This window comes from Equus asinus, chromosome 6 (assembly GCF_041296235.1).
Source record: "Equus asinus isolate D_3611 breed Donkey chromosome 6, EquAss-T2T_v2, whole genome shotgun sequence".
Classification (NCBI taxonomy): Eukaryota; Metazoa; Chordata; class Mammalia; order Perissodactyla; family Equidae; genus Equus; species Equus asinus.
Window position 1 is genome coordinate 68,249,731 of NC_091795.1, and position 72,089 is coordinate 68,321,819.

The 72,089-nt window shown below is 35.2% G+C and overlaps 1 long non-coding RNA gene across 1 annotated transcript; it reads left to right on the forward strand.

Moving 5' to 3' along the window:
* The first annotated feature begins 9,375 nt into the window (after positions 1-9,375).
* Positions 9,376-56,792, forward strand: LOC139045603 (uncharacterized). Its single transcript, XR_011504301.1, has 3 exons — positions 9,376-9,510; positions 51,872-52,100; positions 56,523-56,792. It is a non-coding gene; the product is annotated as an uncharacterized lncRNA (long non-coding RNA).
* The last annotated feature ends 15,297 nt before the right edge of the window (positions 56,793-72,089 follow it).

The following is a 72,089-nucleotide window of genomic DNA, read 5'->3' on the forward strand; positions in this document are numbered from 1 at the left end:
CATGGGAGTATCTCTGTTATGGTAGATAAATAACTGTTGTCTCAAGTTTCCTGAATGTAAACTAAGATTATAGTATAATGCTGTTATTTTACAGTTTCTACTTCGACAAAAACATATGCATTCCCCCCAATATAATATACTATCATATCATATTAATTATTAAGGCATATATACACATATTCACAGACACAGACTAAAACCTCATACTTAATGTTATCTTGATTCATACTAATAACAGAATATACATTATTTTTCCATCGTATTTTCATTTCTTAGTCTTAGATGTTTAATATAGATGCGTTAAATGAAATGTACTACAAAAATATTACATAATCTATCGGTGTATCTTCTGTGTGACACTTAAGGGATAAATTGATCTACTGCATGCTTGTGGAAGACTAGGCATTTTTACATACAGAACCAGATAATTTTACAATAAAATCACTATATTCCTTGTGGGCATGCTTTGCAACTTCTGCCTTAGGGAAAGCCTAAGGAAGGAGAGTCTCACTGGACAATTCTTTCCATTCTTTTCAGAAGAAGGACTATAGCTGTTAAGGAAAAAAATCTGAGAGGATTTAATCTTTCTTACTCTCTAAAGACCTTTTAAGATATTCTTTCTTCTATTTCAGTTCCTGCTCTTCCCTTCCCTCCCTGTCTCTCTCTCTCTCCTTTCTTACTTCTCCTTTTTTTATCACTACCTGTCATGCATTAAGAACTGTGCTAGATACTAGGAATGAAAACAGTTAAAACAAAATATTGAACCCTTAGGAACTGTCAATCTAGTGAAGTGGACAGAGAAGCAGAATGAATAGTTCAGTGTAGGATATGTTACAAGAGACAGGCACAGACAGAGATCCGGAAACACCAAATAGAACACCTCTAAACAAGGTATCAAGTGATGCTTGGCTAAGAAGATGAAAACAGAGTTATAGTCTAAAGAATAAGTAGGCAACAACAAGGCAGAAGATGAAAGAGAATATTCTCAAGGGAAAAGGAGCATTTTTAATTGGAGAAATTCAAGCTGTTTGATATGGCTGGAGTTCCATACATATATGCATTTTCATTTTATAATTCTCACTCACTTTGGCCACCAAGGAATAGAGGCTTTTCTAGCCAGAACATCACTGCCAAGATAATTTTCTCTGTGTATTGATTTGAATCTACTCATTGTTCCAATCTGGTGCAAATTATTTGAAAAGTTCTTAGTCTACCCAAGTGTGGGTTTGTGATTGTACTTTTTATACTGGAAACATTTAGCTGTCCAAAGGTTTTGTGATAGTTTTCATGAATCAGACTTCCCCTCATTTTTCTCAAGCACTTCTATTCTCCCACAGAGGAGAAACTAAGGTAAAATGATTTTCCCATATCTACATGGTGATTTAAGAGAGAAAATGGGATTAAATACGTGATGGTTTCTTAGTTTGGAGACTATTATATATCCCATTGAGTTTCGTTTTCTGTTATCTCTCTGCTTTTTACGATTCATGCCTTGGTACACCTCATTAGGGATGAATCAACCTGCTCTGAAAACATTTACACCTTCAACAAAATCTCATATAGAAGGATACAGTTTTCCTTTAAAAATGTTTTATTTAATCATCTATTTGTCTTTTAATTCTAATATCTGATTAAATCAACCATAAGGCTATATGGACCTGAATTCAAGACGAGAAGTATTTCACTATTGTTCCATGATATGTCTAGAAACAGAATTAAAAGATTGGAAGAAACTTTATCAGGCCTTCAAAACCTCAGGTGCTTCAACATTAGAAGATGCTCCATGACCTTTCAGAAATAGAGCTAACTCTGTAATAAAATTACTTTCTATTCTGACATGCATTGTTCTGACAACTGCACAAAACTGCACAGATATATCTTCTGTCCAGGATAGACATTGATCTGTTTAGGGATTCTTTAGTGTAGAGACAGTGAATAGAATGCCCAGCTTCCTTTATCTGCCTCCCAGGTTGGAGAAATACTCCATAAAAGAGGTTCAGAATGACAACCAGCAGATTGAACCAGACTGCACTGTGCTCTAAATATGGGAGAAAATATGAATAAATGCACAGAATAAATATAAATGTATTTATATTGACATGGAGAGTTGATAACAAGATTCCATTTGTATTTGGTTGAGAATTGAAAGAATAAGAGCTATTTGAATATGTCTGGAAAGTCCTTGGAAGTTTTTGGGTAAAAAGGTAGTGAATTTTGCCACAATTTCTCCTTTATTTCTATGAAGGTGGGCATATTCTGACACATACAGAGTGTCACATTTAATCTATCTGCTAACAGATTTTAAAACTAGTCCTAGAGACAGCAACTTCTGGTCTTATTATTTCTGTCGACCTTTACACAGTGCTCAATTTATGAATGATCTGAGATAGAAAAGTATAACACAATGGTAAAGACCACAAGTTTCAGAACCATACAGATAAGGGTTTGAAATTCCCTCCCATTTAATGGCTGTATGACACCAGGCAAGTTACTTTGTCCACCAGAGGCTCTCTCTTCTCTTCTGTACAATGAAAATAGTAATAGAATATATGGAATATATATGATAATTAAGTGAGTTAATTATATAAAGTATTTAATGAAGCAGTTGGCAGATCAAATATTAAAAAAATAAACAGGAGCATTTGTGATTAGGCTGAAGTTGAACAGTTACATGGTAGCCTTTCAGCATAGGGGTTTTATTTCTCATACACAAATTATTTGAGGGAGTAACTGGATATATTAACTTTTTCAGTAACAAAGATACTATTCATACAGATGGCATTGTGATATATTACTAAAACATAATGAGTTGAAAGAAGAAGTGGTTCTTTTAATGTGTCTTTTGGATCAGTATAATTGATTATACAGAATGAATCCAATAACGCTTTTTTCACTTGTTATATTTACCTACAAATAAACCCATAGAGAGTCTCCTGTATTCCTCCCCATTAGTAAGATTTTAATTGTTCAGTCTTTTAGAAATGATCATAAGGGAATTCCAGTTCCAATCCATCTACTGAGTTTTGTTGGTTAATGTACATGAGTCATCAGACTGTCATAAAGAAAGTGACTGAATTTCTGGTAGAGCTAATCCTTTATCAGACCATGCATCAACTGCTCCTTTTACAGAGAGAATAAAAAGTGAACAAACAATGAAATACGTTTCCAAAAAAAACCCTATAAAACTCCAGAAACCAATCTTAATGAAAACAGATAAGTGATTTACCCAATAGAGAGTTCAAAATAATGGTTATAAAGATGCTCACCAAGGTCAGGAGAGCAACGTATAAACAAAGTGAAAATTTCAATAAGGGGATTGAAAACATAAAAAGGTATCAAAAAGAAATCATAGAGTTGAAGAATACAATAACTGAAATGAGAAATTCAATACAAGGGTTCAACATCAGACTAGATCAAGTAGAAGAAAAGTTGAGCAAATTCAAAGACAGGGCCATGAAATTCATCCAATCAGAGGAGTAAAAGGAAAAGAAATGCAAAAAATGAAGATAGCATAAGGGACTTATGGAACATCATCAACAGACCAATATATGCATCTCCCAGAAGAAGAAGAGAGAAAGGGGAAGAAAGCTTAGTAAAAGAAATAATGGTTAAAAACTTCCTTAAACTGGGTAAAGAAACAGACATCCAGATCCAGAAGCCCAAAGAGAACCAAACAAAAACAATTCTAAAGAGACCCAGACTTATATCTTAAATAGACTGTCATGATTATAAGATGTTTCATCTAAGCATCACAGTAACCACAAAGCAAAAACCTGGTAGATTCACAAAAGCTAAAGAGAAAGGAATCAATGCATACTACCACAGAATATCATCAATTCACAAAGAAAGAGAGGAAGAGAGGAACAAAGGAATTACAAAACAGCTATAAAACAACTAACAAAATGGCAATAATAAGTCTATCCTTATCAATAATTACTTTAAATGTAAATGGACTAAATTCTCTAATCAAAAGACAGAGTGGATGATTGGATTAAAAACAATGACTAAACTGCATGCTGCCTATAAGAGACTCACTTTAGCTTTAAGAATGCACATAGACTGAAAGTGAACAGCCAGAAAAAGATATTCCACACAAATGGAAACAAAAAGAAATCAAAGCTAGTAATATTTATATCAAACAAAATAGGCTTTAAGCCAAAAACTGTAATAAAAGATGAAGTGGGTCATTATATAATTATAAAGGGGTCAATTCATGAAGAGGATATAAGTATAAGTATTTATGCACCCAACATACAGCACCTAAATATATAAAGCAAATATTACCAGATCTGAAGAGAGAAATAGACAGCCATACAATAATAGCAGGGGACTTCAATACCCCACTTTCAACAATGGATGGATCAACCTGACATAAAATTAATCAGGAAATGTTGGACTTAAATTACATGTTAGACCAGATGGACCTAACAGACATACACAGAACATTCAATCCAAGAGCATCAGAATACACATTTTTCTTGAGTGTTCATGGAACATTTTCCATATGTTAGGCCACACATAAGTCCTAATAAATTTAACAAGATTGAATCATATCCAGCATCTTTTCCAATCACAATGGCATGGAATAGAAATCAATTATTAAAAGAAAACTGGAAAATTCATAAATATGTGGAGACTAAAATACATGCTCCTGAACAGCCAATGAGTCAAAGAGGAAATCAAGAGGGAAATAAAAAAATATCTTGAGACAAATGGAAACACAACATGCAAAAACTTACAGGTTTAGCAAAAGCAGTTCTAAGAGGGAAGTTTATAGCAGTAAATGCTTACATAAAAAAAGAAATAATTCAAATAACAATCTAACTGTACATCTCAAGAAATTAGAAAAAGAAGAGCAATCTAAGCCCAAAGTTAGTATAAGGAAGAAAATAACAAAGACCAGAGTGGAAATAAATGAAATGGACTAGAAAGACAAAAGAAAAGAACCATAAAACAAAGTTGGTTTTAAAAAATGATAAACAAGATTGACAAGTCAGAAGACGCAAATAAAAAATCAGAAATGAAAGAGGAGGTATTACAACTGATAACAGAAATAAAAGGATCATAAGAGAGTATAGAGAACACTTATATGACAACAAATTGTAAACCCAGAAGAAATGGATAAGTTCCTAGAAACACACACGCTATCAAGCCTGAATTAGGAAGAAACAGAAAATCTGAACAGACCACCATCAAGTAAGGAGATTGAATCAGTACTCAAAAACCTCTCAAAAATTAAAAGCCTACTACCTGATGGCTTCACTGGTGAATTCTACCAAAGATTTAAAGAATTAATACTGATCCTTCTCAAACTCTTCCAAAAATTAGAAGAGGAGGGAATACTTGCAAATCCATTTTACAAGGCCAGCAATACTCTGATGCTAAAGCCTGACAAGGGTATTACAAGAAAAGAAAACCATAGGCCAATATCCATAATGAACATAGATGCAAAAATCCTAAACAAAATACTAGCAAACCATATTCAACACTACATTAAAATGATCACACACCATGACCAAGTAGGATTTACTCCTGGGATGTAAACATGGTTCAATATATGCAAATCAATGAATGTGATACATTTAGCAAAGTGAAGTATAAAAATTGTGTGATCATCTCAACAGACGCATAAAAGAATTTGAGAAAGCTCACAATATTTTCATGATAAAACTTCTCAACAAATTGGGTATAGAAGAAACATACCTCAATGTAATAAAGGCTGTATATGACAAGCCCACAGCTAACATCGAACTCAATAGTGAAAAGCTGAAACCTTTCCTCTAATTTCAAGAGCAACATGTGAATGCCCAGACTCTCACCAGATTTATTCAACAGAGTACTGGAAGCCCTAGGCAGAGAAGTTAGGCAAGAAAAAGAAATAAAAGGCGTTCAAATTGGAAGGGAAGAAGTTAAATTTTCCTTGTTTGCTGATGATATATCATATATAAAAAAATCCTAAAGGTTCTACCAAAAAGCTGTTAGAACTAATAAACGAATTCAGTAAAGTTGCAGGATACAAAGCAACATACAAAAATCAGTTGCATTTCTATACACCAACAATGAACTATCAGAAAGATAAATTAAGAAAAAAACCCATTTATAATTTAACCAAAAAGAATAAAATGCCTAGAAATAAATTTAAACCAAGAGGTGAAAGATTTGTACAATGAAAGAAATTGAAAGATGAAATTCTTTGATGAAAGAAATTGAAGAAGACACAAAGAAATAGAAAGATATTCCATGTTCAAGGATTGGAAGAATCAATATTGTTAAAATGTCCATACTTCCCAAAGCTATTTACAGATTCAATGCAATCCTTATCAAAATTTCCAATGGCATTTTTCACAGAAATAGAAAAAAAATCTGAAAATTTGCATGGAATCACAGAAGACCCTGAAGAGACAAAGCAATCTTGAGAAAGAAGAACAAAGCTGGAAGCATCATATTTCCTGATTTCATACCATATTGCAAAGCTGTAGTTATCAAACCAGAATGGTATTTGTGTAAAAAAAGACACAGTTCAATGGAAGAGAATCAAGAGCCCAGAAGTAAATTGATGCATATATGGTCAATTTTTTACAAAGGAGCCGAGCATATCCAAGGAAAGGATAGCCTCTTCAATAAGTGCTTGCTGTTGGGAAACTGGATATCCACATGCAAAAGAATTAAACTGGACCCTTGTTTTACCCCAAACACAAATAACTACAAAAATGGATTAGAGACTTGAATGTAAGATCTGAAAGCATAAAACTTGTAGAAGAAAACATACAGGGTAATCTTGACATTGAGCTTGGCGATGATTATTTGGATTTGACACCAAATGCAAAGGGAACAAAAACAAAAATCAACAAATGGCACCATATCAAACTAAAACTCTGCATAGCAAAGGAAACCATCAACAAAATGAACAGACGTCTTATAGAATGGGAGAAAATAGTTCAAACCACATATCTGATAAGGGGTTAATACCCAAAATACACAAGAAACTCACACAAGTCATAGCAAAAAAGTAATAACACAATTTAAAAAATGGGCAAAGTACCTAGATAGATATTTTTACAAAGACATACAAATGGCCAACAGGTACATGGAAAGGTTCCCAACATCACTAATCATCAGGGAAATGCAAATCGAAACAACAATGAGATATCACCTCACACCCATTAGAATGGCTATCATCAAGAGATAACAACTGTTGGCAAAGATGTGGAGAAAAGGGAACTTTTGTACACTGTTGTTGGGATTGCAAACCGGTTCAGCCATTATGGAAAACAGTCTGGAGTTTCCTCAAAATATTAAGACTAGAAGTACCATTTGGTCCAGCAATTCCACTCTTGGTATATATCCAAAGGAAATGTAAACAGGACATCAGAGATACATGTACTTCTGTGTTTGTTGCAGCATTATTTACAGTAGTGAAGATATAAAAACAACTTGTGTCCATCAGCAGATGAATGGATAAAGAAGATGTGGTATATATACACAATGGAATATTATTCAGTTATGATAAAGAAGAAATCCTGCCATTTATAACAACATGGATGGACCCTGCGGACACTATGCTAAGTGAGATAAGTCAGGCAGAGAAAAATGAAGAGTGTATGATATCACTTACATGACATCACTTGGAATCTAAAAAAGCCAAATGTGTAAAAACAGAAAGTAGAATGGTGGTTACCAGGAGCTAGGAGGGGGGTGGAATTTGGGAGATATTGCTTATGGGTACAAACTTGCAACCAGTAGATAAACAAGTTCCAGATATCTAACGCAGAGCATACTGATTATAGACAACAGTACTGTATTATAAACTTCAAAGTTGCTAAGAGAATAGATATTAATTGTTCCCACCACAAAAAACAAATGATAATTATGTGCTATAATAGAGGTGTTAGCTAACACTATGGTGGTAATCATATTGCAATATAATAAATGTGTCAAATCAACACATTGTACACCTTAAACCTATACAATGTTATATGTCAATTGTATTTCTCCTGAAAATAAATTTAAACATAAAAGCTGCTCAACATCACTAATTATCAGGGAAATACAAGTCAAAACCACAATGTGTTATCACCTCACACTTTTATGATATCTTATCAAAAAGACAGGAATAAGTGCTGGCGAGGATGTAGAGAAAAGGGAACCCTTGTACACTGTTGGTGGGAATTTGAACAGGTATAGCCACTATGGAAAATAATATGAAGGTTCCTCAAGAAATGAAAATAGAACTACTATACGATCCAGCAATCCCACTTTGGGGTATATATCTGAAGGAATCAAAATCACTATCTCAAAGAGATATCTGCACTCCCATGTTCATAACAGTATTATTCACAATAGTCATTGTCTGGAACCAACATAAACGTCTGTCAATAGATGAATGGGTAAATATAATGTGGTATATATACCACCATATATATGTGTGTGTGTGTATATATATATATATATACACACAAATGAATATTATTTAGCCTCAAAAAACAAGGAAATCTTGCTGTTTGTGATGACATGATTACCTGGAGGGCATCACGCTAAGTGAAATAAGCCAGAAAGAGAAAGACAAATACTGCCTGGTATCACTTATAGGTGGAATCTAAAACAAAAACAAAAACAAAAAAAGTCAAATTCATAGAAACAGGTAGTGAAATGGTGAATGCCAGGGGCTGGGGGGCATGGTAAATAGGGAGATAATGTTAAAAGGGTGTAAACTTTCAGTTATAGGATGAGTAAGGTCTGAAGATCTAACGTACAAGATGATGGCCATAGTTGATAATACTGTATTGTATAATGGAAATGTGCTAAGAGAGTAGAACTGAAACATTCTCACCAAAAAAAAAAGAGGTAAATATATGAGGTGATGGATATGTTCATTAACTAGATGGTCAGAATCCTTTTCAGAAAGTATATGTATATCAAATCATCATGGGAAACACTTTATTACAATTTCATTTGTCAAGTACACCTCAATAAAGCTGAAAAAAACAAGATAAAGTTAATACATGAATATTTTGTGCAACCAAGTCCATGCACTTTTATATATGCAATATTTGCCTCTTGATCAATTCTTAGAATTATAGAAATATGTGTTTTAATCCTGCTCCTTTTGCCTTTTCTATATGGTATGATTTTCTTCTTCTCTTAAAAAAATCAATGTAGCTCCACTTAGTTTATTTCTTTTGAGGTCGCTGTCTAACTCTGGGTATGCTTTTATTCCGCGTCATGTCTGAAATCATTACGTTATTATTGATAGCATCAGAACAGCTAGTGACATACGTTTGGATGAGATTAATAGCCAGGCAACTGGAAGATCAGATTGCCAAACCATGTACTCAAGTTGAGTCTGTATTTATTGCTGTTTAATATGGAAAGAACTTTTTAAAGAGACGGAGTCTAAAATCTGCTCTGGAGTTCAGAGGGTGGCATGAGCCTGTCTCTGGGAAACAAAGTTGGTGATATAATTCAGGAGTATAGTGATGACTTGGTAGCATGAGCCAAGTACAAAACAAGGTAGGTGCTTAATTCAATCATGACCTTTGAAAATTTTTCCGTACTAGTGGGGGAGGTCTTTTTAGGAATGGCATTGGAACAAGACGTGCTTCTTCCCATGTGTAAACAGTGAAATGAGTCTTTCAAATAGTTTTTAATTACACTTTCTGAGCCCAGAGCTTGAAAGTGCCAGTGGAACTGAAAAGCAGTGTTGTTTATTTCATTGTCAGGGTGAGAGCATGATGGAAAAGCCTTCCTAACACGCTCTGGAACCAATTGAAACATTCTAAGGGAAAACACTTCCCTGCTTCATAGTTATGTAAAATATTTTCTGTGAGTGTATTTTGAGTTCAAGAATAATTTAGAAATTCTGAGAAATTTTCGTTACTGACAGTTATTTATGCTTTTAGTTAACATTTTTGACAATAAGCCAAAGTAGGGAAGTTGTTTTGCAGGCCACTATTTTTTTAACCAAAAAAGTTATTTTTTTGTTTGATGAGTATATAAATATTGAAACCTAATAATTTCCTCTTATTTATACATTTTTCCCTAAATTAGATTGTATTTTTTAAAATTATGCCAGGGGCAAAAAAAAATACCTTGAATAAAATGAAATATATGTCATCCAATTGTTCGCAAATGAGGTTTGGCCATAGGTTCTAAGTCTTGTATAATAGTGGTATTTTAAAACTGGCAATGTAATTTGTTGTTCATATATGATCTGAGATCAGGAATCTATGAGGGGCAGAGCAAACAAGGAACAAAAAAATTAGGAGAGTAGGTAATGGATATATTTTGAACTGAAAGTTTTGTTAAAAAATGAGTAAAGAAGCTTATGAAACCAAGCAGTAATGCATGGTCTATTAGAATTATTCAAACTCAAGAAGATATATGGAATTCTCTGGAAAACGGCATTTAATAACTGCTGGGATCCTTGTTAGTTAGGTCTGCCTTATTTTATGTCATATTTGGGTTTTTATTTTAAAAATCCTTTAAATGAACTAGAGAAACATGTTACTTAAAAAAACCATTTGTTAAATCTTTTTGTAAGATAAACCCCTGGCAATATAAGCCAGAGTTCTCAAGAAAAAATGTTATTGCACAATAGCTAGTATAATAACATAATATAATAACAATTAATTTATTAATAAATTAATAAATGAACTGTTCATTAGTTAATATAAATTAACACAAAACAGTAACATACTAGACTTCATCCATTTAAAAATGTACTTTCTTCACATTTTAATAGTTCCAAAGTCAGGATGCATTTCACAATTACAGTCAGACAGCTATTCATAGTTTAATGATTTCAAGTTATGTGCCTTGGTTCTGTGAATAGTGAGTTTAATTGTCATTTAAAAGTCTTCAAAATAATTACCCTGTAATTGGACATTGAAAGAAAAAGACATTGTGTAAGGCACAAAGCAGGGTGACTGAGCACAAATCCAATAGAAGTGAGGCAAACATTTGTCTTTGGAAGAATGACCTCAATTCCATATTTTTTGGCAAAGCAACAAAATATATTACATATCCTAAGGAAGGAAGATGTCCCCAAATAAAGCCGTGCTGTTATTTTTTTAGTTCTTATCAAACACAAAGTAATGAAACCGATGACAGCCAAAAAAAAAAAATGTGAATAACTTAGAGTAGATTCAAGAAATTTCAAAGCAACAAGCGTCTATCGTGATCAATTTATGTGTCATTCTGGACTCTTTTTCCCGTGTCTTAGGATTTTTTCCAACAGCATTCTTTTCTTTCCTAATGTTACATAAAATGGTAATGTTCTGACTGATTTCATCTTAGAGTCTATGTGAAATATAGACTTAATGAAATATGAAGTATGGTAAATCGAATATTTATAATGATATACATGTACTACTTGCCTGCTTTATATTAACTGTTTTTAAGAGTTTTTATGAATTAGTTATGCAATATCTATATAAAAGTATTTTATGCAACATACTCACATTTTCTTTCTGAATGACCAATGGATAGTGCCCATATCCTGCAGTGCATATACCATGCATTGGAGAATGTTGATTTAATCAAATCCCCTCCAACAGAAAAGTTTTACTCAGGTACTAAATCATTACTTTTTATTAAATTTGCCAGATATGGATTCTTAAAAAGAATCATACAGTAAATTATTACCTACATGCTTATAGGTACTGTATACTGTGGGGTCACTCCCCCAATTCCTGTCTTCAAGCATCAATGTGCTAACTGCTGGAAATATCAGATGCTGATAGCACTCACTGGGACAGGTCCTAGGCCACACAAAACTGTTTCCAGCAAGGTTATGACCTTTCCAAGGGGCTGCTCTGCTCATGTCCGTCGGTTCATGTGGAAATGCAAACATCTCATTCCCACTCCTCAATTTGGGACAACACCAAAGGGCCATCCCAGTTTCAGAGGTCCTTATAGGACCTAGACTAAGCATTCAGTTGCTGCCGCGTTGTGGTCACCCTCTCTCTTTGCCCAACCCTGCCTTTCTCACTCGCTTACGTGTGTTATCTCCCAATTAAGCTTCTGCACACAACTCCCCATCTCAGAGTCTGACTCCAGGAAACCAAATCTAAGACACCATATCATTCTAATTCTCAGTGTGGAAAGAACACTTGTCATGGAGTTTTTTGTTTTTCTTTTTAAATATTGGCCCTGAGCATACACCTGTTGCCGATCGTTTTTTCTTCTTCTTCTTCCTCTTCCTCTTCTCCCCAAAGCCCCCCAGTAAATAGTTATATACTCTTGTAGTAGGTCCTTCTAATTCCTCTATGTGGGATGCCACTTCAACATGGCTTGACGAGCTGTACTAGGTCCACACCCAAGATCCAAAGTGGGAAAACCCTGGGCTGCCAATGCAGAGTGCACAAACTTAACCACTTGGCCACTGGGCCAGCCCCCTGTTCATAGAGTTTTGAATGATAATTCATCTATAAAATCTTTTAACTAAATTTTATGTGTAATAGAAACCACAGTGCCTTGAGTTAAACAAGGTGAGAGAATTAGAAAGTGGTGTTACTAAGGGAGGCTAGGCTGTGATCAGAAAAGAAAAACAGCCTAATGCATAATGATTCACACATTGTAGGAGTTTGGTTTCCAGCCATGAAAGACCAGGTAGTTGGTCTTCTTGTGGTAATTCAATGTTCCTTTCATAGTGCAGCTCTCCCATTCCCTAGGGCATTGTCACAACTTATATCCTGAGGGCAGCAGAATGGAAAAGAGTGTAGAGAATGGAGGATACTCACTTCTTAAAAGCTGCAACCTAAACATTACAAACATCACTTCAGTTCACCTTCCATTGGCTTGACTCAGTTACTTACCTGCAAGGGAGGCTGGGAAAGGTAGTCTAGATGCAGCCCAGGAAGAAGGGGAAATGGATTTTTGATAAACTACCAGAACCTTTGCTGCACATACCTTTCTCAGAACATAAATGAGCTCCCAGGAAAGATGGTCAAGTAAATACATACTTACCTAAACCTACTCAATCACATCGAAATGAAAACAAATGAACCAACTGCAAAGAATGAGATTCATTTTGAACTGAAATTTAGGAGTTGTTACAACCTCATACCAATGTTGTGTAGCTAGAAACCATATCATTTTGAAAATGTTGGAAAAAGACTCCAAGATACAATGTACACCTTCCTAATGCAAGGAGAAAGTGAACATATATTCTAAAATACCCACAAACTAGGAATTTGTTTGAATCTTCTAGGAAATTAAGAACACTGCTTGATGGTCAAATAAAATTCCAACTAGAATTTTGAAAATTGACAAAATGACTCTTAATTTGGAGTAATAAATAGATAGCAAGTAAAAGGAAATGTAATTAAGGAGAATTTATTTCACTTAAATGTGCTATAAAATAGTTAAAATACTGTGGTACTGCTATAATTGACAGATAAATCAGCACGAAGGGCAGTGACTGACGCATAGTAGGTGCTTAAAAAGTAGTTCTTCAGCAAATGAATAGATAAGTTGATAAATAATAAAAGAGCCATGAACTGATACAATTATAAATACTCATTCTTTAATTATGACATTTCAAATGAGTCAGGAAAAGATGAGTTATTCACTAAATATTGATAGGATAATACATTAATTACCCAGAAAAAAATTGTCTGTCTTATATTAGAAACAACAGCTCCAATGCACGCATTTTATAAATATTTTGTTTTTACCAGATAAAATCAGGAACTACTGAAAGAACCAGAAAGATTATATTGTTCATCTTCATCACTTTACATTAGAATAAAATTGATTTTAGAGAGGTTACGTTTCTGTCAAAAGGCCAGTTAATTTAGTAGGGAACCATAACTTGGATATCCAATTCAGGGCTCATTCTGTTATATTATACTACATTTAGGAGATAGTTAAATACACAGCCTCCTGTAAATCTCTAATAAAAGTAATTTCACAACAATTCTTATCAGAGTGAGTAAGCCCTAGAGTTTAATAATACACTTTGTCTTCCAAATGTCTAAATTCGATCTCATTTGCTATAGCTTGAATATTTTCCTTCATCTTCTTCTTGGAGTGCTTCAAGACAAATTCAATAGAGCTGACATTCATAGAAGTTAATTTTAGTGGGAATCTAGAAATGGCAAAAAGTGCACATTTTTTTCTAGTAACATTAAATTAGCTTGACTCTATTTTCTTTTCAAAAGTTTCAAATACAAGAAATGGCACAGTCAGTGGAATTGACCCTATTCAGGTATTATACTGATATGAGAGGGTTTCAATCATTTTCTCGAATAGTCGGCTCGGCCCTGAAACAATCTGTTTCTGGAGCTGATGAGTGTAGATGTGCTTGGTGCCCTGCTCAGTTTCTCTGCCCTGGCTGGTGCACTCATATCCCAGCCACTGTTGAGTATTAGTTGCTAACAGCTCAGATTCCCCTGTCTCCTGAGAATTGCCACCTGGCCTGATACACCTGGAAAACAACACCATCTCCATAGACGGTAGTGTACAACTCATGACTGACTGATCCTGGGGAACAAAAGGTCAGCTCCTTACCCATGTGGGACATTGCATTACTATGCAGGTTCCAGAGCTCAGCTGGGATCTGACTGATTCTGGGCTTCAGCTGAGCCCTCATGTTTGTCCAGGCTCCTCATATCTTGCTTCCCTTACTCTCTTACAGGTTTTTCCTGAGGGCACTCCCTACTAAATCACTTGCACAAGAATTCTCACATCAGGCTTTGTTACTAAGGGACACAAATTAGGACAAGGAGTTTCTCTGGTCCCCACAGAGAAACTGTTTTGCTTAAAAACAAAACAAATGAAAATATCTCTATTATTTGAAGATATGACGCCCCTCTGTTTATATTGTGTGACACTCTGTTGAGTCTACCAGCCCCTAAACAGCCTCCTAAATTCCATCTCTGTTTTCTCCTAGCTAGTGACATATGGAAATGCACACTAGTTCCTTATATCCTTCTATTTCTTCACCCTACTTAGCTTATGACACTGTCAATTGGTTTAGCTATAGCTACTTTCCCCCCCTCAATTTCTCATATAGAATTGGATTATAGCCAAAGCATGACTTCATGACCCACTTGACACGGTGGCAAGCAGAGAGGCAATCATAGTATGGTGGACCATGTCCACCAAGGAGTGGGTCTCTGCAGTCTCTTAGAACAGTAGTTCTGAACTATGAAGACCACATAAACAGAAACATAGAGGCTGTCAGTCATTCAATTCTCCATTCAATCATACATTCAGCAAGTATGTGTCAAACATCTTATATTGCCAAGAACTGCACTAGGGCTGAAAATACAATGGCCTTCATGACCTATAGGAAGTAAAATTTGCCTTCAAAGATCTTAAATTCTATTGGAGAAGCTAAGGGAACATTAATCCAATAGTTATAATAAATGTTATAGGTTCTGTGATAGTAAAAGCAGAAGGTGCTCAGTAGCACAGAGCAGAATCTTCTAACTCAGCAACCAGTACATGTCTGCCTAGGGGAAGCAATGCCCAAACTGGGACCTGAAGTTTGACTCACAGTTAGCAGGAAAATGAGAAAGTGGAGAGAGCTCTTCAGACAGAGAGAAAACCGCATATAAGGCCCAGAAGAGAAAGATGCCTGGAATACTTGGGGAAGTGAAGTGCAGGATGGCTGGACTGGGGGAAGGAGAATGAGAGATGAGACAGAGACTAGGAAGGGAAGGAGAAGACAGATCACAAAGAGCCTTACGTTCTTTATAATTGAGAGGATAAGACCCTTCTCTCCCACCTTACTCTGAGTCAGGCTAGCAGTAAACTTCTCTTTTCGTAGTTATATAGCTTTCAGAAAACAAGTAACATTACAGTTCACTAGAAGGTATATAGTCATATTTTGATCAGTGACAAAGCAAGAGACTTGAAAAGCAGTAGCATTTTAAGGATCTGAGTAGTTATATCCCCTCCCTGTGGTGTCTCAACTCAGCCATCTTTGGCAAATGTGCTGCCGAGGTATTGCTGCATCCTCATAATAACTCACATGAATCCAGCCCTTTGACATTTACAAAGATCTTTATTCCTCTTCCTGGGACCTGCCCACACTTTTGCTCTTGACTGCTAGCAACTAGTGCTTGTTGATTTGAGTGACACTCCTCTTAGGTCAGTGAAATAGGCTATTTTATCACAGTCATTTAAGAGGAGGAGGAAGTGAAGCTAAACACCTTTAAATGACTTTTGTAAATTCACGGACCAAGAACAAGTTGGGTTTTGGACACCATCCAGGTCTCTAGATTCCATGTCCAAAGCTCATTCTAAAGCACTGCCCCCGTCACACGTCCCAAAGGTCATCTCGGTCCCTCCGATGGCTTCAAGTCTTCACAAAGTAGAGAGCTGGATTAAGTACTTAAAACTTTGCATAAAATCATTAGCTTAAAAATCTGAGGCATGGTACATAGGTCTGGTCTGTGTCCTGTTAGAGAAGAATGCCTAATGGAAACAAGGTTCTTTCTTGCCAACAAAAGAGGAAAAAAAAATTTAAAGGAGAATATCATGATTTTTAAAAGTTTAGTTTTAAATTTTAATTTTTCAGTCATTTCAGTCTACAAAGTACACTAAGGAATAAAAATCAGTAAATGGGATCATTTCAAATACAAGGATTACTTCAAAGAGAAAACTAATGATGTTTATCCATGTGCTCAATGGAAATGATGACCAAATGTCTACGTTACCACAACTGAATTATCAAGTAATGCATTAAAAAGGCAAGTGGGGGAGATTACCATTCAATTAAATTCTACGTTATAGCGCCTGGCAGACATCCCATTTTCTAGTAGATAAAACAATTTTTGTTTTATCTTTCCTGGTAGTGTTGCTGTTATTCATTTTTGTAGTTGTTATTCATTCTCTGTAGGAAATTAAGGATGTTATTTGAGAAAATGTTTAAAAGTCTCACATTTTTCACATGTTGCCTAGGAAGAAGTTTTTCATTGTAAGAGACATTTAGAGATATTGATGTTTTAAATCTATTTCCTTTGTGGTCATCACGAAGATTCAATTATGTTGCGCAAGTCCATCACAGAACTTTGGTCTGTGTCTGTGCTCTGTGATGGCTGATGGCACCACTTTTTCTGAGTAAAGGAAAAATTGCAGAGAGGAGTGACTGAGCACGTGACCAGGGGGCATGCTTTTCAGAAGCCCAAAGAGAACACACACTTTGATGACAATTGTGAAATAAGAAAGCTTCCTTTGAGGTCCTCCCTCATTGCTGCCGGTGCGCACTTTACGCCTCGTATCCCCCATCCTTGACTACAGCTCTCCAATCTTTAGTCTTGTGTCTGTCTCTGTCACATTTAGCCTTTTGATATCTGGCTGCTGTTGTTGAGTTATTGTCTCTCCCACAGGATGTTTGATTTTTAGTGCAGAGGCCTCTTTATTTTCACTTTCTATTTTCTGTACTGTTTTGAAATTTCGTGAATATACATTAGTTTTATAATGAGAAAATGAAAATAGATTTCCATTTTGTGAAAATGAGGTATTTGTGTATGAACTTCCTTTTTTTTTTTTCTTGGTGAGGAAGATTCACTCTAGACTAACATCCATTGCCAATCTTCCTCTTTTTGCTTGAGGAAGATTTGCTCTGAGCTAACATCTGCGCCAATCTTCCTGTATTTTGTATTTGGGTCACCACAGCATGGCTGACAAGTGGTATAGGTCTATGCCTGGGATCCAAACCTACAAACGTGGGCCACTGAAGCAGAGCATGCCAAACTTAACTGCTACACCATGGGATGGGTTCCCGAGATTGAATTATAGAAAAAGATCAATGAGAAAATTAATGGGGAAGACACTGCCTCATTATTCTGTTCCACTATAATCCACTTGTCCCTGAGAGTTAGTGACAGAAAACATTTAAGATATTTCTAACAGAAGGAATTTAACACTGGGGATTGGTTTCCTGCATGAAGACGGAGCTGAGAAGCCAAACATGGGAGACAACATGGCAATTAATAAGTCACTCTTAAGTAAAGAAAACATACTGACTGATTTAGAATGAAGTTTGTGAAAGATAATTTCAAGTTTATACACATTTCTTTTGAGAGATTTCTGGGAAAACGATCTGGCCTTTAATAGAAGTTAGGAACCAAGAGGAAAATCTGGTTTAGAAGGAAAGATAATCTAATGATTTGGGATGATTATGAGAAATCCAAGCAGATATTTTTAGTATTATTATCAGTACTTGGCACATAGGAGATACTGAGTAAATGTGCTTTGTTTTTTTCATTATGTGAGAAATATCATATTAAAAATATAATGGTTAAATCATTTGTACAAATTTAATATTTAACAATAGTGGATAAAATCATGAACAGTATATAAAGGTAATAGATAAAAAGCCAAGGGCCAGCCTCAAGAATGCCCAAATACAAGAGCTGGAGTGAAAAAAGGAATTAAAGAGCCAGCCCTGATGGCCTAGCAGTTAAAGTTTGGCGTATTCTGCTTTGGTGGCCTGGGTTTTGTTCCCGGGTGCAGAACCACACCACCTGTCTGTCAGTAGCCACGCTATGGTGGTGCTTCACATAGAAGAGCCGGAAGAACTTACAACTATACATAACTATGTACTGGGGCTTTGGAGAACAGGAAGGAAGAAAAAAGGAGGCGGATTTGCAACAGATGTTAGCTTAGGGTGAATCTTCCCCTGAAAAGAAAAAAAAGAGAGAGAAAAGAAGAGGCAGATAACATATTGTACATCTTACATGAACCACATACAATGTGAGATGCTTTATGAAACGTGGAAACAATAATTAATATGAGCTTCCTCTCTGATAAAGGAAACACAAAATCAAAAGTAGGAGTCTCTCTCTGAAAAGAAATCCCATTTAGGTAAAAGGAACAACGAGGCAAACACTTGGACCTAAAAATCCTTTTTAAAATGTGCAAATACTGTGCTGTAAATTTCTTTCCGTGACTGATAAGAAAAGTTAAATGATGCAAAATATTTATGAACCATGGAAGCAAATAAGCATCTCCCTCTTTCCAGCTTTATTGAGGTATAATTGACAGATAACATTGTGTAAGTTTAAGGTGTATAACATGTTGATTTCATACTGTTACATATGGCAAAATGATTACTAACATAGCTTAGCTAACACCTTCATCATGTCACATAATTACCATTTCTTTTTTGTGGTGAGAACATTTAAGATCTACTCTCTTAGCAACTTTCAACTATATAATACAGTTTTATTAGCTATAATCACCATGCTGTACATTAGACACCCAGAACTCGTTAATCTTAAACCTGGAAATTTGTACCATTAAGAATCCTTTTTGATGAGTTGGTTTGAGACAGAGGTCTCAAGAATAATTTTCCTCATGTTCCAATCTCTTTCGAAATTAATATTTTCTCCTCACGTATGTGTTTTTTCCTCAAAGAGACAAGAGCTAATTTGCTCCCAAATTCTTTTACTTCTGAACTTGCCTCTACCCAGCTAGAGACGTAAACATTGTGTCAGCATAGACATTGATGTTCAGTAGACACGTTGCCGGTAATTGTGGAAAATCATAAATCATGGCATATTTGTTTTCTATATTGCTGATGTAACATATCTCCGTGAATTTTGTAGTAATTTGTGGATAAAAACACAAATTTGTTGTCTTACAGATCTGTAGTTCAGAAGTCTGACATAAGTCTGATTGGGCTGGTGTCAGCAAGGCTGGTTCCTCGGGAAGCTCCATGAGAAAATTCATTTCCTTGCTTTGCTCCAGCTTCCAGAGGCCACATGCATTCCTTAGTTGGGGGCCCCTTTCCTCCATCAACTCGCAACACGGTACCTTTCTGACCCTTCTTCCATGGTCAGTCACCTTCTCTCACCACAGCTGGGAAAGGTTCTCACTTTTAAGGACCCATATGATTTTATTGGGTCTATCTGGATAATCCAGGATAATCGTCTCATCTCAAGATCATCTGATGAGTAGTCGTCATTGCATCTTTAACCTTAATTCTCTTTTGCCATGTTCACAGGGTCTGGTGATTAGGACAAGGACATCTTTGGGAGGGGCGCCATTTGCCTACCACCCAAGGATGAGATATTGTTAATCACTTCAGTTGTAACTTAATTTATAAAGAAACTTACTATTGTTGTTTTTATTACAATTTCTTCCCCAATTGGAAATTTATTAGACATTATAGAAACCTCAGAAGCTTCTAGTGTTTAAAATCAGTGACTTTTAAGTAGCTGTATCTGCTGCTGCTATTTATAAGAAGTTTCAATAAAGTTAATATGCTTCTGAAAATTTATAAATATAAAATACAATGTGAATATTTCTTCTTTAAGATTTTTGTTTATTTCTTATCTAATGCATGAAGTAGGAATTATTTTTTATCTCAAAATAAAGATAAAGAATCTGTGTTCACAGTTTTCATTAATTTTCCTAACAAGTAGTAGTCGAGGGATTCTCATCCTTACTGCTCATTCTTGGCTTTTTATTCTGTTCTCTTTTTAAACTCTCTCTGTGACGTCATTGATAGTAATGTTTATTTTGTTGAGGGTCTGTTTCTCCCCACTAGGAAGTAAGGTTCATGAGGTGGAGATTTTGTTGTCATTGCAGTAGGTGTTCAGCTTTGTGCACTCCCCACCCCCCAGCTCCTAGACCAATGCCAGGCCTTTTTCTGTGTGCCACGTTGACACTCAATGAAGGCAATGAAATGAAAAGGCTAAAGATGATGTATTTGTGGAAACCAACTGAGGTGATGGCGTCTTCTCTGCACTGAAGATGATCCAATGGACCTACTTTATGGCACGTCACTTATGAAACAAAGGGACAAACCAATGACCCAGTGGTGAGTCTGAGATGTGGATTCCCATTCTGACATCTACATCAGACCCTGGGTGAAGATATAAGCACAGGTATAGGTAGATACTCACATTGGTATAAATGGTGAAAGGTTTGCGGGCCTAGAAACACTTAAGTATGTATTTCTTATTATATAAGTGATAATTACCTAACTATACCTGTTCGAACTGAGTGAACTATTTCCTAGTCATTATTTCCTTTAATAGTTCTATCATTTAAAACTTCCATAGATTCTATCAGCCATTAGCTCAGAAATATTTACTAAGGGCTCTCTATGGACAAGATATGCAGTTAAGTTGGATATAAGGTGTGGAGGGAATCAGTGAAGCTTTACTTTAATTACTGTGACTTCTAATGAGTTCTGTGGCATGTCTCTCCCCACCACAACCACTGAATTTTATCATGTTGTTTTTTCCACAGTCAGAAAAAAACAAGAGAACTAACTTGTTCTTCCCACTGGTTTGAAAATTCCTTTGAATGTGAGAATCACAAAAAAGTAATTTGTAAACAGTGTTTCCACTAAGTCAATAAGAACATTTGCCAAGTTGATGATAATGACGGCTATATTCAAATTAGAAGTTACTCTGTGAGCATCGTGCCTTTTCCGGTCATAAGCCAAGGTATCACATCTGAGTCCATTTATCTGAGGACACAGGGAAAGAAAAGAAAATGCTAAGAGTCATCTCGAATGTGATGCATCCCTCTAAGAGAGGTCTTCAGAGTGACATTTTGGCAAACCATATTCTAATGATGCGAGGCTCCTATTTCCTCTCTGACTTGTCTGCTGCTGCTGCCACCTTGCCCATTCCACTCCGACCAGTTTGGCTTCCTTGCTGTCTTTTAAATATGACAGCCACGCTCCCATCTCAGAGCCTTCCCACTCCCTCTTCTGTTTCCCTGGAGTGCTGTGTCCCAGATATCCACCTGTATTACTCCTCCACTTTCTTCAGACTCTACTGAGATGCAACCTTCTCAGCGAGACCTTCCCTGGCCATCCTCCATAAAACTGCAAGCTCCCACCCTTAAATTCTATATCTTTTGCCTATTTGTTATTTTTCTCTGTAATATTATTTATTATCTTTATTGTCTGTCTTGCCCCACCAGAATTTAACATCACAAGGCAGAGGCTATTCCTCAGTCCCCTAGCATGGAGAACGTTCCTAGGCACTCAATAAATATTTGTTAAAGGAAGAAATTTCAATGACCCCCAATCTAATTCCAGAATTTCAATAGGTGGCTTTAGTACATTACTAAACACTGAATTCTTAAGAGTAGGATTTCTCTCTCTGTGTTTGTTTTGTTTTTATTTTGTAGTTCCATGACACCTGGCAAAAAGTAGTCACTTAAAAGTTTGTCAAATGTAAAGTTAGTTATATTTTATAACATCTCTGCAAGGAGTGGGAAAAATTACATCTGACTTTAAAGAAATCTATTGTCATAGAATAACTTTTGAGTCCCAAGCTTCCTTGATTTTGTGTAATAATTCGTGAAATAGGATGCATTTAACACAGTGAGTGATTTTGAGGAGGAAGAGGTGATTGGGAAAAGAGTCAAGTCCTTTCCTGATAAAAGAGAATTAAGTATACTTACTTTTACCTCAAATCGTTTTACCATATTCAGGCTGGAGAGATTTATGCTAGAGAGGAACCATAAATACCATGAAAATACTATTCCCCTCTGAGAAAAAGCACGGTGTGTGGGAGGAAATTCTGGCAAAATGGTCGCTTACTAAATTCAGCCAAAATCTTGATGGTTTAAGCAGAAAATATGGTATTTTCAAAAGTCTTGCCCCAGGATAGAATACTTGAAGGTTGCTTTGGTTTAATTATAGACAGTTCACTGACCTTCCCGATTCCTAAGCCAAGCTGCTGCCTGTTGGCAGCCCTTCTCACAGAAAGAGCACAAATGCAGCACTGCTCCACACTGGCTCCCAGGGGCTTCTGCTGCTTAAAGGTTTCTGCAGTGCTCAACTGACTTGCTCAATTCTGATCACACTTTCTATATGTTTTTTAATATTTATCACCTATCAACACTGACCCATAACATGAAAAAAAGGGGAGGGGGGAATAAATCTGAAAACTCTCACATATGCCAAGATAATAATATTAGGGAACAATTGGTGAGTTTTATCTATTTTTTTATTATTTTTATTCTAGGTCTTCTTATCTTATACACATAAATCATAATTCTTTTATTGTCATCCATTAACAAGGAGAAAAAGGGATTTTGAGGGCCTGGCCCGGTGGTGCAGTGGTTAAGTTCGCACATTCTCCTTCGGCAGCCTGGGGTTCGCCGGTTCAGATCCAGGGTGCAGACATGGCACCACTTGGAAAGCCATGCTGTGGTAGGCATCCCACATATAAAGTAGAGGACGATAGGTGTGGATGTTAGCTCAGGGCTGATCTTCCTCAAAAAAAAAAAAAAGAGAGTATATCTTAGGTCTTTTCATCAGACACCAAAACATAGTCCAGTGTTTTCCTAAGGTTCCCTTTAAGGTAGTAATTGTACCTATTTTATCCTTTATGAGTTCTCTCTGCTTAACCCAAATATGATCTACTTTGCCCTATTTAAGTATTAAGCACTTGAGTAGCAAATTTGTGAATTTAAAACAGACAAGATTTTGAAAACCTACATCGTATGAGATTTTCCAAGTTCTCTTTTCCCCTGGAAAATAATAATCTAACACAAAGTAATAATTAAACATTCTCTAATGAGAATCCTTTGAGAGAAGCAGTATTAAGATTTCCTATTTCATATATTTACTTAAAAATATTTTTAATATTTTAATTTGTTAACTATATTTACTATAACAAACTTTTTTTTTGGCTGAGACAGTTTTCTAACTGGGAAGTTTTTCCTAAAATTCTCAAACTGCTGCCTTTTACATTTCACTGACTATATATGTATATTTATGCTCCTATAAATATATATATGTATTTATGCCACTGTAAAATGGGAAAGTATTTGCAGTCAAAATTTCAAGATTAAATCATAAGATTGTTTTAAAGAGCAGCTATAATTCTCAAACTTAATGATCAACCTCATTGCCCACATTTTCTCTGAGAATTTATGTCATATGGTTAAGAAAATCAGTTAAAATGGATTCAGTATAATTCAGCTACAAATAATACCTCATACCAGTGTAGATGGGAAGACCTCAATTTTCATGATGAAAGAATTGTCTGTGGAAATAGACTGGCTCTGGGGTTTCTTGTGCATTCAGAATAGATCTCTATAACATTACAGTGGAGAAACCAGACAAACGCCAACTCAGCCAGGTGGTCACAGTTAACACCAACAGTGATCAACAGTGGCAAGTCGTGTTGACAGAATGTACCCTTGACATGATGTGTTGAGAATCATACTTCACCCTCGGGTCTTCCTCTCCAAAACCCATAACCCTTGTCTATATACAATGGAATATTAGCCATAAAAAATGAAATCTTACCATTTGAGACAACATGGATGGACCTAGAAGGTATTATGCTAAGTGAAATGTCAGACAGAGAAAGACAAATGCTGTATGATTTCACTTATATATGGAATTTAAAAAACAAAACAAATGAACAAACAAAACAAAATAGAAACAGACTCGGAGATAGAACAAACTAGTGGTTGCCAACAGAGAAGAGGGTGGTGGATGGGCAAAATAGGTAAAGGTGGTTAAGAAAGAAAAACTTCCAGTTATAAAATAAATAAGTCGTGGGATGCAATGTACAGCATAGGCAATAGAGTCAATAATATTGTAATAACTTTGTATGGTGACAGATGGTAGCTAGAAAATTGTGGTGATCATTTTGTAATGTATAAAAATATCAAATCACTATGTTATACACCTAAAATGAATACAATAGAGCATATCTATTATACATGAATAAAAACTATTTTAAAAAGCTTGCCAAATGTATTGAAATAAAATTTTTCATAATATATTTATTAATAAATATGCAATAAACTTAAAAGTAGAAAATATTGGTTTCTCAGTCCCACTAACCATATTTAAAGTGTTAAATAGCACAGTGTGACTAGTAGCAACGCCATAGGACGTCACCGATATTGAACAGAATTTATCATCACAAAAAGTTGTATTGCACAGTGCCAAACTATAGAGATGGCTCTCTTTCAATGCCTGACACTGGTTTCAAAGAACTCAGTTTGTATTTGTTGATTCTCACTTGAAGAAACACATTTTATTTTGCTGCTTTCTGCTTTTATCTGTTTTTTTTTCATTCTACTTCCTGTGGATTTACCTTATTTTTCAATATTTTAGCTTCTTGTAAAGTAAAAACAGATTAATGGTCACAAGTGTTTTTTAAAAAAATATATACATGTAAAAATATGTATTTCACTATAAATATATACATGTAAAGCCTTGAATTTAGCTAAATCTCACAATTTGTGATATTTTCACTATTACTCAGTTCAACATATGTTCTGGCTTCTATTTGCTCTCATCTTGCCATGGTTCAATGTTCAAATATTTTACTTCTACACATTATACATGTTACACAACATAGTTGTTATTTTAAAGAATAAAAATTATTTTTTTTAGTTCAAATAAATTCAATTTTAAAAAAAGAGGAATGTGTTATTCTGTAAAGAAAGTACAGGCAAGAAAAACTTGGGAACCACAAATCAGAGGCATTTAATTGTTTTTTTATTATGAACATAAAAATGCCAATAAAGATCCTAGAAAATGCATCTTTTCATTCTTATACTACTTCAGAAAAGTATATCTTCTTTTCAAAAGGAAGAAAGGGTAGCAGAAGGAGGAAGAAAAAACGCAAGAAGCAAGAAGAAGGAAAAGGTAAGGAGAGGAAAGATGAGAGGAGAATAAGAGAGAAACGAATAACACGCTACCTGAAAATGACAGCACCAATTGGAGCCTTAGAAATTACCATCCGTAGCTGTGTCACATTCCTAATCAAAGGTAGAAATATTCCTTGGAGAAATATTAAAACATTCACTTTAAAATGTGTATACCTTTCTAATAAACTCACTCATTTGTATATTAGATTGTCTCTTCTTTTGCAGTACAGAGCTCAGTAAATATTAGGTCAATTTTGCTGTGTGTGTCAATGAAAGCCTTATCTTGACTTAATTTTTTCCCTTACTCCAATTTCATTATATCGTATCTAATCCAAGTATATTAACCCTATAAAAATAACTTTTGCCCAATGAAGAGAGTGATTTTTCATACACAAATGATATTCAATCCTTTGGCAAACAATATAATTTATATCAAAACTTTTATTTGTATGTTTACTTATGTAAAATAATTAAATTTGCCCGTGTGTCTATAAACATAAAGTGGTAGGGCTTAGGGTAATAAATGTAAATAGCAATAATCATAAGCCATAAAATCTTAGCATTAACTCTAAGATTCACAAAGTGATTAATATCTGACTCCGTCTAGGGATTTCCTAAAATATACATGTCGGATGACTATTAATACATCAACTAATTAAAAGCTCAGTACCTTTCAAGGCAATGAATGTCAGTATCTGACAGCTTTGATTGTTAGAAATGTAATTTTCACACGGAGTAAAATTAATTCATTCTCTCCTTAGGTCATCTCACTTATTAATTAATATGCAGACAATTCCCATGTCTAGATCACCAGCCTTATCCTCTCTAGAAGTTGTAGGCTGGAATTTCAAATTATCTTTTATTGTCACTACCTGTACAGAGAGTGAATCCCTCTAAATCAACATGACCGAAATTGCATCTGAATGTCCCTAACCTTCCCACATCTGCATTACCTATTTCACATCCTCCTAACTACACTGGAAAATGCCTAGTTTCGACCTCTACTTCACACCACATAGTCCTTCAATAATTCATATGGATTTTACTTATGTTTAATTTCTTCTTATCATTTTCATTTCAACAGCCTCCGCAAGGCCTCATTATTTATCCTTCTCCTTTTCTTCTCTTCCTTCACTGACTCTTGGGTACAAATAAATATTTTGATCATAATCCTTAGTTTATGATATACTATCAGAATTACTCAGTGCATGAATCTTTTGCCTTATTTATTCTAATGATATAATGAATGCTGTGCCCACAATACTGAACTCTAGAACTGGAAAATTAACAATATATATGTGCTTCTCTCTGATTCTAAAACCCTGTTTCTCTCTAAATTCTAGACGTTTTGTTTCCCCCAAATTCCAAATATAATACCCTTCACGTCTAGAGTTTTATGAGCGCTAGTATCTGGTATGGCAGCTTCCTTCCCCTCTTTATTCTTTCTTTCAAAAGTATCTTGAAGTTTCTTGGAAACTTACCTTTCCATATAAATTTGAAATGAAAGTTCTATGTCATATTTCATGAAAAACCAGGTAATAAATTTTTATTACAGTATCATTGAATTTTTAGCATTTAGGGAGTATTGCTGTTTCCACAGCTATAATCTTGTTGATGGAAACAGGATCTCTTTCCATTTATTTGTCTTCTTTATTAAATTTTAGGGAGGTTTTGTCCTTTTTCCATATCAGTTTTGCATATCTTTTGTTAGAATCTTTCCAAATGGTTTTTAGTTTTTGCTTTTTATTACTATAAATCATGTCTATTTTAAGAACTTAGTTTCTTATTGAAAAATAATATATGTACAGAAAAATGCATATCAAAAGGATGCAGCTTAATGAATTTTAACTAAATTGTATAACTTGTATCAAATCAAGAAAGAGAACATTAATTGATGTCTTTTTAGAAAATTAACTCTTGATTTTTGTTGCATGTTTTGTTCAGCCGTCAATTCCTTTATGATATTTTGTGACTGAGGCAATGACTAAAGTCTTCAAATCTTTAGGTCACTCTGCAAAGTGCTGAGAACTTTAGCCACCTTAGTCCCCTCAGATTGTCATTTCCAAGGCATTAAGACCTCAGCCTGTGGCACTCATACGGTTCACCGTTTCTCAGGAATCATTGTTCTTTGTCACCTGGTGTGCAGTGCTTTCAAACCGATTTCCACGTATTTTGTTCTTTTTTTTTCTGATTGTTTCAAATGGGATGGTAAATCTGGTTCCTATTATTCCACTTTGAAAGGAACTTGAATTCTCCTTCCTGTTTCCATTGTAACTCGCTTTTTCTAATAAGCCAAAAAACGCTTAACCCAGAAGACAGAAAGTATTGAACAGAATTCAAATTGTAGAAACAACTGTTATTAAGAAGTGGGTGAGGAGGTCTGTAATAGACAGGATCTTCACTGAAATATGTTTTGCTTTCTAAAAAAATTTCTTTACTCTGAATATGACCTACTGGCATTAGCATTTGAAGAGAAGATCATGAATAGTCATCATAAAACTACATCAAGGTAACATAGAAAAGCGATACTTATAAGAATTCTAGAACTATTAGACGAATTTACAATAGACACGAATGCATCATAGGTAAACTTATCCCAAAAAGCTTAACTTAGTTTTGTTTATCCTGAATTTCACATCTCCAAATCCCGTTCAATCCTGGAAGATTAGTTTAAGTGCTACCTTTTACAAGAAAGCCTTCCAAACCAGTTCTAGCCTTTTAAAAAATGCAGCATTTATTACATAAAATGCAAATTCCAGTGTCTTTTATTATTCCATTGTGTATTATCAGTTTCTTTATATCTTAAAACCTTATGACAACAGAAATTAACGGCTTTCTCCACATCGTTTGATGTCTGCATCCATTTCTTTACTTGTTTTTCCTTCTGACTCTTATACTAATTTACTGGGTATCATCTTAATCATGGTGTTACAGTTATTACAAACTATACATAGTAACTGTTTAGTTCAGGGTTTACATTCGAATCTGCCTTCATAGGTCAGGTGTAGGCAGAGTAAATGGCTTGTACTCACTTTATTTTTTAAAATGTATCTGTTGTTAATAAAGGCTGCTTGTGAAAGGCCAGTAATATGAGCTGTAAGTCAAATACGGAGTAAGGAACACTAGTAACAGACATCTAAGCTAAAGTCCTTTAGATGGAGCCAATAACCAGCAAAAAGACAGAGAAACAAAAGGAGAATATCAAGTGTTTCAGACAGGAATAGGATTGCAGCTGAGATAAAGAACCAAGATTCAGGAACAAATTGAAATCTTGATGGAAACTGAGATTGAGAGAATATGAAGAAAAGCAAGGAAAGTTGTCTTAACCTATCTAGCTCTTTAGTGCATTGGAGAATTTCTCGAATGGTATGTGGTAGGGATCACGATTTTTCCCCCTAATATGAGCATTTAGTTGAGCCAGCATCTTTTGTTAAAAAGACCTTCCGTTCCCTCAGTGTGTGGTACAGTTGCACCATTGCCATTAATCAGGTGATCATTTACGTGTAGGTCTGTTTCTAGTCTCTATTCTGTCCCATTTGTCTATTTTTGAAAGTTTATATCTGTATATCATTAGAATTAAATTGCTAACCTCTACAAAAGAAAACCTTCTAGTATTCTGATTGGGTTTTAATTGCACCTATAGATCAATTTGAGGGAATTGATACTATTCCCCTAGTGAATTCTCCAACTCATGAACATGGTTTATAATTCCATTTATTAATTCTTCTTTGTTTTTGTCCCACAGTCATTTGTAATTTCCTGTGCAGAAGTACTTTTCATGTAACTACCAAACAATTGCAGTCTCTTATAATTATCCCTTCCATGTCTTTATTGATAGCTTATTGAATTTTTTCCTTTTAATTATATTGTTTAATGCTAAAACTTTAAAAAACATTTACAAAACCCCAAAAAGTTCCTTTTTGACTCTTACCAGTTAATCCCGAACCCCTACCCCAATCAGATATCATATTTTTAAAAATTTCTATTGTCATATAATAGTTTTGTCTATTTTCAAACAGCATACAGATGGAATCATACAATGTATACTCAGCTGTTTTTGGCTTCTTCATTCAACGTATCATTTTGAGACTCAATCACGTTGCTGCATCTATTAGTTTATCGCTTTTTGTTACTGAGTAATATACTGTTGCTTCACTACACCATAATTTGTTTATCCATTCTCTTGCTTGTGAACATTTGGGTTATTTATTGCTTTTGATTATTACAGATGGAGCAGCTTTGGATATTCTTTCACAGGTCTTTTCATAGACATATTTTTTCATTTAATTTTGGTAAGATACTTATCTAAGAATGGGATTGATGGGTCACAGGGTAGTTGCGTGTCCAGTTTATTAGAAATTCTCAAACAATTTCCTGAAGTGGTTTGTTATTGTACATTTCCATCAGTAATGTGTTAGAGTTCAAGCAACTCCATATTCTAGCCAACACTTGTCATTATCAGTCTTTTAATATTGGCCATCTTGTTGAGTGTGTAGTGTTCGCCCTGTGGTTTTATTTGGAATTACTGTGGTGACTAATGATTTTGATCACCTTTTCATGTGTTGAAAGAGATATTGTTCTCTCAAATATCATCTTTTGTGCAGGCCCTTCAAGACTTTAAGCACACTTTTTTAAACAAAGAGAGCTGCCTTTTTATTGTTGAGTTCTTTCTATGTTCTAGATACAAGTCCTTTGTCAGAAATATGTATTATATATATTTTTTTCCAGTCTGTGGCTTACTTTTTCATTTTCTTAACGTTATTTTTTCTCCTGCTTTTTTTTTTCCTTTTTCTTTTGAAATAATTATAGATTCATCAGAAGTTACAATAAAAAATGTAAGGGCAGGTCCCTTGTACATTTCACCCAATTTTTTCTAATGCTAACAACTTGCATAACGATAGGACAGTATTGAAATGGGGAATGACTTTGACACAATCCACAGAGTTTATTTAGATTCCACCAATTTTATGTGAACTCTTGCATGTGTCTGTGTGTGTGTGTATACTTCTGTGCAATTTTGTCACATGTGTAGGTTCATGTAACCACCGTCACAATGAAGATGCAGAACTGTCCCGTACTTTGAGATACAGTTATGAAATGTGTAAATTTAAACAATTTAAATGTTTTTTAACCAACATTTAAACTATTTCAGCCACAGGTAATGCAAGAATTATAATAACACCTACATATCACTCAGGTTTTTTTCTTAATCATATTAATATCAATTCAACATTTTGAGTGATTTCGTACATCAAGCTAAAAAGTCCACTTCAGAAACCATACTTTTATTCTTCATTTATTCAGGTAAAAGTAAATAATCTTAATGCAACTAAAGTTGATGTCAAACATGATTTATTTACTTATCGTTTTTTGCTCTAATATTCATAAAAATAGCTATTTAAACGTATAACTCATAACAGTAGCTTTATTAAGCACTCCTCTGTATTCAGTGCCAAGTGGTATTTCTTTAAATAGGAGTGCATTCTTTTTAAAATCATACATAAGAGTAACTGTGATACAGATGACAAAGGGCAGATGGGGTTGGGAAAAGAGCTAACAGAATAGAAGACTGTCATGTCTTTCTTTCTATTTACCAATCATTTATTGGCCTGACAATGCAGTGTTGGAGTGAAAGCTCTCATACATGACACATTTATTAGATCTTTAGGACCTCATTTATTACCTACCCGTGGAGATAGATTAGGGAGGGACTTTTGAACCCTGAAGAATTAGCTTAGGACAAGCCCAGAAGGGACTATAATCCACCCAAAAAGGGCCATAATCCACCCAGACGATATAATATCATCTGACAAAAGTACTGATGATTTCTGAATTTCTTTGTTGACGAGGGTGGAACATTATTCACTGGAGATCAAGACCTACCTTTTAAGGTGGCGATGCTATAAATGAGCTTCAGAGATGTTGAGCCTAACTTGAGAAGACCAAATTGCTGGTACCAACTTGTGGACCTCTTCTGTAAAACACCACACAAATCCAAGACTAAATTCTATTTCTCTGCCATCTGTGAGACAGTGTTGCCCCAGGTGAGATACAGAGATGATCTCCATAGAGTCATTCATCTCTGCCCACGGAATAGGCCAAAGAAACCCTCATGCCTACACCCAAGCCTGAAGTTCTATCTTCCCTTGACTAGTACTTGTGAGCCTGGTGATATGAATTCCTTCCCCAGTCTTACTACTCTCTTTTTCAGTCTGATAGAACTAGTGTTTATTCCCCTCCCCTTTTTGGACAATGTCTCCTTCAGAGGCCTAAGTTTTCAAGGAATTCTTCAAATCTCTTTTATCCTATGGTAAAAACCAGACCCAAGACACTTTTTCTCTTGAAAGTGGAGGGAAAAATAACTCCTTTATGTTATTTTGCTAATGTGTGTGCAAAAAAAAATTATTCATCAAACTATCTTTCAGAAATCCCTCTTTCCATTTCTATGTATATAGTGCATTATATTTTAAATGCATTATATGAAGATATTGATGAGGGAAAATAGTATGAGTTTTTCCCTTTTCCTACAGAATATGTATCTATCAAAAGCTTAATTTATTAAAGAATAAGAAATCATTTGGGGTTGTCACAGGTTTGAACTCTTGTGATCCTAATTTATATCAATAAGAAGGCTGGTCTGTTGGAACAGAAATTTAATTAACAGTGTATGTACCTTTATGTCAGCATGAGCTCTGCCTTAGTTTCCTGAGACTTTTGGAAAAATCCCCAAATCTGATTGCTTCACTTTAAAGAAGTGCTTGTCTCCAAGGGGATTTATAAGAAACAGACTTCTGGAAATGGGTCCAACAAAAAGCAACTTATACTGATGACAGATCACACCCAGCAGGTGGCTCAGTATGATGCCAATGGAAACCCTGAGGGACAGAATTGTTGTCAGACATTCTTCTGTTGATTCACTGAGACCCTTGGAATGCAATCATTGTGAACTAATCATTATCATCCATTTCTAGTGATTATTAATTGAGGAAAACTTTGAAAACCCAAAATGGAAAAGTCTCTAAACATTTAAATCCTGGAAAAGTCATCTTTAAGTTTTACGTTTTAGAAGTAGTTCATTCCACCTGAATTTGTACAAAATCCCGATTTAGAAAAGTGACAAAAGCAGATCAGTTTTTGTAATGGGAAAGAGAGTTCCTGAAACCCAACCTCTCAGCTCAAGAGCGTCAACTCTTTGGGCTCCTCTTAGAGATCCAGAGTAGGCAGGTGAAACATAAATATAAAAATGAAACCTTTTCTAGAGGATGTTACTTACTCTGGGTCAGATGGTTTCCCCATATTCATTGTTACTCAGTGCGTGTCTTTCATACTGAGCTATTTGAACATCAACTATGACTTTTCTTTGCAAGATTTTACTGCTAAGTAACAGATGTCCGGTGAGCAATCAAAGTGTTAGGAGGTCCAGGAAGGCAACCTCTGAAGTAGTGCACATTGAATACGCTTTTTGCAACAACAGAATGTCAGTCTACACCAGCCCTTTGCCACATTCACGAACTATGGAGAGCAGCCCCAAAGCCATGCTTTCCCAAGACTTCTTTCAAGGCTAAGACAACACCTTCTGTTCCTTTTCAATCTCAGACTCACTTTTTGAACAATATCACATTCCTGGAATATAGCTTTCTGTTCTCTTCTTACTATTTCTCCTACCTTGTAAATATTCGAGGGTATATTTGATTCCTGGTAGTACCTACAATTCTCTTGCATATGGCAGGTCCTCAGTGAATGTTTATAGTGGTAACAGATGGGATTTGGAGCCAGAAACATTGGGTTTGAATACAGCAGCTACATAAGTCAATTGCATAACTTTGGTCAAGTCAATCCACTTCATTACTTTTCAGTTCCTACAGAGCTTAATGAGGATAATAATTCCAAACTAGGGGGAAATGAGGTTTTGAGAAGTAGAAATAATTTTTACATAACATCTAGTATATTATCTGGCACATAGTAACCCTCTGAAATACTATTTGCTTTATTCTTTTTAATTAATATTGTTAAGGTCATTGCTGAATTACCTCGTTATATATAATTAGGTTTAATAAATGCTGTTACCCTACTAGAAGTATCTTTATTTTTAGTTGGAGTTGAGAGGTTTGAACAAGAATAATTTCCTTATGATTTGGCTAACTGTATTTGTACAAGAGAAAAATTATAGCATGTGCTGGAGCACTAGAAAAGTTCAGCTTCATGAACTCTTAGGGATGCTTCAAGGGGATGAACCAACACACAGACGTAGGTAGTGTCACTAATCCTCAGATTATTTGCTCCCTTGTATTAAATGACCTAGAATAAAACACAATACCTAACAAGTTCTCAAAAATAAGTCACCTTTTATTTTATAATTGGAATCATGCTAAAATATTAAGTACAGCGTTAATTCTAACCTTTTATTTTTCATTTTATCAATTTCCCTGAAATGGTAGCTAAAGTTTATGTCTGATAATGTAGTGTATTAACACTTATTATGCCCCAGACACTGTTATCAAAATACCTGTAAATCAACTTTTCATTTGTGTATTGACACAAGACATTAATGAGCATGACTTAAGTATAGAATCAATCAAGTAGCGCTAATACGTCATTTGCTAAACTGGCAGAGGAGGCAGAGGGTATGCAATCAGGCTGTCAAGCTGATAGGTGTACATGCTGGCATGCAACATAATGAAACCTTCCAAGCTATCTCAATCTACCAAATACAACATATCCTGAAATTTTGTGTCATCTGGAACTTTGCTAACTACAGATTTCATCTCATTGTCTGTACTGTTTATTATAACGCATAGTAAGAAAGACTGCTTCAGAGCAGAGAGCTCTACCATTGTTCTACTAACCTCCTCCCATTGTCCTGACTCTGAGCCATCAATCCACACCCCCCTCCAAATTTACCTATTTTGAGGGAAGTGATTCAGAGAAAACTCACATTCAGCTGCTGACCTTGGTAGTGGTTGCTAGCTTCACATACTAACTTGTATAAGATAGCAAAACTGAAAGAAACTTCCCATCGTGACAGTTATTCTGTAAGTTACATGACTTGTGCCATACACAGAAGGTTTTCAGGGTTCGCTCTCTATTTAAATTTAAATATAGTTCTACAGCTTAAGCAAACAAATGCAGTACTCCAGTATTTCTTTTGGCTCTCATGAGGCCTATCAAACCAAGTGCAACTTGTTCTTGGATTAGGAAAAAGGCTTGATTTTATAAGAATTGCCATTTCCTCCTACTCACTTTGCTACATTCACAGAACAGCTGTTAGCAACAGGATATGTGGGGATTTTTGTTATCAGAACATAATAAACATCATCATTCTCTAGCAAAGCTCAGGAAGTGGTGTAAGGAGGCTCAAACCTATCAGGTTGCAAAGTACGGCAGGAGATTCTTCAAATGTGACACATTCCCAAAGTTCACTGAGCAACCTGCTAGGGAGGTAGAAACTCCTAATAGTGAACACGAAACAATAACAAAGATAATCACAAAATCAGGGTTTAATGTATCTTAGTTTTGTTAAAGGAAAATGCAAAGAAATCAGATTTCAGATAGGAGAGCAAATCTAGTGAGACTTGGAAGTAATTGCTTTTCTAAATTTGAGATTTTTTTCGATTCTAGGATTAAGGGAGGAATTAAATACATCTTATGCTCTAGACTGCAGAGCATAACCTTATGCTCTGCAATAATGGGTGAATGACTAAGATTGAGAGAAGTGATTTGGATAAAGAAGAATTTGGATAGAGACGGTTGGGTCAATGATGCAATGATTTGGTGAGGGATGGTGGGCAAGATAAATCCAGCAAAGATGGACAAATGGGATAGGGATGAAAATTATGGGTGAATTTAGAGGAGCATATGAGGTCATAATTAGTATTTACCTGGAAATAATATGAAACTATACAAAATCTATGTTATCAAGTAAATATGATTCTCATTGAAGAACAGAGTAGAGAGTTAAAAGTGCAATGAGAAGAGAATGGCATCAAATATAAATATTCTGCTAAGGAAGATCGTAGAGGGATATATTATCATGAAATACAGTAAATACAAAATCTTAGAAACAGCTTTGCCTAGCTGAAAGAGAAATAGGGGCTAGGATATGGACTTAAACGCTACTTTGGATACTAACAATGTGGATCTAGGCAAGCCCACTGATTGCCTTTGAACTCAATATAACAATATCTGCTCCTTTCAATTAATCAAAAAATGTTCATTGTACTCCACTTAAACGTCCAGAGCTATGTGTTAAGTGCTGGAGTTAGGTAGTGTTTGTGGGGGACTCATGGGAACAGAGGAAATAGGGAATAAAAAGATACTGAGCTCGTCAACTGATTGGGGAACCCAAAACAAACACATAAAGAACAATTGAGAACTAAGAAAGATGATGCTCATGCCTTGTGTTATAGAACTGATTTTTCTATATCTAATGAGAGATTTTACGAAAAATAAAATAAAATTCTTTTAAATCAAAGGTGTTAAATATATATCCAGGTGAACTTGGACTCAAAAAGCACTGGGCTAATTTTCTTATCTCTAATAGCAGTGTGAGGTAAGGTAGGCCATTTGTCCCTCTAAGCTTTTGTTTATCTATAAAACAAGAATAGTATTTTTAGAGTTGTTTTGTAGTTCAATAAGTTAATGCACTTAAACATTTAATGCTATGCCTGCACCTAATAAATGTTAAATAAATGTCACTATTTTTAACTTTACTAGCGGAATTATAGTATTAAAAATGGAGTAAGACAGAGTATATGCCCATCTTGTATTTATAAAGCATTGGATCTTTTCATTCTTTTATCTTCTTTCATACAATGGCTACACATTATAAAAAAGTCATACTAAGCAAGGTAGAGAAAGGTAAGTTTGCCTGCCATATATCCATATGAAAAATCCATGATTTTCAATTAACAGTTATGTATGCCATGGCTGGTGTATATTATATGATAATTTATTACCCAAAGCTACGATTAAATTGATTAATTTTTCTGTTTCATCTTATTTTACTGAGACAATTTGGCTTAAGGGAAAATTCTGCCTTATGAGCATCTCAGTTTCATGTGTTTGCAACTATCCTACACTTATTTCTAAGTAGCTGTAAAATTAACAGGAATATTTTAAGGCTTCATGGATTATTTAATGCCATTTTGACACTCTGGTTATCTGTCTATTTATTCCTATTTTTCCCCTAGTTTTCTATCTATTTAATCTACCTATCTTTTCTTTTTCCTTCAATCTGTTTTGAGGATAATTAGGTTTTCAATTTTTCAAGTGACATTGTCAGATTGAGGTAGGAGATGTCTATTAAAAATTACTAAAATTTATTAAGAATTACTCTTGGGAAGATCAATTCTCACACATCTTTTGATGTCATTGAATAAGCAAGAAGTCCTCCTAGACACCTTCCCTCTTCACTCAAAATGTCAAGAGACTCAGGAAAGCCTGCAGGGACATTTGCCAACACTGAGAGCTGGGCACTCAATACTCAGGTCAACACAGTTGAGCACAGTGTTTTGATTTGTTGTAAGGATGTAATACTTCTAATTCTATTGACTGAAAATCTTGATCTGATTTTATAGGTAACTATCCTCTTCTATTGTCATCACTTCTTATGTATTTCTTTTAGAAATCTCCACTCAGTTGAGGAGGAATTTTTTTTCAGCTTTATTGAGGTTTAGTTGACAAAAATAAAACTGTAAGTTATTTAAAGTGTGCATGATGATTTGAAATATGTATACATTGTGAAAGGATTTCCCCAGGTTTAATAAACACATCCATCATCTCACAGATTTACTTTTTTTTCTTTGGTGAGAATACTTAAGTTCTATTCTCCTAGTAAACTTCAATTATAAAATACAGTGTTGTCAACTGTAGTCACTGTGTTATACATTAGATCCTCAGATCTATTCATCTTATAACTGAAAGTTTGTGCCCTTTACCAGCTTCTGTCTATTTCTCCCACTCCCCCGCATCCGTCATTCTACTTTCTGTTTCTATGAGTTCAACTTTCTCTTCTTTTTTAGATTCCACATGTAAGTGGTACCATGCAGTACTTATCTTTCTTTGTCTGGCTCACTTCACTTAGCCTAGTGCCCTCCAGGTTGATCCACATTGTCACAAATGACACTTCCTTCTTTTTGAAGGCTAAATAATATTCCATTGTGTATGTATATACATATACAGCACATTTTTATTTTCCATTCATCCACCAACAAATACTTAGATTGGTTCCATGTCTTGGCTATTGTGAATAATTCAGCAATGTACATGGGAGTACAGATATCTCTTCAAGATAATAGTTTTATTTCCTCTAGATTTATACTCAGTCCTCAGGAGATACCTCATACTTGTTAGGATGTCTATTATCAGAGACAAGAGATAACAAGTGCTGGCTAATGTGGAGAAAAGGGAATCCTGGTAGGTGGGAATATAAAGTGGTACAGTCACTATGGAAAACAACATGCAGGTTCCTCAAGAAATTAAAAATAGAACTACCATATGATCCAAGAATCCCACTTCCGGGTATATATCCAGATGTCTTTCGTAGAAGGAAAAGTTGCTAGCACACTGCCTGTCACTTATCTATCTATTCTTGAGAACTTCGTTCTCCATTTTGTTATTCTTCACATGCCAGCCATCAATATAGCATGAAGACTAAGAGCACAGGTTTAGAAACTTACAGAACTGATTCCCAGAAATACCATTTATTAGCTATAAAATAATGTTTTGAAAATACTTAATTCACAGAGTTATTGTAAATATTGGATTTTATAACGTATAAAAAACAGCACAATGCTTAATAACTCATAATATAGTCATATGTTTGCAATGATACGCTACTAAACATAACAATGAAAATGCTATACTAATTAATGGTTTCAAATATTCAAATACTACAATGGTCAGCAAATGTTTTCTTAAAAGGTCAGATATTAACTATTTTTTATTTTGCTGGCCATACAGTCTCTGTCATCAACTTATTAAGTCTGCCATTGTAGTACAAAAGCAGTCACAGAGAGTACATAAATGAATGAGGGTGGTTGTGTCCCAATAAAACTTTCTTTGCAAAAATAGGCAGCCAGTCACGTGTTTGCTGACTCCTGAGATAGATTCTATCATAAACTTATTTGGTATTTTTGAAACTAAAGTAAATGTTATAAATTTGACATCAAGTATCTTAGATATGTCACGTGTTTTTTTATACTCTACCATTATTTCAATTACAGTTAAATGAAGCAGTTAATTTCTGTTCATATATATCTTTATTTGTTTACATATTCATTTATTCAACAAATACCCATAAAGTAACAGTCAAGCCCCAAACATCGGACCTTGTGCCAAGACAACAAAGATGAATAATGCATAATCCTTTTCCAAAATGGAAACAAACAAGCAAACAAAAACATGTTCTTTTCATCATGTGTCTGTATTCACATGCAAGGAGAGTAGGATTAACATTATGGATTATGAAAGAATGTGGGCTCTCAAAGCCCACGCTGTGGTGGATTGCAATAATTGTCACAATATTTGGCAACTACCCCACCACCAAGAGATGGAATCTATTTCTCCACTCCTTCAGTCAAGACTCGCTCATGTGATTTGCTCTGATAATAGCACATTGACAAATGTGATGCAAGCAGAGACATCGAAAGTTCTTCAGAATCGGGGCTTATCCTTTCTTGCTGCTCTTTTTGGATCCAGAGAGCACCATGTGAAGAAGTCCAGGACAGCCTACTGGAGGATACAAGATCATATGAAGCAGAAATGAGCCATCCAGCTGAAACTCCCTAGATTAGCCGGTCTGCCAACAATAGCTGTGTGAGACCATCCTAAGCCATCCAACCCAACTTGAGATTCCTTTTCATCATAAATATCAGACAAGCTGTCACAGACCAGACAAACCGTCCGGTTGACCCATGGAATCATGAGAAATAATAACTTTTTTTGTTTTAAGTCGTTAAGTTTTGTCATGGTTTCTTATGCATCCAACGATAACTGAAATAATAACCACTGCTCTATCATACCATACATTGCTGTATCCACATATATGTTTATGTGTTTGTGTGTTACATATGTTTATATAATATGCACACTCATAACCTTCTATTATTTTATAACTCTGTAATGTACACTCCAGGTCTGTTAACTAAATTGTTATTTTATAAAGGAGGCTGATTAATATAGCATTGTATTGACATATTTCAATGGGCATTCTTCAGCTACTGAGAGAGGGTCTGTTGTCAAGGAAAACAAAGAGGAATGAAGAAACAGGCACTGCAATGAACTTTTGCCCAAAATTAAAATGTGTAACATTTTAAAATATGCCATGCACCATATGCCACATTGGCTTCTATTACTATAGTAATTCATAACATTTCTGGATGCCAGCAAAACTTAGTAGTCTGTACAATATGGTCTTCACTTCACTGGCATTTGTCTGTGCTTTATATTATATTACTGTTAGTAAAAGGATGAGATTTCTGACCATTTGGAGGGCCATTAATTCCTATAGATCATTTAGTAACAATTCTTATGGTAAGGACTAATGAGACTCAAGGGCTTGTAAAAGTTAATGCCCCCCATAAGCAATTCGTCCTTTTCTCGTGGTAGAAAAAGATATAACAAGCACAAAGCACATCTTCACTTAGCAATAAATGTCAATTCTGGGGCTATTGGATGCTCAGTTCACATTGTACCCCAGAAAAGAATCACCAATAAAAAAACAGAAGGTGCTCATCTGTATGACAACCCCACACATCTAAAAGCTTGTGAACTCTCCTAAGGGAGACTGCTCTTTCCTCCACTGCCTCATCCATTTCCCAACATGGGGCTTCCCTTTTTGCTGCTTCTACAAATGAGCCCAGTTTATCCCTGGGATCGTACCCTGAGAAGAGCATCTTTTCTGGTGACCCTCCATTTTCTTCTTATTCTTGGAAAGGCAGTATGTTTGGACAAATGGGAAAGAGGAGGTGTGGAGAACTCACAACAGTGGGAACCCTTCATCTGCTGAGGGAGGGTCTGTTTTCAAGAAAAGAAAAAAGGATAAAGAAACACACTGCACTGAACTTTTCCCCCAAATTAAAATGTATAGCATTTAAAAATATGATACTTCTCTTCAACTTCCTCGTGTTTCTGTTAAAACATAAAGTGTTTCCAAATGAACTTGACAGAGCCACAACACTCTTTCTACCTCCCAAACTGGTAGAATTCCTGAATGTCAGGGAACACAACTTTATGAGTGTTATTCTAGTATGACCACTGTATCAGTTATCTCCATAGCAAACCTGCCCAAAACTTAGTGGCTTAAAACAATGAGTTAATATTTTTTATGATTTTGTCAGTTGACTGGGTAGTCCTTGCTGGGTTCAACTGGGCTCATGCAGCTGCAGTCAGCTGTGGGGTCAACTGGTTTAGAACATCCAAGATGGCTTCACTTACATATTTGGGGCACATTATTTCTCCACTAAGCCTCTCATCCTATCCCATATTAGGCTACATTGGCTTCCTTAAATCTTAATTTCAGGGCCACGTTTCAAGCAGGTGTGGGAGGAAGCTGCAAGACTTCTTAGGACCTATGCTCTGGAACTCATATGCTGTTATTTATGTCATTTTATTCTATTGGTCCAAATGAGTGACATTGAAAGTCTAGCTATAGGAGGGTGGAGAAATAGCCTCCATCTTTGGATGGGAGAAGTGGCAGTGTGAATAGAAAGGGACATGCATAGCTGGATGGGAGGAAGCTGTGGTCCTTAAAGGATCCATGAATACGAACTTTATGGCATCATCATCACAGACACTGCTCATGTTCGAATGAAGATCAAAGACTAGTATCATGGGTCATGTATACTCTTTCTAGGATGGCTGAGCACAGTGTTTCTCAACTGGTGTTCTAGAGGGTGCATTGTTTTTCTACAATATTCACAGAAAAGGCATGAAAATTGTTCTCTTCCTCACTGAGGTTGAGAAAAGCTACCTATTATATTCCACACATATATTAGCATAATAAAAGCTCTTAAGTGAAGATTAGAAGGGGGAAACTGTTGGACTTTAACTCAGCATTTGAGGAGGGGCACTTGTTACTAGCAGCCCTTACTTATTCTTAATCTATTCCAACCCAAAGAGCATTCTGGTTTGAAAATTGCTGCAATGGATGAACAGGAAATCCTTACAAAAATGGATAAACAGTTTAGCAGGCAGAATTAGTATCATCCTAGTCAGTAGCTAAAAATGAAAATCAAGTACCAATAATTATAAGCATAACTATAAATTAGTTATATAAAGTAGAACTTTTCTATTCCGTTAGCTGCTAGAATGGGAACATCCTCCTCTGCTTTCATTTCATCATCCATTCTTGACATTCGAATAAAGTAACTGTCAAGGATTCAATGAGTTAAAAGACCCTGCTATTCCAATTTCTTCAAACCAGTTCTGAGGCAGCATGTATAACACTGAGTAGTATCAAACCGTTATTCTAAGTTATTTAAATATTCTATGTATATAGGGAAGAGACATCTATTTCTCAGCAGCAGTTCCTACAGGCTCCTCTAAAATGTGCCTATCCATAAGAAAATTAGAAAGGATTGCAATTCATCAAAATAAGACACTTTTCTAATGCCAATTTTCAAAGCAGAATCACAATTAGCCGTTATTTCCATTTTTACACATTAAATATCTGTGACACGAAATAAATGTGAGTTTGGTAATGGAATAACTCTACTGCAACAGATGACATCTATTATGCTATTTAAATACAAGTACACATTGATGACTGCTCAGTCCTCCTAAACTTAACAAATAAGCACGTATAACCATATCTTGCATTTTGTAGCTATTTAAGGTTTGGCATATATTGTGGGACTATGTAATGGTAACCTAAAGAAATAAAACAGCCAGTTATTTTACCAGCAAAATGGGTTTATTCATGAATAGCAGAGGAATTGCAATTAGGACAAGCAAGCTATAGCAAAATCCATAGGCAATTCTAGCAAGCAAAAGAGAGGAATATTATTTTATAGAGAAAAAGGAGCAATTTGAGAGGGGTTGTTTTGAACAAAAGTCCACTGGTGGATGGCCAGATTTCAGGGTTGTGATGGTTTCTCATTGGCTGAGTTGCTGGGGTAGTCAATTTCTTATTGGGGCTGCAATGCACATCTCTTCTTGTTGGGGTCTGAAATTGACAATTCTTTGTGTAATTGACCTCACCTCAGTGGTCCTGTGTGAAAGCTCCCCCCTTTGGCTTCCCAAATCCATTTTAAATGAGGTTTCCTTCATTCAGTTTCACAATAACTAGCAATAATATAACACAAAACAGAGGCAAGACTTTATTTTTTTTTTTTCCTACTGGGGAGAGTATTCCTTTTGGAGAAAATTTTTACTGCCTTTAATAATCTTCAAGAATTTAAGTTCTTTTATAATACAGCCATACAGTATAAGATTTCATTTTCCGAGTAAATAAACAATTTAGTTATAAGGTAAAATGAATTTAATAATAAGGTAAAATTAAGTTTCTTACCCTTAGCAGTATCACAGGATCCAGGTTACATTTAGAATGTCATTGAGGGGCTCCAAAGTAGAAATATATCAGCTCATCTCTAGATGAAGTTAGATCATATTAATTATCATCTCTACTTTCTGCATTAATGAGCTGTTGTCCTTGTTGGGGTTTTTTGTTTGTTTGTTTACTTGAAACATTATGAAATAATAGAAGGATATTCATTTACCCTGGTAAATGTAATACAAATCATCTCATTTCAGAATTAATATTTTCCATTGCAAGTCTGTATTTTCAGGAGGTTTAAATGGGAAAATTGCAGTAAATGTATAATGTTTTAGGAATATTCAAGATAATACTAAAAAAGGAAAGTAAGGAAAATAAATTACATGTCTGGCCATCATGGAATAACTGGAACATATCTGCCCCTACCTTGAAAAAAAAAAGGACTGGGGTGCTGGCCCCATGGCCTAGGGGTTAAGTTTAGCATGCTCTGCTCTAACAGCCCAGGTTCATGGGTTTGGATCCTGGGCACAGACCTACACCGCTCATCAGCCATGCTGTGGCAGCAACCTGCATATAAAATAAATAGAGGAAGGTTGGCACAGATGTTAGCTCAGGGAGAGTTTTCCTCAGCAGAAAAAGGAAAAAACTAGGAAATATATATGAAACTGTGATTTTCAGATATTGGAAAAAGTCAGTACAGGACACTGATCCCTGAGAGAAAAGGGAGCAAACAAGATGAGCCCTTTGATTTCTCTGTTTACTCTTTTGTGAGAATTTCTTGGCCACAGAACAGGGAGCCGACAGAATTGAAAAGGAGGGCTAGCCAAAGCAGCTACAATCCACAGGAAAGAGCTCTACAGAAGAGGGAGCTGTATGAAGGTGAGATTGCTGTGCACTAAGGGAGATTCTAGAGATCTGCAGAAAGCTCCCTTTGGTCTTCAGTTGAGTTCTGATGAGCAGATGCTTTTAAGACTGAGAAAGGTACCGCTTGATAGGAGCAGGTTAAACAACGTCTGGAACTCACATAGGGCCAAGAATAGTCTCTGTTCTTACTGGTGAGCATGGCAAACTGCATAATATGTGGGGTTCCTGGTAAGGTAAACAAATGTTGCTGGTACTTTTTTGTATTCTTCCAGGTAAGTACAGATTAAAATCTTGGGCATTATGTATTAAACAAGCAAAAGAAGACTCTGAAAGGTAGCAAGAAGAAGCAGACTGGCTAGAGACCTCAGGATCTGAGGAATGACATGTAGTACATTCTTTTTGCCTCATAGATCCTGGACTGAGTATTGGAGAAGCCAGCAACCTAGAAGTACCAATGAGCACAGACTAAACAAAGCCCTGGCACAAGTCCGTTCTCTCTAACTAAAAGACCTAGTCTAGTAAGATAGATAATAACCACTCCACTCCAGTCAAACATCTCAGAAAAACTGTGGCCCCGTCTCTACCCCCACCAGCAAAGACTGATTGGAGAGCCTTACTTCTACCCCTGTTAGGCTATACCAAGGTGCTCCAACACTCTACTGGGGTGGTGTTAGAGAAGGCTGAGTAGGGACTGGGCCATTTATCCTCCACCAGATGGTAAACAAGGCATCTCTTCCATGGTATCAGTGGAGACCATATGGGGAGCCTGGACTTCTAACTCACATGGTAGTAATGAGGCATCCTGCCCCCTCCCTGCTGGAGTGGTATAAGAGGAGATCCGGTGGAGATTCAGAACTTTCATGACCACCTAACTGCAATGAGGCTGCCTCTCTACAATGTCTTATAGGCCAGGTGGGTATGGGTCCCAGGGTGCCAATGGAGTCCAAGTAGGGAAGCTGTATTTACATCTCATTTTCCATTTGTCAGAAATGAGAGGCCATCCCCTTTCCCTCCTAGAATGGTGTCAAAGGAAGGACATCGAAATAAATATTTAACTGAGATCCAGAGTCTCATAAATAATACCCAAAACATCCAAGTTTCATTTGAAAATCAATCCTCATACCAAGAACGAGAAAAATCTAAACTTGATTGAGAAAAGGCAACCAAAGAAATCATACAGATTTTAGAATTAGTGGAAAAAGATTTTAAGAACAACCATTATAAAATTGGTTCAATGAGCAATTATGAACATACTTGAAACAAAAGAAAAAAAATAGAATCTTAGCAAAGAACCAGAAATTCTCAGAAAAGAAATAGAGTATACAAAGAAGAACCAGATGGAAATTTTAGAAATAAAAATACAACAACAACAACAACAAAAGCCACCCTCAGTGGATGTGCTCAACATCAGAATGGAGGGAACAGAGAAAACAATCAGTGAAGTTGAATATAGGACAATAGATATTACCCAATGTCAACAGCAGAGAGGAAAATGACTGAAAAAAGATAATGAAACCTCAGGGACCTGTGGAACCATAACAAAAGATCTAGCATTTGGGTCAGAATTCCAGGAGGAGAGGAAAAAGACTGATGGAATGAAAGAGCATTCAAAAGATAATGGCTGAAAATTTCTCAAACTTGGCAAAAGATTTAAATTCACAGATTTAAGAAGCTGAGAAAACTCCAAACAGAATAAATAAATTTAAAAAAAACCCAAAATGCCAAGATACATCATAGTCAAACTTAGGAAAACTAGTGATAAAGAAAGCAGTGAGTGAGAAATGATATCTTACCTGTAGGGGAAAAACAATTCAAATGACAGCAGAGTTTTCATAATAAACTATGGAGGCCAGGCAGAAGTAGCACCACATTTTTCAAATACCGAAAGAAGAAAACTCTCAAATCAAAATTCCATATCTTGAGAAAATACCCTTCAGGAATGAAGAGGAAATCAAGATATTCTCAAATGAAGAAAAATGAGAATTTCTCACCATCAGATCTCTCCTAAAAGAATGGCTAAAAGAAGTTGTTTAAGCACAGAGGATTTGGTAAAATAATCTTGAAACATCAGGAAGTAAGAAAGAACAACAAAGAGAGCAAAAATATGGGAAAATACTGTATAAAACTTAATCAAAAGAAAGCAAGAGTAGCTAGACTAATGTCAGATGAAGCAGACTTCAGATGGATTGATAGGTGGATAGAGGGATGAATAAATCTAAATATATGTTATAAAGCATATAGTAAATGGTAATCATAGAATATAGGTGTTAAATATATGATCATTCCCTGTAAACTTTTTTCAATTTTTCTGTATGTTTAAAATTTATAATCAAGCATTGAAAAACATAGTCATGTCAAAAAATACATTAGAAAAACCAAAGGGATAGTATTACCTTGGTAGCAGGTCAAAGTTAGACAGAAATGAGAAGTTACTGTGGCCCTGCCTAAAAAAGCTTAAAAGCTAGCCTTCAAAGGTTAAAACAGTTTCTGTGTAACTTAACTGCACTTCAGAAACAAGATAAAGAATACTTTAAAGAATTCAAAATATCCAACATCTAACAAAATAAAATTAACAATACTTGGAAACCAAACAAAAATTACCAGGAATGTAAAGAAGCAGGAGAATACAAGCCATGTTGAAAAAACACAATCAATAGATATAGATTCAGATAAGAGACAGGTGATAACATTCGTAGGCAAAGACATTAAATGAGTTATTATAGCTATGTTAGAAATGTTCAAGAAGGTAGAGAAAAGCGTGAGTCAGTTAAGGAGACAGGTGTAAAATATAATAAAGACACCTTGAATCTATAGACATTAAAAAGTTTGATATTTAATATAAAAAAAACCCGCTAATTAGTATTAACAGACAGACACTGCAGGAAAAAAATGCTTAGCAAACTTGAAGATATAGCAGCAGAAATTATACCCAAAGAAACACAAAGACTAAGTAATAATAATAACAATGATAATGATAAACAGTATCAGTGAGCTGTGGGACTAGTTCAAGTGGCCAAATAAAGATGTAAATGGAGTCTCTGAAATTGAGAACAGAAAAAATATTTGAAGAAAAAGGCTAAAAGTTTTCCAAATTTAATGAAAACTATACATTCACAGATCCAAGAAAATTAATAAATACTAAGTACAAAACACATGAATAAAATTCTGCCAGAGCACATCATAATCAAGTTGCTTACACTAATATAAACAGAAAATCTTAAAAATGATCAGAGAAAAAAGACACAATATATAAAGAAATAAAGAAAACTGACAGCAGACTTCTTTTTAAAACAATGCAAGCCAGGTGACAGTGGAGCAACATATGTAAATATGAGGTAAATCTCAGAATTCTGTACCAAGCAAAAATATCTTTTAAAAACAAAGACAATATCAAATTTTTTTCAGACATGAAAAAGCTAAGAGAATTTATCACCAGCAGATCTGCTGTACAAGAAATTTTATAAAGAAGTTTTTCAGGAAGCAGAAAAATGGTGCCAGATGGGAATATAGATTTATACAAAGGAATGAGGAACAACAGAAATGTAAATACGTGGGTACTTGTAAAAGATATTTTTTTATCTTTTAAAACCTCTTTAAGATATAATTGACTATTTAAAGCAAAAAAATTATATTGTGGGGTTTAGAATATCTGTAAAAATTAAATATTTGACTACAATAGTGCAAAGGCTAATAGTGGGGAAATGGTAGTATACTGTTACAAGTTTATTCTACTATGCATGAAGATATAATATTTTTTAATGTATTGTATGATAAGTATACATATTTCATGATTTCCTTTATAAAAATGTTCTAGAAAATGCAAACAAGTCTATGGTGACAGAAGAAGATCAACAGTTGCCTAGGGATTAGAGGGGAGGACATAGAGAAGGAGAGAGAGAAGGGCAGAAGGAAATTCTTGGAGTTGATGGACATATTGAAAATTTTGATCATGGAAATGATTCTACAGATTTATGCACATCTCAAATATGATCAAATCGTACACTTTGAATATGTGCTGTTTATTGTGTGTCAATCATATCCTAATCAAGCTGTTAATAAAAAGTTAAATAAAACAAAATAAAAGACAAGAATTTAAATTATCAAAGAAGAAAGTTAATCATTCTCCATTTGAGAATTTAAAAAAGCTAATTTTCTCTTTTAAAAATGTTTCAAAATTGGGGCTGGCCCCGTGGCCAAGTGGTTGAGTTCGCGTGCTCTGCAGCAGGCAGCCCAGTGTTTCGTTGGTTCGAATCCTGGGCATGGACATGGCACTGCTCATCAAGCCACGCTGAGGCAGCGTCCCACATGGCACAGCTGGAGGGACTCACAACAAAGAATATACAACTATGTACTGGGGGGCTTTGGGGAGGAAAAGGAAAAAAATAAAATCTTAAAAAAAAACCCCAAAATGTTAAAAAAAAAAAAAGTTTCAAAATTAAGCAGGTATGATGTGTCAGGCCCTTTGTATCAAGAGCATTACATACAGGAAATTCATTATATGACACGTGTATTAGGAAGGTAAATTTATTGTGCTGATTCCATACAAGGGAAAACAGAGGTTGGAGAGGCTATGTAGATTGCCCAGAGTCACAGAGCTAGTGACTTGCAGGAGCAGAATTCAAACTCAGGCAATCTGATTCCAGGATCCATATTGTTTAGCACCTACTTTATCCTACTAATACTGGTATTTTTCTATGACATTAATGTTAATATCAATTTTAAGGCTTTTTTATTTAAAAAAAAGGCATGGGTCAAATTTGCATCTTGTAGTTTTTTCTTTTTCTTACTGCAAGTTCCATCCTCACAGGAATTGATTTTGTGTCTTGTGCAGTTTAGAACTACGGTAGAAGAACGTTCGTCATTCTAACTTTATTTATCTTTGTTTCTGTGTTAATAACTCAATAGTCACAGACACCCATTTTCTTTTTTTCACTTCAGTCTTCTGTGAGGCTTATCAAATTCTTCTCATCTGGCCATTTTCATTTGGTGTAGAAGTCATACGTCGAAAAAAATATAATTAATCTGATTATCCATACAAATGGCTCTTTAAATATGGTAGTTTTAGCGTTCCTTTCCTTGAGGGATTTCCTTGTGGGACTGTAAATTATTTATATTAAAACTCTTGAAACTGGAACATATTAAACTACTTTAAAAATGAAGTCAGGCTTCTGATCTGGGCCCCTCTCTGCTCGTCCTCTTCCTGATTGGAACATAGTATTTGGAAATGAAGCATACACATAATAAAGAATAATCCATTTGGTTTAAACTGAAATAAAAGGATGCTAAACTGAAATAATTGTTTGCCTCCCAGAAATCTCTATCTTTGTGGCTAATGGTTTTTGTTTTGTGATAATAGCCATTTCATCAATCTTCCAGCCTAAAACCTTGAAGTCACCTTTCTCATTCCTGTTTTCATCTTAGATATTCATATTAAGCGTTTTTATTTATTCCATTAAAACTTTAACTCAACTTGATTTACTCACCCTTTGATTCTGTCCCAGGGCTTTAATAGCATGAGGTGTCTGCAGCACCATCTCATCTCTGACACAGTGTCATCTTCTCCACAAATGTCCTGCTCACCATTGCCAGAACAGCCATCCTAAGACACACTAGTTTCTTCAGGTAACTTGGTTCTTCAAGATCTTAGAATAACCTTGTGATTCTGTATCCTACCTAAACATCATAAAATTCCCCATCTCTGTGCCCTCTCACTACCAGCTACACAGTACCGCTTAAAATTTCACATACTCATAGTTTTGTCTTTAGCATGTGACATATCTATTCTCAGCTCCACGTCTGAGCTCAACCCTTCTCCTCATTGAGGAATTCCATTCAACTTATTTTAGAACATCTGAATCCTATCCTTTATTTTGCAGCGAAACAAAACTCTCTTCCCTTCATGAATTCTCTTCTCTATTCTCCAAATCACGTTCATATCTTCCCTTTCAGAAGACTTTTAATGTTTATAACCAGCACTTAATATTTAGATCTTGTTTATTGGTTTTAGGTAAGACTCATAAGATTATAAACACTTTCAGAGAAAGACATACTTCTTTTGCATCAACTACAAGCTCAAAGCAGTTGGTATATCTATGTATTTACTAGTTTTTTAAAAAATATATATATATGAACTATATATATTTATGTATTTTATAGTCATTGCTTAACAGGGATATCTTCTAAGAAATGTGTCATTAGGCAATTTTGTCATTGTGCAATCACAGAGTGTACTTACACAAACGTAGATGGTATAGACTACTACACACCTAGCCTATGTGGTATAGCCTATTACTCCTAGGCCATGAACCTGTACAGCATGTTACTGCCCTGAATACTGTAGGCAGTTGTAACGTGATGGTATTTGTGTATCTAAGTGTGTGTAGGGCACTTACCATGAACGGAACTTGCAGGACTGGAATTTGCTCTGGGTGAGTCGGAGAGTGAGTGCTGAATGAATGTGAAGCCCTAGGACATTACTGTCCACGACTGTAGACTTTATAGATACTGAACACTTAAGCTACATGAAATTTATAAAAAACGATTTTTCTTTCTTCAATAGTAAATTAGCTTTAGCTTACTGTAACATTTTTACTCTATAAACTCTTAAATTTTTTTAACTTTTTGACTCTTATAATGACACTTAGAATAAACAGGAACTAGAAGAACCTACAACTAGGATATACAACTACGTACTGGGGGGCTTTGGGGAGAAAAAAATGAAAGAATGAAACATAAACCCATCGTACAGCTGTTTCCTTATATCCTTATTCTATAAACTTTTTTTCTATTTAAATTTTTTTTTCACTTTTACTTTTTAAACTTTTTTGTTAAAAACTAAGACACAAACGCAAACACTAGCCTAGGCCTACACAAGGTCAGAATCATCAATATCACTGTCTTCCACCTCCACATCTTGTCCCACTGGAAGGTCTTCAGGGGAAATAACAAACACAGAGTTGCCATCTCTCATGATAACAATGGCTTCTTCTGGAACACCTCCTGAAGGACCTGCCTGAGATTTTTCTTGCAGAGGTGTCACTCTTTTCAGAAATATGTCCATGGTGGTTTGCTTGGTTTGTTTCTTTTTTTCATCATAGACTTGCTTGTAAGAAGATAATGCACCATGAAATTTTTTCTCTGTTAATGAAAACCTTTTGGTGTTGGGGTCCATGTTTTCAAACTTTTTAAGGAGTTTGTCCAGGTCTGCAAAAGCTTCTGCTAAACCCTTCACTGTGAATTTTCTCAGAGGTTCTTCTTTTTCGTCTGCAGTTTCCTTTTCTTTTGCCTTTTCTCTTGCTATGATGTTGCAATGGCTACAATGTCACTAGGAGATAGGAATTCGTCAGCTCCATTATAATCTTATGGGACCACCATCGTATACGCAGTCCGTAGTTGATCAAAACATTGTTATGCAGTACCTGACTATATATATATTTTACGTTGTGAAATGTCTCTTTGCATTGTGAACTGTCTCTTTGCAAAGTTTTAAAGTCAATATTATTTTGATAATTTTTACTTCCAGGTAATTATGTCAGTATCATTATGACCACTTTGTAGATTATTAAGATTATGGCAAAGGAGATACTCAATTATGTGATTTATTTCCATACATATACAAAGTGCACATATAGTATACTTATGTTCATATCATCTACCACCATTATGTCCAGATATTGTACTGGACATTTACTTTTTAAGTATATTATTTTATATAATACCTCAGAATCTTACAGGACTTTGGGTTTATTGTTTGGAGCAGTAATTCCCATTGCACAGGATTACTGGTGTAGCAAGTCTAGAGACTCAACTTAATGAACCAATACTCTTCACAGAAACTTACTAACTTCCCTATTTGTCTTTAAAACATATAATTCATTCATTTACAAACACTGAGTTTCTGTTATGTTGCAGTAACTGCGGAAAGTCCTGGGCACACAATGCAGATGGGACACAAGCTCTGCAATCAACGAGATTGTAGCTTGTACTTGTGAGACAGTCAAGTACAGAGGCAACGGAATGGTGGCGTGAAGCAGGCTGGGAAAGGAAGGCCTCCATAGTACTCTGGCATCACAGAGGAGAGTTGTATGACCCAACTTGAGCAATCCAGCCTGGAAATAGAGAATCCCAGCTCAAAATTTGGGTATAACCATTCATACCAATTTGAGTCCCTTTTTTGAAATTTTTTCTAGCTCTGTGGTTCTTCAAATTCAGTTAACTAATGTTTCTTGATCATAGATTGCCAGCTAGGTTATAAGCAATCTTCTAGGCATTCCTGTTGATACAAACACTAGAAAGACAAACCTCTACTTTCATTTCTTTTAATATTCTCTACAGTGGGCCATCTTCCTAATCTGAGGGAGGATTTACTTTTTAAAAATAAACAAATGTCACTAAGAACTTGGTCTGACAAAAAGAATGGGTGATCAATATGCATAATATTAATTATATTTGGCCAAAAATGATCTGTGATTATAAAGTGTTAAGGTTAATATACTTTCATACTTTGTAAATTAATTTTTTAGCAACACCAAAAACAGTACTACTAAAAATACTGAGAAGTAGAAACACCTTAAGCAATAAATTATTTCGCACTTTGATATGTGAGATTTGACTCGGAATCATTTTTCATTCTGTATTTGTAGGCCCTGCCATGTCCCTTCTCCCTCTTTCATCTTCCTGAGAGCTCATTTAATAGCATTGGAATTACTCCCAGACTTTAAAGGAAGAACCGCAAGCCAGCTCTACCAGAAAAATGTCTTCAGATATAATTGAACCAATTGAATAATGTTGGTAATTGTTGAATCAAAAATCTAAACCAATCTGAGTTTATAATATACACAACTCCCAGGAAGGATCCAAAGATGCTAAAGAGTTTTGTCATATTGCAAATGTTATGCACACAAAGAATGATTTGAATGACAGTTTGCTTTGGAAGGCTCTCCTTTCAATACTTTTATTTGGTCTATCTTAAGTCTACTGCATTTACTAATTGAAAAAGAAAACAAACACAAACAAATAAAAATAAATCAAAACCACCCTAAGATTGAATCTACTTCTATTTAAAGTTTTGCTATTAAGCAAAACAGCAACAGCCACACACACACACACACACACACACACACACACACGCTTTTTAGATTGTCTAAATAATATTTGACTTTATGTAGGAGTTATTGTGAACACATTATTCTTTGATTCTAGGGGGTTTCCTTAGTGCTGTTTACAATTCTGCTTGGGAAAACTGTCTAAAGCAAATTTTATTGCTCTTCATGAGTAATAACCTGAAAAGTTAAGGAAAATTAGCCTCGTGAAAGAGAAAGCCCAATGAAATATGAGCTATAAATATTAGAAAGGCAACTCAGCCAAATTATTCTGATATTGCATTATAATTAGATGATCTGTTTTAAATTCAGGAGAAATGATACAAAATATGCATTTCATGAAATTAAAGCATTTTCTGTTATCAATTATTTATGGCAACCAAATAGGAGCTACATGACCATCTTCATTGATATTGCTTTGCTAGCCTCTAATCCCCCTCTTAGCACAATAAACAAATACAGCCAAACTAAGAAACTCAATTGACAATGTTTAATAAAACTGTGAAATTGAAAGAATCCTTGAAATTGTCTTCAAAAATACTTTAATTCAGAGATACGTGGCAACATGTAAACAACTTTCTGATTCCTCATATGCTTGGTTTTATTCACAGAGCCAAACATAGATTCTTTGAGAATTAATGATACTTTGTGTTGCTTTAAGCTTCTGGAGAGATGGAAAGAGAGTTTATTTCATTACTGTAGCTTTTCATAAATGTTTCTTGTAAATGTGGATCTGCAAGGATCATCTGGAATTCACAGAGCTGACTATATATAACCTATACTTAGACTAATGTTTCCTTGCCTCACTCCTAATTCTGCACTGGGAGCCTAGCACTTCAAATTACAGCACAGAAGCAAAAAGAGAGAGAATTTAAGAAAGGAATGCATTTTAAAGATACTAGTCTTATGGACATAACACTGTATCAGATATGGTGGGATTAATGATAATTGAGATATGGTTTCTGGAGCAACAGCATAATGGATAAGAGCATGGTCCCTGGAGGCACTCAACAGGTCTTCAGATCTTAAGTGACCTTTCCTATGGATGACCTTTCCTATTACTCAGTTTCCTCATGCATAAAATTGTGCTAATAAAGGTCAATCGTTAAAGGGAAAATATGATGATACATATGTTCACACACTGAAATAAACCAAAAAAGGAGAGTAAAAGAAACTGGAGAGGGAGGCTACAGAACATTCAACAAGGTAGTAGACATAAACCCAAATATTTTAGTTATTATATAAAATAAAACTGTACTAAATGTTCCATTTAAAATATAAATATTTTCAGACTGCACTTAAAGTTCTAAATATCTAATTATGAGTCGTTTACAAAAGGCACATATAAACATACTGATACAAAACTGATAGAAGAAAGTTGAGGGCAAAATAAACAGTTTACAAACTACATCCAAATAAAGATTGTGCAGCCATGTTAACATCAGATGAACTAAGCTTTAAAGCAGAAAAGGTACAATGGTAAGAAGAAGAATTCCAAATGATAAAGATCCACGAGGGAAGCACAACCATTTCAAATCTGTATACACTCAATAACATAGCCATAAAAGGACAGATCTATGAGAAGAAACAATGAACTCTACAATATAGTGGGGGATTTGAACCAGCCTCTTTCAATGTTTTATGGAATAAGATGGAAAAGTCAACATAATATGAGCATAAAATACAAGAAAATACATATTGCTCTTGAATAGAGTTCCCACAAAAATTCCTGATACAATAACTAATGTCTATGAAAAAGAAATTATTTTATCACTTATACCAGAATGTGGTTATCTTTTCTCTTTGAGGTTATAAGATAAAATAGTCAAGATTCAGCATTGTCACACATTAGGTATGACACAAACTAGACATCAATGTCAAATTTGGAGTAGCTGCATATCATTAAATAAGATTAGTTTTCAAGACCTGAAAATAAAATCTTTTGAGGTCTCACCTCCTCCATCCTTTCCACACTCTTCTTCACTCTGTGAACTCATGTTCAACTTCCCTGCATTCCATTAGTAACTTGACAAAGTCAGACCCATTAGCTTAGCACAATCTTTAATAAAAGAACATTTATTATTTCTTCTCCTACTGCTTCTTAAGGCAAGATTCCATCAATAATGGATTATTCCATGTTCCAGTTTTCAGCTTTATTAGTTTCCAGTCAAAACTTAATCAAGATTTAAAGTCAATGAATAGAGAGTTGGTTTGGCCCCTCCTCCTGTGAGAGTAAAAGATAAATGTGACTTGGGGAGATTCTTATCACTGCCATTAGGGCTATAGAAAATAAAATAGCTAGATGTTTAAAGACTTTAACACTTCAATGGCCTGGCTTGATTTTAATTTGGAAAAGTAAACCCAGCTAGGGCCAGTCAATGCAATTCCCAAAACAGGAAAACTTGATTGTTTTTCCATGCATGAAAACAGTAAGAAAATTGTCTTTCCCTTTTTATCCAAGTATTGACTGCAATTATAGATAGCAGGGATTCTTAGTTACTATAAAATATGGAAACGCTTTCATACTGCTCCTAACTATATAGCTGATTATTAAAGGAGCATAGGAAGGCTGTGGTTTAATGAGTGCAGTTTTGAAAAACAGTAGGGGGAAGGCCATTACTGCATAAAATTGCTACTCTTTCATCATTAGCTTGAAAGCACAGCCAAAGAGGAACATGTCTAAACTGGTTCAGCCACCATTCTATTATTAATTTCCCATGAGTTGTTCTGTCACTATCTGTCCTTTCATAAAACAGAGGGAAATGCAGATATTTAATGCTGTAAGTTAAAAGCTGTTTAGATTACTATTTTCCTGTAACATGGTTCAAAATGTTCTCAGCCTGGTAGGAAAAACAGAACCTCTTGTTTTATATTAGAATATTTTTAGAAACAGAATGGAAACTTGAGAACAGAAGTGGGTAATAGCTATCAAAAGAAAAAAGATATTCTGAGTCTGAAAATGTAAGTCGGAAGTTGAGAGTTAGAAGGAAAGTCAAAACTCATGAATCACATTGTAGGCCGTTCGAATAACTTTGCCACATTCTTAATGACTATTATTACTGGTTTTACACCAGTCTACTGCAGGACTCAAGGAGCATCATCAGAGAACAACACGCCTCCTATGTTTTCTTTAAATTTCTCTGTGGGCCCAAGCTTTCTCCTGCCCCTGAATGAAAAGTAATAAGGCAGGTCCTAATGACATTTTTTGGTTAATTTAAGTAGTAAAGATTATTCTCCAGTCTCTTCAGTTCACATAGCATAGTCTCAGTTTAGTAACCAACTGTTTAGGCCTGAGTAATAGTAATTTCCTTGGTCTTGCTTTCAAGTTAAAACTTTTCATCCGTGACTCGCTTACTATAAATGAGAGTCTGGAAGACAGAGAAAGTGGTACATAGCTCCTTATCCCTTCTCCACCAAATCCCTTTCTTCTTCCTTTTCTATCTTGTTAATTTTTGTTTCAGGTCTCCTTTATGATTGGAACGGGGGAGGAAGAAGAGGAAATGGATGCAGCAAAGTTTCTAATGACTGCATTGCGGAGACTTACCACCCTCTGAAACTGACAGATGTTTAAGATGACTCTAGAAAAATCCGCATCACTTTGATCACTCAAATAAGGTTCCATAAGCATTGGTGAACTCATCTCCATTCTAAATTTTTTCCTGTAATTCCTTTCATAGATCCTACCATGTCATGATGCCCAGCTTCTTTCTGCTAAGAACTTGAATATGTTCAAAAACACTCCATGCTGGCTTGCTTTCTTTCTCTTTTTCTTTTTCTTTCTTTCTTTCTTTTTCTTTCTTTCTTTCTTTCTTTCTTTCTTTCTTTCTTTCTTTCTTTCTTTCTTTCTTTCTTTCTTTTTCTTTCTTTCTCTTTCTCTCTTTCTCTCTTTCTCTCTCTCTCTCTCTCCCTCTCTCTCTCTATCTTTCTTTTTCTTTCTTTCTGTCTCTTTCTCTTTCTTTCTTTCTTTCATGTATATGTGGCAAAGGAAATTCTCATGTTTTCAGTACCCTGAAAAACCTGAAAAATTTGTAAGTTCAGGCCCCTTCGTGGACAATTACAACTGTTCCTTTTCTCCACCATCAAAGCAACTGGTTAATTACTCAGTATACCTTCAGATTTCTTTGTTGTGTGTCAGACACCAACCCATAGTGTCCTACAGACTAGAATACACTCATACAGGATGCTCAGAGAGCTCCCAATTAAAGGCCCTACCCTTACGCTTGAGGTGAGGGACAGGCCTCCTATAAGCCTTCTCTATAGATGTGATGATAGACAACATGCCGATATTTCTCTGCCAAAATTATATCACCATCTCTAACCATCTCAAGCCCTCTTATCTCCTCAATGGGGCTAAAGGGTTTAAAAGTCATAACTGGTGGATATATACTTCTGGATTCATGTACTTGTACCTCTCTTTGGACTGTGGTACATACTGTCATGGTACTTCCGCTACAGCTTTCATTTTACCTTGTGCTACATTAATATTGATGATATCATTGTTCACATAAGATGACTTGGACACAACCAATTTCATTTGAGAGATCATTGTTAAACAAATTTAGCAAATTATTTTCATTTTTGGCTAGAAATTCAGTGAACAAAAATATTTAAAGCACTATGGTATTTTTCTTACCCTCCTTATTTGTAGCAGTGATCTGAAAAATAAAGAATAACACGGCATTTTACTAAAATTTGTAATTGCAGAACTCTTTGCTAGCATTCTTTTGGTAATTTCACATTATCATTGTTATTTATAGACTAAATGAGTGACTAGCTAGGGATAGGTTAAGTAAAGAACTTGTCTTGAAAAATATAAGAGAGTCCTCATGAAATTGGAAACGCTAAATCCCCCGGACGTTTCTTGCCCCTAAACAATTGCACTTATCATGTCTCAACAAAAATTTTGCCACGTTTCTCGGATTATGAGTGCATAGACTAGCAGAACCAAATTCAGGATGAGTTTTTATAATGATTAGTGCATAGCATTAAGTCCTTTTGCCAAGTACGGTTTTGTTCTTTAGATGACAGGAGCTGCAAAATATCATACTCTAATTGAGTCCCAGAATAACACTGTGTTCAGAAACTCCTTACAGATACATTAATCTGTTTTCCAGAAATGTTTGGTAGAAAAGCGTCCAGATCATTCTTCTAGGCACAGGAGAAACTAGTAAAGAAAACCGCTGACAGTAATGACTTCAGGGCTCAGTCCAACAAACCTGGACTTTCCACATCATCAAAGTGTCATCTCACAGAAGATACTTAATTTCCTTGGATTTCATTTTTCTTGTGTTCCAAAATGTTTAATAATCCTACACAGCCTGCTTCACAAATGACAAAAAGAGCACCAAACGTAAAAGTGCTTTGATATTTTAATAAAAAATTAAATCATTTTATTCTGTTATTATCACCAGCATTGCTATCACTATTCTTTGGGCTTTATTTAAATCCTAATGTGGGATATCATAGTTTAGGTTTAAAAAATAATCTAAATTTTTTGAAATTGGTAACTTTTGACTAGTTGTGACTATGTGCCTACTGATTTTTGTAATAAAAAAAGTCCTCTGATGTTAGACTGAGACTGGGGAAGCGGAGGAGATCAGAACTTGCTAGTTTGACAGTGTATACGTTGTCAAGGTAGCCATCATTATCATTTTGGAAAGACCTACTAAAATTTGTCATTCTAATTTGTTAACGGTTGTCATGACCAAAGCTACTCAACTGTGGCTGAAGATTCAAATGTATTTTTGCATGAGTAGAGGGACTAGTAGATGCGCAGGCAACTCATAAAATATCTACCTTAACAGGAAACTCAATGTATCGAAAGAATGATTTTGGATTCATCCAGAGCAGGTCACCTGAAGCAAGTGCTGGAAGAAGTAAAAAATCTACAATACCCACTAAAGCAGTAAGCTTAGTACATTTCCTCTAGTTTTCAATGTCTATAACGAAAACAGCTGTAACATTAGAAAAGGATATAACCTCAAACATGCAAGCCATGCCAAAACCTCAAAACCACCAAAGGTATAAAACCACGTCCTGTTTAATTGAGGCTGGATGAAGAATGACAGTAAAGTATTGCTTGAGGTTTTAATATGGTGTTGTCTTTAAGCCAGAAGAAAAAACAACCACAGATGTTCAGATGGCGCACACATTTCCTTTTCTAATGTCTCCTGTGGCCTCCTAGTTAATTGTTTATAGCAGCTTTAAGTACAAAAAGAATAACATTTTATTTTGGAGACTATTCCCAAAGACGGATGTTTGGATGAATAAATCACTCTTTTCTCACTTAAACTTTGCATCCCATAGGCGTAAAGTGATGTAGCTTGCTGGAACCACAAAACGAAACTAATTCTGAAACCACAGCACCTTGCTGTCTGGCTAAGGAAGCACCCCTGAATAGTTGTTGATCACAGCCCTCCACTAAGGGGTGGTCTAATTAGGACCTAATTAAGACTTTAATTATTTTATATAGAGAAATTTAAACCAAGTGACTTAGTCTCACATCATCTCCTTCTTAAGATCGATACACAACCAGATTCCAGTTCATGGAATTCTATACTGTCCTTTATTTCCCAGTAGTCTGAGTTGAGAAGGAGCAAGGTTTAAAGGTATAACTGTTTTAAGTTATCATGTGTTTTTAATCTTCTATTTATGAAGGAGTTCATATGGTATTTGACTTTCTCCTTCTGACTTATTTTGCTTAGCATAAAACTCTCAAGTTCCATCCATGTTGTCACAAATGGACAGATTTCATCCTTTTTTATGGTTGAGTAGTATTCCATTGTGTGTATATACCACATCTTCTTTATCCATTCATCCCTTGATGGGCACCTAGGTTGCTTTTGTCTTGGCTATTGTGAATAGTGCTGCAATGAACATAGGGGTGCATGTATCTTCATGCATTTGTGTTTTCATGTTCTTTGGATATATACCCAGCAGTGGAATAGCTGGACCATATGGTAGTTCTGTTCTTAATTCTTTGAGGAATCTCCATACTATTTCCATAGTGGCTACACCAGTTTTCAGTCCCACCAGCAGTGTATGAGAGTGCCCTTTTCTCCACATCCTCTCTAACACTTGTTATTTCCTGTCTTGTTAGTTATAGCCATTCTGACAGGTGTGAAGTGATATCTTGTTGCAGTTTTTATTTGCATTTCCCTAATAATTAGTGGTGTTGAACATCTTTTCATGTGCCTGTTGCCCATCTGTATATCTTGTTTGTAAAATTGTTCAGATCTTTTGCACATTTTTTAATTGGGTTATTAGTTTTTGTTGTTGTTGAGATGTAGGAGTTCTTTATATATTTTGCATATTAACCTTTTATCAGATATATGCTTTGCAAATATCTTCTCCCAATTGTTAGATTGTCTTTTGATTTTGTTGATGGTTTCCTTTGCTATACAGAAGATTTTTAGTTTGATGTAGTCCCATTTGCTTATTTTTTCTTTTGTTTCTCCTGTCCAGTCAGACATGGTACTTGAAAATATGCTGCTAAGACCAATGTCAAAGAGTGTACTGCCTGTGCTTTCTACTAGAAGTTTCATGGTTTCACATCTTAACTTCAAGTCTTTAATCCATTTTGAGTTAATTTTTGTGTATGGTGCAAGATAATGGTCTACATTCATTCTTTTGCATGTGACTGTTCAGTTTTCCCAACACCATTTGTTGAAGAGATTTTCCTTTTTCCATTGTATGTTCTTGGCTCCCTTGTTGAAAATTAGCTTTCATAGATGTGTGAGTTTATTTCTGGGCTCTCAATTCTGATCCAGTGATCGGTGTGCCTGTTTTTGTCAATACCATGCTGTTTTGGTTACTATAGCTTTGTAGTATATTTTGAAATCAGGGAATGCGATACCTCCAGCTTTGTTCTTTTTTCTCAGGATTCCTTTGGCTATTTGGGGTCCTTTGTTGTTCCATATAAATTTTAGGATTCTTTGTTCTATTTCTGTGAAAAATGTCATTGGAACTTTGATCAGGATTGCATTGAATCTGTAGATTGCTTTGGGAAATATGGACATTTTAACCATGTTAGTTTTTCTAATCCAAGAGACTATCTTTCCATTTCTTTGTGTCTTCTTCAATTTCTTTCAACAATGTTTTATAGTTTTCAGTATACGGGTCTTTCATCTCTTTGGTTAAATTTATTCCTAGATATTTTATTCTTTTTGTGGCAAGTGTAAATGGCATTGCATTTTAATATCTCTTTCTGCTACCTCCTTGTTAGTGTATAGATATACAACTGATTTTTGTATGTTGATTTTGTATCCTGAAATGTTAGCATATTTATTTACTATTTCTAAAAGTTTTTTAGTGAATTCTTTAGGGTTTTCTATATATAAAATCATGTCATCTACAGATAATGACAGTTTCACTTCCTCCTTTCCAATTTGGATCCCTTTTATTTCTTTTTCTTGCCTGATTGCTCTGGCTAAGACTTCCAATACTATGTTAAAATAAAAGTAGTGAAAGTGGGCATCCTTGTCTTGTTCCTATTCTTATAGGGATAGCTTTCAGTTTGTCTCCATTGAGTATGATATTACATATGGGTTTGTCATAGATGGCCTTTATTTTGAGGTACTTTCCTTCTATACCCATTTTATTCAGAGTATTTATCATAAATAGATGCTGCTTCTTGTCAAATGGTTTCTCTACATCTACTGAGATGATCATGTGATTTTTATTCTTCATTTTGTTAGTGTGGTGTATCATGTTGATTGATTTTTGGGTGATGAACTATCCCTGCATCCCCGGAATAAGTCTCACTTGACCACATTGTATTATGATCTTTTTAATGTATTGTTGTATTTGATTTGCTACTATTTTGTTGAGGATTTTTGCATCGATGTTATTCAATGATATGGGCCTGTAATTTTATTTTTTTGTGTTGTCCTTGTCTGGTTTTTCTATCAGGGTAATGTTGGCTTTGTAGAATAAGTTAGGAAGCTTCCCTTCCTCTTCCATTTTTTGGAAGAGTTTGAGAAGGATAGATATTAAGTCTTCTTTGAATGTTTGGTAGAATTCACCAGGGAAGCCATCTTGTCCTGGGCTTTTGTTTTTTGGGAGATTTTTGATTGCTGTTTTGATCTTGCTACTGGCGGTTGGTCTATTCAATATCTATTCAAATTCTTTATTTCATCTTGATTCAGTTTTGGGAGGTTGTATGATTCTAAGAATTTATCCATTTCTTCTGGATTATCCACTTTGTTGGCATATAGTTTTTTGTAGCATTCTCTTATAATCTTTTGTATTTCTGAGGTGTCTGTTGTAATTTTTCCTCTTTCATTTCTGATTTTATTTATTTAAGACTTCTCTCTTTTTTTTCTTGGTGATCCTAGCTAAAGGTTTGTCAATTTTGTTTATCTTTTCAAAGAACCAGCTCTTGGTTTCATTAATTTTTTCTAACTTATTTTAGTCTCAACTTCATTTATTTCTGCTCTGATTCTTATTATTTCCTTTCTTCTACCAATTTTAAGCTTTGTTTGCTCTTATTTTCCAGTTCCTTTAGGTGCACTGTTAGATTGTTTATTTGAGTTTTTTCTTATTTGTTGAGGGAGGCCTGTATTGATATCAACTTCCCTCTTAGAACTGCTTTTGCTGAATCCCATAAATTTTGGCATGTTGTATTTTCATTTCCTTTTGTCTCCAGGTATTTTTTATTTCTCCTTTCTTTTCTTCATTAATCCAATTGTTGTTCAGTAGCATTTTGTTTAATCTCCACATATTTGTGGCTTTTCCAATTTTCTTCCTGTAGTTGAATTCTAGTTTCATACTGTTGTGGTCTGAAAAGATGCTTGGTATTATTTCAATCTTCTTAAATTTATTGAGATTTGTTTTATGGCCTAATATATAATCTATCTTGGAGAATTTTCCATGAATACTTGAAAAGAATGTGTATTCTATGGTTTTTGGATGGAATGTTCTGTGTATATCTACTAAGTCCATCTGTTCTAATGTATCATTTAAGGCCAATGCTGCCTTATAGACCTTCTGTTCGGATGATCTATTCATTGGAATAAGTGGAGTGTTAAAGTTCCCTATTATTATTGTGTTACTGTCTATTTCTCCTTATATCTGTTAATAATTGCTTTATATATTTAGGTGCTACTATCTTGGGTACATAGATATTTACAAATCTTATATCCTCTTGTTGGATTGTCCCCTTTATCATTATGTAGTGCCCTTCTTTGTCTCTTGCTACCATTTTTGTTTTAAATTCTATTTTATTTGATACAATATTGCTCCCCAAGCTTTCTTTTAATTGCCATTTGCATGGAGTATCTGTTTCCATCCCTTCATTTTCAGTTTGTGAGTGTCTTTAGGTCTGAAGTGTATCTCTTGTATCCAGCATATATATGGATCTTGTTTTTTTTCTCCAATCAGCCACCCTCCATCTTTTGATTCCAGTGTTTAGTCCATTGACATGTAAAGTAGCTATTGACAAGTATGTACTTATTGCCATTTTGCTACATTGTTGTAAAAGCTAAGAAAGAGTGCTTAAAAAAATTGATTGTCATTCTGTAGAGGTGTGAAAAAAGGAAATAGCAATGTCATTTTAATAACAGCACTGCAAGTTTTGAGGTTTGGTTGTTTAATGTTGCATTTGTGGAAGAGGCTAGGAAGAACTAAGGATTACAAGAAACCCACTGAATTAGCCTTGCCAACCTACACAAAAGGAGTATTGGCATGATGATGGCTCAGATGGCAAAGTACAGATAGGGAGTTCAAGGGTGATAGGAAATGTAGAAAGAGATAAAAAATTCAATGTTGAAATGAAAGCAATGAAGGAAAGGAAAAAGTATGGATAGCAAGTAGAAGAATGGAAGAAAAGCATCTGTTGATGCTGTACAGAGACATGGAAATTGGGTTAAACAGCTATGAAACAGAAGTTTGATTCTACTATTTAGTAGACATAACTTTGGCCATTTAATTAATTTGTTTGGGCTGTAGTTTCCCATATGAAAAGCAAGGGCAATAATAACTCATTAATGTTGTTACTATGATAAACTTAAGTAAGTAAACTCATAAAAGCTTTCCATGGTGGTGAGACCGAGAAGATATGAAAGGAGGTCAAAGCAGGGAAAAGAGGTTCCTTTTCATTGAGCCTTTTTTCAGTCCCCCAGAGTCTCATTGAGTCCACCTTTGCTTGTTGCTCTGTATCTTTCGAGTCCCTTCTGAAAGCCCTACCAAGAAAGAATACAATCCCTTAGAAATGCTTCTCAAATAGGCAGCATTATTGTTGGGTTTCTCCAGCTTGGGCTAGCTTCCTAGCTTTGCTATATCTATAGGTGGTCCTATGTGCAGTGATATAAAGACTGGCTTTGGTGTTTTTCCCTATGGCAATGACAATCTGTCAGGAGACTCATGGTCAGTTGGGCTCCTGTATAGCCATGCTCTCATTCAATGAAAAGGCCACTTCAAGAGTTGTAGCTTATCCCAGGAAGAAGGTGATTTAGTCTAGTCAATATCTAGGCCGTGGTCAGGGTAAGCTATATAGTTCTTTCTTTCTTTTTTTCATGAGAATTTACTACGACACGGAAATTGGCATGACTACTCATTGTATTCTCATATTTGGCCTCCTGTAAGACACCATATGACTTTGCATTAGAAATTAGTTCCAGGAAAGCTTTACTAATCCTGTTGACATCATAAGATTTCTTTTATCAGACAAGAAAAAAAATAGAACATGCCAGGTTGCTTTTTTCTGTTTTTGTTTTTTGTTTGTTTTTCCTTATAGAAAACTCATAACTAAGCAAAATGCTTCAGTGCAGTAACTGTATTATTTTGGGTTCTTTGAAGGACTTTGTTTTTAAAATTCCTATGACAAAGCTAAGTGAAAAAAATAAGGTGCAATTATACATACAACATAATTATAACTAAAAGAAAGATACTTACAAAAGAACTGTAGGGAATCAGCAAAATGCTAACAGGGTTGTGCTCGAATCATGGGATAATATGTTTTTCTTCTTTTTGCTTTTATTCAGTAATTTGAGTATTTTTACTTTTAATATAAAATAAAATAAAAAGGATTAATTCTACATGACTTCACATTTTTCTTATGACAGTTTAATTTACACATGTCTTTTATTTATTTTTTATTTTTGTTTATGTTTTCTTTGCCCTCTCAAATTATTCTTCTTTGGAAACTGGCAGGGAATAAACTATATTTTGTAAAACACAAAATATTTTATTATGTAAATATTTTTTGTGTAAATCAAAGATACATCACTTACTTTTATGTTAATGTTTTTGTTTTAAGTTGGTTATCATTTTAAAGGATCTGTCACATTGTGTTTGAGGATTCTGAGTGAAAATAAGAAAAGGCAGGTGAACAGACAGAAGTCAAGTCAAAGAAAACAAAAATCTAGTTGGAGAACCTTTAAGCACTAGAAAACGCAGCCTGTGGTATTTGTTCTATTACAAATGTTATTCAAAACACAAAATGTGACTGCAGCTCAGCCTCATGGAGAATCAGAATATTGCCATCTAAGTACTGTGATTTCAGGGCGGGGGTGGGGGGTCCCTTCCTATTCTAAATTAGTTAGCTTTTCTTCTGGCTTGATGTACTGATTGAGACGTGTGTGTGTGTGTGTGTGTGTGCAGAAGATAAAAGAAGAAGAGATTGTGGAGGGGAGGGGAGGAGATGTGAGAAGAGAGGAGAGGAGATAGTGTTGTAGCCTTGCACTTAGTGGAAATGATAAAGAGTCATGTAATTATTTTAAAGTTGAAAGGTAGGAAGTGTTATTCTGAACACTGAAGGAAAAAAAGGATGAAAAAAATGGCTTTCTTTGGCTTCCTTCTTCTATAGCTTTTTTCCCCCCAAGAATTTGTCAGCGTTCTAGGAATTGATTTTTAGATGCAATAGAATACATGCAAATTATATTAAATCGTTGAGTGGCTGTGTGGGAAAAATTCTTAATAAAATGAGTCAGACTGGATTTGCATGTGAGTATGAAAGTCTTGGCATTGAGTAGGGTGTTGACTTTGTCTTCCAATGTAATGCATATTATTTCCCATTTGATGTTATAGGTAGATTTAAGAGCATTAATTACATTGATGTCCTTGTTCAAGGTAATGAAAATATTGACTAGGAAAGGTCCTTACATTTCCATATCAGATTTTCTTTTAGGTTTACATTAAAATTTGTTATTAGTTAATCTTTTGGTCAGTCAGTTGTTAATATTTCTAACTATACAATCATTGACCCCATGAGCATTTTGTAGCTATTATAGCATCATTGAACTCCTAATGTGTTTACAGTATTTTACTAGAAGACTACATATATAAAATGGTATATTTTATCTGGTAAAGGTTATATGGCAGGACCAAATTTAGAGGTATTGAAGACCAGAGTAAGAAGAAATATCTTTTATCTTACCTGATCCAGGGAAGGAGATATTTGAGCTGAGTCTTGAAGCCTGAGTGGCTTTGGGTAAGTGCAAATAAAGGAGTGAACATTTCATTAAGAGAAATGCACTAGCAAAAGACTGTAGTAGTAAGACAAGACACATTCAGGAAATTTCAGGTTAGACAAAGAAAATTGTTTAAATAATTTTTACAAGATCAGTTAGCAAATAAATAGCCAGATTGGGGATTGTTTACCTTAAACATAAACCCATATACTTTCTCTTTGCTATGCTGCCTCTCTTCTCTTGACTCTTTAGAAAGATAGGAGATTCTCAACCCAAGCGGCACTTTAGGGACATTACTCTAGGTTTGCTGTGCAGAATAGATTGTAAGAGAAAGTCCTTAAGGGACGCTGGCAATGGTTCACACATGGAGGAGTAGTTTTTAGCCATTTGTTTGAACACCACCTGTCCTTCCTACCAGTATATTATTATTAAGATCCACAGGCCACCTCCTCATGTATCCATCTTTATTTGGCTGTTTAGACAAGTCTAAATTTGTCTATATTTATACGATGTCTCTAGCAATGTGGACATTCTATATTGTTAAAACCCCTTTTAAGATCAGTCAATTAAGATTTGGAAAACAATCTAGTTTCTAGATAATGGAATAATCTTTGAACTGGGATCACTTAGCCTAGGTTTCTTAACAATGAAGATTAAACTGCTGTCTTGAATATACCCATCATCTCTTGGTGATTCACAGCTCCAGAAAGAATTCTATTCATTTCCTGAGTAGAAAAATCTCACAGGGACGCTTCATTAGCTATTTGATTTAATTATATACTGGAATACTTTGTAAAAGGAAAAATAAAAAAAGTGGTATTTGGGACTGAAAGACCTCAAAAAAATATTCTTGGTTATGAAAAGCACAAGGAAAAATCTAAGTATTGAGAAGACAGGAAATCTTGTATTCAAGACCTCCTAATGTGCAGAACTATTTGAGAAAAATCACTACATTTTATTCTAATTTTCCTCACTTAATTAGATGGAGATAATGTAATTTCTATGCTTACATCAGAGCTTTGTGCATGTGCCCTAAAATGTTTAAATTGCCAAAAATACTGTTAAAGTATTGATTTAAATAATCAATGTTATTCTAAGTGTAAGAAACTCATATAGAGCTCACGTTACATGTAAGGATATAGACCTTGCTTCACCTCTCTTGGTCCCTCAAAAATGGCATTGCTCTCCCTACAAAGATACCGTTTTGAGGCACATTACCAATTAAGGGGAGCAAGATGCTCAGAAAAGTTAGGCTGGATAAAGGTTTGGGAATAGTTATAAAAAAGTTCTTTAAATATGATTTTTAAATTTTTGAATTTTCTACTCTAAAATGTTTTGTTATTGTTGGCTATTTCACAGCATTCTGCAAAGCTTTATAAGAAAAGGCAAATTCTAAATTTGCTGACAAAATGTTTGAAGGGAATAGTCAAATATATATTACTCTAGCATTAGAAAAGGTACAAATCTAAGTATAATGAACCTTTCTATTCTCTAATTGAAGAAATAAAATAAAACTACCTCTTGTAAACTTTTTTTGAGTTAAAATGTTGCTTGTTAGAGAACATTACTGTAATTTAAAAATCTTACTCGAAAACTCAAATTCAAGATCATTTGAAACTAAAATCAATGCTGCATACTTTTGGCATTTGACTAAGTTCCGTATTATTTGGGTGTCTGTTTTGTTACTTAATTCTTTACTAATACAATGCTGTAGGTATGCCTGCCTCACTTTTTCCATTGCAGGATGAAATCTTTTTTAATGGAGGGAGTTTGGTAGAATTTTTCTTGTCAAAATAACCAATTTCTTTGCACATAGTGCTATTGTAAAATAGTTGATTGCAATGGTAGTGAAATCACTAACTTCTATATTGGATATTGGAGATATTCCTAGAATGTTCTAGGTGCATTCGTAGCCAGATTTCATAATATAATCCTAGGATCAGTTCCAGGAAAATAGTCAGAGTGAAGTGTTTCAAATTTACTTTTTGTAAGCTGTCTAGGATTTATAGCTTCTAACAACAGAAATAGTAGAAATGCAATTTGACTTATGTGGTATGAATTTAAATGATTGCTATCAATAGAACAACTACTTTTAAAAAATCATCTGCTACAACTAATAAGTTGAGCAAGGTTTAGACTGCGTATTTCTTCTAGCTTCTGTAGTCAAATGATGGACCTCGTTTCCTCAGTCACCACTCTCTGTGCCTACCTAGAAGTGTCTTGTAGACTGAAAGTAAGTTTACTGGGCCCGTCTCTTGTCAATGGCAATAATTAGGGGGAAGTAACTGGCTGGAGAAGAGTGGAATTTATTAGCACAAGATGCCACATAAAGACTTCAAACAAAATGGAATAAGAATTAGTATATATATCAAAAAAGCTAAAACTTTAGTCTTTTTTTAATTCTGTAGTTCTGTAGTTTTTTCTCTTTTTAATAATTTGCTATCTAAGCATTGATTTTAAATTCACAAATGTATATAACCTACCTAGTACACCAAATGGAAATGCTATTAAAGACCATGAATCAGTAGCTTATTTACTGGTCATTAAATTCAGTCAATAGAACAACAAGCATTTAGTGAGCACCAGCAGGTCACAGAGCACTATGTTAAGTGCTAGGATTTATGTGTCATTTCACACAGTCTCAGAGAAAGCTTTCTCTGCTCCTTTTGAGCAACAGAAAGAAGGCCATGCAATTATCTTAGGTACCTCGATTCTCGTTCTCAGTCACTAACTCGACAGAAACAAAAATCCACTTATCTGATCATTTAATCTTGCATATAACTCTAAAATTTATGTTAAATTGATAGTCCAAAATTATTTGAAATTTTAGAAAATTAAGTTGTAGGATTTTAGGGAGTAAGAATCATCTAAAATGGCATTAACGTTATACGCACATATCTTTGAATTGCATGGGAGAAACTGATGAGGTTTAGGATTCTATTCCCGGTCATTTATATAAACTTGCTAACTATAAAATTTCATTGGACTGTTCTTATTTTCTTTTAATGAGAGACAATTTTTTCACAGTTCCCTAATTTTCAGTTTCATTTTTAGTGGAATCAGAAGTTCAAGATCAAAATAGTCTCATTGGGTTCTTATTTCTCTATTTAATGCTCCAAATCAATGATCTTAGTTTCCATTTGCTTTTTTCCTCAAACGTTAGTTGTGTGCTTCTACGGACTGATTTTCAAGTCACATTTATACCTCCACCTACGTGTTGTGCCTCCTCCTACATTTTCTTTTCTTTTAATCAATGATGGTTTTCTCAGCAGATTCCTATATTAATGTGGTAGTTAAGACCATAAGCTCTTGGCTAGAAAGCTTGGGTTAAAATTCTTCCTCTGCCAATTACTAACTATGTAACTTTAGACAACATATTTAACCGCTCTATGCCTCAGGTTTCTCAGTGTTCTTGAACAGGTTAAATTGTTCAATACTTGTAAAGAGCCAAAGAATTCCTGACACAAAGTAATACTCTTACTATTATTATTATCTTCATTATTTTGTCATGGGTGAAAGTATATATGTGGATAATCAGTTGGGAAACTTTCTGTCTGCTCAATTTCTCAGGGAAATATATTTCAAGAAGCCAATCATTCCAGAAGTAACATAGGCATATTCTAACCTGTAAGTCTTCATGTCTTGGCTCCTCAAAACTGAAAAGAGCTTATCTCCAAATAACTGTCAAAGGCAGGAGCAGAAATGTGAAACAGGAAGGTTGAGGGAGAGGGTGGGGTTAGTGATTTGATGGGAGACCAGAGGGTTTGCTGGTGCTTGCTGCCAATGCTGGAAGGTGAATTCATACAGCTTTTGGGGAAAGAGTAGAAAAACTGGCTATAGAAATTTGGCTTTAGAAAAACTATGTGGTCATGGTTGGGCATGCAAATTTTAGCATTTAGGAGTGACAGACCCCATGGTTTCAGATGAGAAAAATGGGCTTGAAGGAGAACAATGGAAAACCTGGGCCATATGGCAACTCAGGTTTTTAGGGACTAGAAATAGAGGTGGAGTCTGAGAGAAGCGGTGTCTGCTCTCTGCCAAGGGAAAGGGGACAATAGGCCAGATACAAGTGACTTGGCAGAAGGTCTGTAAGTGGATGGCAGCTAATTCGCTTGACTCTGAGGTGACGTGCACCAAAGCAGAGGCTCTTTATATGCCCCAGACTCCAAATTGTCGTGGGACTAAGGAGTAACCTGTTTTGGGTGCCCGGTGAGGACAAGCAGTTGACCTCAAGATAGGCTACAGTGATGGGCTGTCTGTAAGTGAATGAAAGGTTGAGTTCTTTCAATTACTTTACTTCACATACCCAGCCTTTCTTACGTTTGATGTTTGCTCTCCCTTGAATCACAGTGTATATGCAGTGGGCCTGACTTGCTCACCGCCAGTGACTATCACCTTGGAGCCATGTAGCTGGTTCTGTCCCACTATTGGTTGCATTATTCATATTCATTCCTCTTTTCAGAGCAAGTAGAAACCTCATGACTGGGTTCACACTGCCCAGCATCTTCCTCAGAACTCCTCCAACAACCCCGTACACCATCTGTCTACTCTTTTGCAGAGTGAGCACTGCCCTCCCTTTTTTCCTGTGTCCCGCAGGATGCCTCTCTTCATGCTCTCTTGTCAGGATCTACCAGATTTCTCCTGTGAATTCTCTCACTGATCAACAAGGAAGTATGCTCCACGTGGCAGGTATTCTCTTTATAGGCCAGGATATTTCTACTTCTATATAGCTTTAGAGAGAGAGATGAAAGGTAGCATAAATTAACACATTATCAGCTTCATCTTCTTTTCATATAGACTAAGCAAGCTGAATAATAAGAAGAAAACGCTCTGATTATTTTAATAAGCATTAATGTAAAATTTAAAAAGTGAGAATTCAACAAGTACAAAGAGTACAATTTTGTACAATTGTACAAAAGAGTACAATTCAACAAGTAAATGGATTAGTGAGGGCAGGAAATCTCAATGAAAACCTCAAAAGTGTCTAATTCTCACCCTCATCCCACCCCGCATATGTAAACCTCCCAAAACAAGGGAAGTAAATTGCCGATAAGCTGTCTTTTACTACTAAAGTGTTTGGATGCAGAAAGGATGCCTTATGTACACGTGGTTGTCCCAAATACCCTTTTAATTACCATTTTACCTTTTGCCTAAAAATAATTCATCATCATCGTTGTTTTGCAAATAATGTATCTTGACTCAAAGAAACATAAACAAAAATGAAAATACAACTCAGATTTCTACAGAGATTAGCACGTCTGGTAGCGGTTGCCCACCAGGCTCTGTTCTTTTTGAAACATTACTCCAAAAAAAGTCCTGATAGAAACGTCCCTAGCACAGGAGCCTCTCTGCCACGCCGGTCTAGCGTGGCAAAGATAGGGCACGGAAAATAGGTTTCACCCGTTTCCTAAAGGGAGCTATGGGCAACTTTTTCACTTCGTGTTCTCTTAAAGAAAAGTCTAAATTGAGATATTTAAAAAATCAGCATATCACTGCGCTAGTACTTCTATTAAGATTATTATAGTTTTCGTCAATGTTCTGGTTACAAAGTTCCATAGGTTTAGAGTGGTCTTCCTCAATCCTGTTTTTCCCTGTAAACTCTGATTTTTCTGAACTGAA